General features: G+C 53.5%; 3 protein-coding genes across 7 annotated transcripts in view; 2 read left to right on the top strand and 1 right to left on the bottom strand.

Moving 5' to 3' along the window:
- The window catches only part of RFX5 (regulatory factor X5), a 3,679-nt gene extending 357 nt beyond the window's left edge, over positions 1-3,322 (top strand). The window contains exons 2-10 of one of the 2 annotated variants that reach the window (XM_049765916.1): position 1; positions 325-407; positions 726-845; positions 1,004-1,123; positions 1,241-1,322; positions 1,675-1,876; positions 2,040-2,140; positions 2,250-3,097; positions 3,140-3,322. The exon at position 1 is cut by the window's left edge and continues 33 nt beyond it. In XM_049765916.1, coding sequence (XP_049621873.1) covers position 1; positions 325-407; positions 726-845; positions 1,004-1,123; positions 1,241-1,322; positions 1,675-1,876; positions 2,040-2,140; positions 2,250-3,097; positions 3,140-3,224 — 1,642 coding nt within the window. In that variant the 3' untranslated portion in view covers positions 3,225-3,322. Of the gene's footprint in view, positions 2-324; positions 408-725; positions 846-1,003; positions 1,124-1,240; positions 1,323-1,674; positions 1,877-2,039; positions 2,141-2,249 lie in introns of both variants that reach the window. The other variant, XM_049765915.1, reaches the window with a different exon arrangement.
- A 9,460-nt stretch (positions 3,323-12,782) lies between these two features.
- PI4KB (phosphatidylinositol 4-kinase beta) lies at positions 12,783-43,474 on the top strand. 4 transcript variants are annotated; one of them, XM_049765907.1, is made up of 14 exons: positions 12,783-12,980; positions 15,627-15,813; positions 22,157-22,460; positions 23,755-24,691; positions 29,716-29,760; positions 32,588-32,815; positions 33,533-33,760; positions 36,984-37,093; positions 37,739-37,843; positions 37,951-38,074; positions 39,851-40,116; positions 42,131-42,263; positions 42,456-42,576; positions 43,293-43,474. In XM_049765907.1, the coding sequence occupies exons 4-14, from the start codon at positions 23,783-23,785 to the stop codon at positions 43,472-43,474; spliced, it is 2,451 nt and encodes an 816-aa protein (XP_049621864.1). In that variant the 5' UTR covers positions 12,783-12,980; positions 15,627-15,813; positions 22,157-22,460; positions 23,755-23,782. The 4 variants fall into 4 exon arrangements, with proteins under 4 accessions (XP_049621864.1, XP_049621863.1, XP_049621866.1 ...); XM_049765906.1 differs by lacking the exon at positions 43,293-43,474 and adding an exon at positions 42,654-42,881 and having other exon boundaries at positions 42,456-42,623; XM_049765909.1 differs by lacking the exon at positions 29,716-29,760.
- An 800-nt stretch (positions 43,475-44,274) lies between these two features.
- ZNF687 (zinc finger protein 687) lies at positions 44,275-49,286 on the bottom strand. The gene is made up of 8 exons (XM_049765898.1): positions 47,183-49,286; positions 46,910-47,088; positions 46,590-46,766; positions 46,337-46,499; positions 45,888-46,235; positions 45,680-45,792; positions 45,424-45,565; positions 44,275-45,296 (listed from the first exon to the last, which is right to left on the bottom strand). Exons 1-8 carry the CDS (start codon positions 49,241-49,243, stop codon positions 44,814-44,816), a joined length of 3,666 nt encoding a protein of 1,221 aa, XP_049621855.1. The 5' UTR covers positions 49,244-49,286; the 3' UTR covers positions 44,275-44,813.
- Positions 49,287-68,490: the final 19,204 nt, after the last annotated feature.

The raw sequence follows: 68,490 nt of genomic DNA, 5'->3' as shown, positions 1-68,490 counted from the left end.
GGTAAGTACGCTGGGGGCCTTTGGGAGACGGAGTTGGTGGGGGCTGAAAAAGGGGGTGACTTGGGCTCAGGAGCAGTGCAGATGGCACACAGATAGTGTTTGTTGTCTGCCCTCTTGCTGCCCCGTTGACCTGAGGGATCCCGCTCCTCTGGCCCTGAGCCCTCAGGTATGATGCCAGGTGGGAGCACGGGCATAGCATCCTCCACACTGGTGTTGTGAGTACACCCCAGAGCCTCAGACCATGGCCTGAGTCCCTGGCACATTGGTCGAGTCCAACCTGGTCAGCCTTCCTGAGTCGCTCCTGTCTTTTCCTCCCTGCCTCAGCAAGACGTCCAGAAATTCTCAGACAACGACAAGCTGTATCTCTATCTTCAGCTTCCTGCAGGGCCCGGGACTGGAGACAAAAGGTAAGCCAGGGGCCAAAGTGGTGGTGCAAGCGGTAGGACATCTGCCTTGCACACACTAACCTAGGACGGACCACGTCGGTTCGATCCTCCAGCGTCCCATATGGTCCCCCAAGCCAGGAGCAAATTTCTAAGCACATACCCAGGAGTAACCCCTGAGCATCACCGGGTGTGACCCAAAATTTAGCAAAAAAAATAAATAAATAAAATAAGCCAGGTGTTGGCCTCTAGAAGTTTGAAGTATGAATTCTCTTTAGACCAGGGTCCGAGAAGAAAAGAGATGGGGTCCAAGAAATCATACCCCATTTCTTTCTCTCGCAGCTCAGAACCCAGTACGCTAAGCAATGAGGAATACATGTATGCGTACAGGTGGATACGCAATCACCTGGAAGAACACACGGACACCTGCCTGCCAAAGCAAAGTGTTTACGATGCCTATCGGTAGGTGGGGTAGGAGAACTTGGGGTTCCCATGTCCCTGGCCCTGCCTTCTGAGTGCTCCCAGCTCCTTGGGGCCTCCCAGACATGACCCCAGGCAACCTCACTTCCTTCTCTGAGTGTCTTCTCCATTTGCCCCCTGACATCCCCCAACTCGCTCAGAAAGTACTGTGAGAGCTTGGCCTGTTGCCGTCCGCTCAGCACGGCCAACTTCGGCAAAATCATCCGGGAGATCTTCCCTGATATCAAGGCCCGGAGGCTCGGTGGCCGCGGCCAATCCAAGTATCCTTGCCGGAGAAGTGAGGGTGGAGGACCTGGACGGGTAAACTGAGTCAGGGGTGGAAATGGCGGGAGGCGCTTGGCCAACACCAGGCACGGCTGCTCCTTAACCTGCGTCAGATACTGCTATAGCGGCATCCGGAGGAAGACCTTGGTATCCATGCCGCTCTTGCCAGGACTTGACCTCAAGGGTTCAGAGACGGTGAGTAACAACTTACTTTTGGTTTGTTTTGGTTTTTGGGTCATACCCGGTAGCGCTCAGGGGTTCCTCCTGGCTGTGCACTCAGAAATCACCCCTGGAAGGCATGGGGGAATCATATGGGATGCCGGGATACGAACCACCGCCCTTCTGCAAATGTCCTGCCTCTATGCTATTTCTCCGGCCCACTAGCAACTTACTTCCATCCCACACCCACATGGAAGTGTAGGTTGTTGTTTAGGCCTTCTTGCGCTAAGGCTGGAAGCGCTGTGGATCTTGGGGGACAGCATAGGTAAAACCCCAGAGTGGTCTTTCCATTTGGCCTGTGATGGGGTCTCTTCTCCCCCCATGACAGCCGGAGATGGGCCCCGAGGTCACCCCAGCCCCTCGGGACGAACTGGTGGAGGCGGCCTGTGCCCTGACCTGCGACTGGGCAGAGAGAATCCTCAAGCGGTCCTTCAGCTCCATCGTGGAGGTCGCCCGCTTCCTGCTGCAGCAGCACCTCATCTCCGCCCGCTCGGCCCATGCCCACGTCCTCAAGGCCAGGGGGCTGCCCGGTGGGTGACCCCCACCCTTTCCACCCACCCCCAGCTGCTTTCCAGCTCCTCCGGAGGCATCCCCACCCATCCTACGTGCTGCCTCTCAGTGCTTAGTGTCCTCTGGCCTTCCCTGTTGTGCCCCCCTTAACCTCACCACCCACTTTTTCTGGCACTTCTACAGAGGATGAAGAGCACACCCCTCGGGAACGGTCGGCTAAGCCCAAGAATGGGATCGAGAACCAGGAAGGTGGCACCCCAAGGAGAGCCGAGAGAGCAGCCCCGGTAAGAACAGGGGCCTACGTTCCCCCTTCCTGGCGGTGGGAAAGTCTGCATATTTTTTCCCTTCTTGAGCCGGTTTTCCCACTGACCTGAGTGTCTCTGCATCGTTCAGCCTCCTAAAGACCCGGAGTCCCGGACTGGGTCCACACCCCCAGCTCGGGGAGACCGAAAGAAGAACGTGGTGGAGAGCCCCACGCCCCCAGCTGCCACGAACCCCCAGGTCAACGCCCTGGTGGCCCGGCTGCCTCTGCTCCTCCCCAGGGCCCCCCGCTCGCTCATCCCCCCCATCAGAGTCTCCCCGCCCATCCTGGCCCCCAAGCTGCCTTCGGGCTCTCTGAAAGTGGCCGCCCTGCCCCTTCCCAGCAGGGCTGGAGGACCCCAGGCGCCTGTGCCCATCATTAACATGATCTTGCCCACTGTGCCTGCTTTGCCAAGGCCCGGGCACATGCCCCCCGGGGCCCTCACGCAACCACGAAGCACGGAGAACAGGGAGGTAGGCACAGGGGGTGACCCAGGGGCCCAGGACAAAGGGGTCAAGAGGACAGCAGAAGCACCAGTGGGTGAGGCCAGTGGGCAGGACCCCCCAGCCAAAGCAGCAAAGCAGGAGACGGAGGACACGGGAAGCGATGCCAAAAGAAAACGGGGGCGCCCTCGGAAAAAATCCGGTGGCAGTAGAGAGAGGAACTCAACTCCCGACCAGATGGCAACTGGTCTGGACTCTGTGCAGGCCCCAAGTCTACCCAAGGCACCCAGCTCCACCTCCAGGGAAAAGGACCCCGCTGGAGACTCGGCGAGTCCAGGACCTGTGGGAGAAGCCAAGAAGGGAACAGGTCAGGAGGACGTGGCCAGCTCCAGGGGAAGGGGCCCCAGTGCCCACCATACCAAAGATGCCGAAGAGAAAGTTCCTCCAGTCGCCCCCAAAGTCAGTGTCATCAGGGGCTGTCGGAGCCAAAAGGAGGCCTTGCACGTCGCAAAGGGACAGGCAGAGGCGCCTGTGCCAGCCCAGGGTAATAAAGATTGCAAGCCATATGTGCTACACACGTCCTCGCCCCACGAACAGAAAGATCCTAAAGCAGCACCCCCGTGATGAGTGCAAAACAGACGTGTCTCCGTCTGTGTCAGGTCCCCGCTTCTGAGGCCCTCCTCCATCTTGCATCGCGTTTTGAGTCTCCTTGGCAAAAGGGATCCGTGATTTCTTCACACAACCCTGGCGCTCTGGCTGGCTTCTGCTCTGCCTGCTTTCTGCTTCTGACTTTCCCAGCTTAGTCCACCACCCCTTGCTGTAGTCGCGAGTCAATCCAGTGGTCGGCCACCTTGTGTGTGGCTGCCAGGTTTAGGAGGGCCACTTATTCCCTACATATCTCCAAGCAGCCAGAAGGAGAAGGGGGTTTGGGGGGCCAGGAATAGCCGAGACCTGAGAGTCAACCCAGATTGGGTCCAAAGCCCACTCCAAGGAGGTCAGAGTTTGTGAAGGATTTACTTAATGGGTTGGTTCCCTTAGGAAGAGGGGTGGGTTCAGGCCCCTTCAAATCCGATGTCCAGATGGGAGAGGGGTTGTTTTGGACCAGTGACAGCTGGGAAACACACCGCTAGCGTGGAGGGAAGCTCTGCCTCCTTGCTTTGGATGCCAACTCTTACCTCTTGGAAATTGTGATCTCTGAGGCTGGACAGGGAAGTTTCTCTAGGGCTCTCCAGCCTCACTGAATGACAATCTTCACACTGGAGCTCCTTGCATGCCCTTCTGGAGTTTGCCTTTTCTCCTGCTTCTCTCTAACCTCCCATCTGGTGGGTCCCTGACACGAAGTGGCAGGAAGGCCAAAGATGGAATTCCACCTTATTAAATCCATTCTGAATCCACCAGGTGTCAGTATCTTGTCATACATGTGTCAGAATTTAGCCAGGCATGTGAAGTTGAGGTTCGGGCGACGACGTGGAAGGAAGGTGGTGGCTTTCCATCTCAGGGACAGTTCATAGGAAGGGAATGTGGGGACCTCACAGGTGTTTCCAGCGGGGAGAAAGAGGAAGCTGTTATGCAATCAGTATTCTCTGAAGACTTCTGTATAGGGAAGGCCACAGTCTGGAAAGCTCGGTTTTTCCCAAGAAATGCAGACTGTTTCAGGGAGGCATCATTCATCTGTTCATTTATTTCCACAACATCCCTTTAAAGATGTTTAAAAGATGTAATATTGGTATTATATATATTTAATATGAATAAATTATGAGATGTCATAAACGAGTACCTATGAGCTGCCACCCAACTTACACATTAAAAAACATTAGAAATGCTTTGAGTTTCTTGTATTCCTCCCCTCTCTCCCTTGCGGTGGTCACTGACCTGAGTTTTATTACTATTTAACTGTGTGTATGGATCCTTAAAGATGTATTGTGCAGGGGCCAAAGTGATAGCACAGCAGGTAGGACATTTGTTTTGCACATGGCCAACCCGGCTTCAATCTCCAGTATCCCAGATGGTCCCCAGAGCCTGCCAGGAGTGGCCCCAAACCCAAAATAACTATATTATATTTATAATATAAATAAAACAATATATTTATAAATAAAATTATGTTTATGATTTATATTCTTTTGGTTTGGGGTCACACCCAGCAGTGCTCAGGGCTATTCCTGGCAGAGTTGGGGGGGGGGGTCATATAGGATGTAAAGGATAGAACTCGGGACAACTGTTCCAGGCAAATGCCTTCCTTACCTACTGTACTATCACTCCTGCCCCTGTATTTTGTTTTATAGTTTGAAAAGAATATTCTGGGCCCGGAGAGATAGCACAGTGGCGTTTGCCTTGCAAGCAGCCGATCCAGGACCAAAGGTGGTTGGTTCGAATCCCGGTGTCCCATATGGTCCCCCGTGCCTGCCAGGAGCTATTTCTGAGCAGACAGCCAGGAGTAGCCCCTGAGCATCGCGGGGTGTGGCCCAAAAACCAAAAGAAAAGAATATTCTAGGGACCAGAGCAGTGGTGCAGCGGTAGGGCATTTGCCTTGCACATGCCTGAGCCAGGATGGACCTCGGTTCGATCCCCGGCGTCCCATATGGCACCCCAAGCAAGGAGCAATTTCTGAGTGTATAGCCAGAAGTAACTCCTGAGCGCCACCAGGTGTGGTCCAAAAACAAACAAACAAACAAAAAATTCTCATTAAAAAGAATGTTCTAGGGCCCGGAGAGATGGCACAGCGGTGTTTGCCTTGCAAGCAGCCGATCCAGGACCCAAGGTGGTTGGTTCGAATCCCGATGTCCCATATGGTCCCCCGTGCCTGCCAGGAGCTATTTCTGAGCAGACAGCCAGGAGTAACCCCTGAGCACCGCCGGGTGTGACCCAAAAACCAAAAATAAATAAATAAATAAATAAAAAGAATGTTCTAGTTACCTGCTGTTTATTTTTTTTAAAACATTTCTGAGATTATCTCTGTTGTTGATACATTTTTGTTTCCAATTTATTTTTGTTGTTATTTAGGGCCATACCCATTCATGATCAGGGGTTATTCCTGGTTCTGCAGTAATTTATGGCAGGCTTGGGGAGACCATCTGGAGTCCGGCAATCAAACCTGGGTTGACCATTTGCAAGGCCAAGTGGTCTTGCTGTTCTACAGCTATGGTCCCTGCTTCCAATTTCTTGCTGTTAAAATGCTGTTATGAATATTCTTGTATCTCATAGTACTTTTGTTTTTGTTTTGTTTTGTTTTTTTGGTTTTTGAGTCATACCCGGCATCGCTCAGGGATTACTCCTGGCTCTACGCTCAGAAATCGCTCCTCGAAGGCCACATGGGGGACCACATGGGATGCCGGGACCTGAACCACCGATTTTATGCATGCAAGGCAAATGTCTTACCTCCATGCTCTCTCTCCAGCCCCAGTAAGATTTTTTTCAGTAAGTTTTTCTCAGTAAGATTTCTAAAATAAGTTTTTTTCAGTAAGTTTTTTTCAGTAAGATTTCTAAAATAAGTAAGTTTTTTTTCAGTAAGATTTCTAAAATAATTTCTAAAGTGGTTTTTTGGGCTGGATATGCTCTGAATTGGAGGCTCTAGCCTCTCACTTGAGTACACAGCAGCTTGAAGTGAACTGTCCATGGATATTTGGCAAAACGTACATGGTGAGAGATCTGAGCCATCTCTCCGGGCCCTTGTGTTTCTTCTTGAATCAATGGTATATACTTTTCTAGTGTGTTTAAACAAAACCTTTTTTTTTTTTTTTTTTTTTTTTTTTTTGCTGAGTAGTTATGTCCCTTCATTTCTATTAACTTGTGGGTCAGTTGTCTTTGGTGGCAGGGACGGTCTTGTTCCTGCGAAGTGTGGGCCTCACCACAACCAGAACCACAACCACAACCCCACTTGAGCCTCCTCCCTTGACCAATTACAGCCAGATAAGTTTTGGCTCTTGATTCTATAAATGTACACATATAATTATATATTTGCTTCCCTCTAACAGGTCTTATCTATAGTTTTCCTTCTGCTTTCTTTTTGGGTTTGTTTTGTTATGTTTTAGGGCCACACCCAGTGACACTCAGGGGTTACTCCTGGCTTTGCGCTCAGAAATTGCTCCTGACTAGGGGACCCATATAGGACGCCGGGGATCAAACCCAGGTACGTCCTGGGCAGCCACATGCAACCCCACAAATTCATGTTTTTTTTGTTCTTGAGGAAGATAGCTAGGAGAGGAATTTCCAGGTCATATGAAAGTGCTATTAAAAATATTTTGAGACATCTCCAAACTTTTCCATAAATATTGAACCAGATGACAATTCTACCAAAAATCATTTAAGGATTTCTGCTCGCTGCACTCCCACCAACACAGAGAGGCTCCATGTTTCTTTTGTAGGCCATTCTCTCTGGGAAGTCTCAATGTTTAATTTATATTTTCCTGATCATCTGATGATACTTTCTCTTGTTGTGCTCATCACTATACCTGCTGGTCACCTGATTGTCAACCTTGAGAATGTGTCTCTTCATCTTCTCTCCCCATTTTTTGATGGCCTACTATCTATTCTTATTCTCCACATATGGGGTGCTAGATATTGAACCCAAGGCAAGTGTCTTACTCTCTGTACTAGTTGTCTGGCCCCTTGCTTTTAAAGTGTTAAGACTTTGGGGGTTTTTTGTTTGTTTGTTTTTGGCTAGGGTTTTTGGGTCACACCCAGCGGTGCTCAGAAATCGCTCCTGGCAGGCTCAGGGGACTATATGGAATGCTGAGATTCGAACCACCATCCATCCTGGGTCGGCTGCATGCAAGGCAAACACCCTACCGCTGTGCTATGTCTCCAGCCCCATGTTAAGCCTTTGTTAAAAGCTTGTTGACTCACACTTTGTTTTCAAATCAGTAATAATCACTGGATATTGGGGCCGGAGAGATAGCATGGAGGTAAGGCGTTTGCCTTTCATGCAGGAGATCATCGGTTCGAATCCCGGCGTCCCATATGGTCCCCTGTGCCTGCCAGGAGCAATTTCTGAGCCTGGAGCCAGGAATAACCCCTGAGCACTGCCGGGTGTGACCCAAAAACCACAAAAAAAAAAAAAAAAAAATCACTGGATATTTATATTCTGTTAATCTGTGCCATGATTATAGTTATGTTAGTAATAAGCCTAGATAGTTGTGGGATTCCAGAAGCATAACATATTGATCAGAAATAACCTGGAAGAAGAAAAAAAGAAAAACTGGAGGTGACTTTCCACTAGAGATAAGTAGGCACTAAGTGGATGAGACTAACCCCATAAGGCATATAACTGAAGATAAAAAAAAGTTGATCCATAATATTTATTATACTGAATAAATACTGTAAATTCAGAGCGATGAATTTGAGTCAAGTCATTTGGGAAGCCATCATGGAATTGTAGGCTTGACTTAAGCCTTTAAAGCAAACAGCTTGAATCGGAAAACTAAGAAGTGGGCACAGGAGAAGGGAGGGGGTAGTGATTTGGAGACGGAGGATGCTAATAGGTCAGGTAAAGTGAAGTGGTAACCCAATAAGGAAATTTGCTCAGCAGGAGAGGGATTAATAGCAGTGGACAAGAAATAGCTAGAACTCACAATCATGATCATTATCTGCCAGTTGACTAATTGAATGAATGGAAAGACAGGAAGTTTGCACTTAAAAGATGGAAGCACTTGAGTCACAGGAAGCAGCCAGGTAGCTGTGGTCATTATAAGTGTGGGAGGAGAGGACAGGCTGGACTAGGCAGCTGACACATGAGAGAAGATGGGAATAAGGATGGAGAGAAAGGACAAATATCAAAAGGTCTGGTTGGATTTGGGGATGGGTTAATCATGTCCATTCAGGCAGTCACAGGATTTTGATATTTACACAACTGTTTTAATTTTTTTATTTATGATTTTGGGGGCTACACTCAGCAATAATCAGATTACTGCACCAAAATCACTCGTGGGATGCTGGGATCAAACCTTAGGTCCATTTAAAGCAAGCCACCCAATCTACTGTACTATCTACACAGTCCCTATAGAAATGTTCTAAAGTGACTTTAAAATTTTTTTTTTTTTTTTTTTTTTTTTTTTGGTTTTTGGGCCACACCCTGTGACGCTCAGGGGTTACTCCTGGCTATGTGCTCAGAAGTTGCTCCTGGCTTCTTGGGGGACCATATGGGAGCCGGGGGATCGAACCGCGGTCCGTCCTAGGCTAGCGCAGGCAAGGCAGGCACCTTACCTCCAGCGCCACCGCCCGGCCCCATGACTTTAAAATTTATGTGGCCAGAAACATAACATGGAGGCAGGGTGTTTGCCTTGCATGCAGAAGGATGGTGGTTCGAATTCTGGCATCCCATAGGGTCCCCCAAGCCTGCCAGGAGCCATTTTTGAGCGTAGAGCCAGAAGGAACCCCTAAGTGCTGCTGGGTGTGACCCAAAAACAAACAAAAAAATTTACCATATATTAAAAATCTAATATGTAACAAGTTATTGTTCTGCCATTCAATCTTTAGTTCGATGAAACGGTAACCAGTATTTGGGAAAAGCCTACTCATTCTTCTAACCATTCCTTCTGTTCTCTCCCATTCTATTTGCTAGAAACATTACTTTCCACCTACAGATATTTTCATTTTCTCCCCTATAATAGGTGGAAAATAGATTAGAATCTACTAATTTTAAAATGCTTTTCCATTAAGCCAAAACAAACTCAACATGTCGAATCTATGGCCTCAAATAAATGAATGTGTGCTTGCAAAGAGAACTCGCTACCCACTGTGCTATCACTCCAGTCCCTTGGTTTGTTTTTTTAAAATTGGTTTTGTCGGGGCTGGGCGGTGGCGCTGGAGGTAAGGTGCCTGCCTTACCTGCGCTAGCCTAGGAGACGGACCGCGGTTCGATCCCCCGGCGTCCCATATGGTCCCCCAAGCCAGGAGCGACTTCTGAGCGCATAGCCAGGAGTAACCCCTGCGCGTTACCGGGTGTGGCCCAAAAACCAAAAAAAAAAAAAAAATTGGTTTTGTCATGGGAAAATTAAAAGCTATTCCTTCCTACTATAAAGTAGGGTTGTCTCATCTTTTTACAGTATCTTTAAAAACCATTCTTTTGGTTTTGGCTTTTCCTTTTGGGGCACAATGAGCAGTCCTTGGGAAGTTGCAGAGGAGCGTTCACAAGTAGTGCTCAGGGGACTATGCTGTCCAGAAATCCAACCAGGGATCCCAAATGCAGAGGCTTTGTACCAGTTATTTGAGCACGCTCAAAACTTTTTTGTTGTTTTTTTGTGTCATATCCAACTGTACTCAGGACTTTCTGCTGGCTCTGTGTGCATGGATCAGGGGGGTCGTATGGGGTACAGGGGATCAAACCTAGTTGGCTACATGCAAGGTTAGTAAGCACCCTACCCACCATACTATAATAACTCTGGCCCCTCAAAACGAGTCTTAAGGCCCTTTGGAACCCTATTCTCAGAGGGGGGATATATGCCATAGTATTTATCTTGGTTTTTAGGTCACACCTGGCTGAGCTCGGGGATAGAGACTGCCAGGAATGAAACCCAAGAACTGGTAAAACTTTGGCACTGGGCCCGGAGAGATAGCACAGCGGCGTTTGCCTTGCAAACAGCTGATCCAGGACCAAAGGTGGTTGGTTCGAATCCCGGTGTCCCATATGGTGCCCCATGCCTGCCACGAGCTATTTCTGAGCAGACAGCCAGGAGTAACCCATGAGCACCTCTGGGTGTGGCCCAAAAACCAAAAAACCAAAAAAAAAAACTTTAGCACTGAGGCCTCTTTCCCTCCTCATTTTTGGTTACTGGACTCCTGCTTCAACCAACGTCATCCGCTTGCTCACATTATTTTGTTTTGGTTTTTGGGCCACATTAGATGAAGCTCAGGGGTCACTCCTGGCTATGCACTCAGAAATTGTTCCTGGCTTGGGGGGACCATTTGGGACGCTGGGGAATCCAACCTTGGTCTGTCCTAGGTTAGCACGTGCAAGGCTAACACCTTACTGCCTATGCCACCCTGAAATTTTTTTAGACATCAGAATGCATGCTCTCTTGCTATCTGCTGGATCATACCCTCATGTCTTAGTATTCCTGAGAAGTCTTCATTCATTCCTTCACCAGATACGAGTGGCCAGGCCTTTCCAAGTGACCCTAATTCTTTATGTTCCTTCAATGTTAAGTGCTGATTCATTTTACTTTTTTTTGGTCTGTTGACTTAGATATTACTGTTTCTTAAGCTTTTTGTTTGTTTTTGTTTTGGGGCCATACCGGTGAGGCTCTGGGGTTACTCCTGGCTATGGGCTCAGAAATTGCTCCTGGCTTGGGGGACTATATGGGATGCCTGGGGATTGAACCATGGTCCATCCTAGGCTAGCGCGCACAAGGCAGACGATGCCTTATGGCTTTTGCCGTCGCTCCAGCTCATTTGTTAAGCTTTTAGTCATTATTGTGTTTCCTGATTAGACATGAAGCAATGGCCCTCTTTTCTTTCATTCAGCCTACCTCTGATCATAGTAATAGAGTGCCCAGCAACAATCTGTATTCCCAGTCCGCACAAAATCCTGTAAAGTGAAGCTGGAGAGACAGTAGGGGGGATAAGATGCTTGTCTTGCCTGCCTCTGACTTGCGTGGCCCTAAAGCCAAAACCAAATCCAAGCTTGTCAAGCAGGGTCCTCAAACTTTTTAAACAGGGTCCAGTTCACCGTCCTTCAGACTGTCGGAGGGCCGGACTGTAGTTAAAAAAATAACTATGGGGCTGGAGAGACGGCACAGCAGTAGGGTGTTCGCTTTGCATGCAGCAGACCCAGGACGGACCCAGGTTTGATTCCTGGCATCCCAGATGGTTCCCCAGCCTGCCAGGAGTGATTGCTGAGCGCAGAGCTGGGAGGCACCCCTGAACACAGCTGGGTGTGTGACCCCCCCAAAAAAAACAAACAACAAAAAAATATATGATAAAATAAAATATGATAAAACAATAAAATGATGAAATAATGATATATAAAATGAGATAAAATAAAATATGATAAAATGAAATAAAAATAAAATATGATAAAATAAAATACTTGATAAAATAATATAATAAAATATGATGACTAAAATGATAAAATGAATAGGATAAAATAAAAAGCATGATAATATAATAAATAAAATGATAATAAAATAAAATATGATAAAATGAAATAAAATAAAATATGATCAAGTAATATGATATGATAAATAATACAATAAAATAAAATGACAAAATAAAATAATACGATGTGATAAAATAAAATATAAAATAATATATGATAAAATGAAATAATAAAATAAAATAAAATGATAAACAACATTCAAAAAACAATCCCTCCATCCCTCGAGCCCAAGGAGCTCGCAAGCGACTCAGGCAGGACAGACCGGAAGTCGTCGTGTTTCCGGAAGCGACCGGCAGGCCCCGCCCCACCCTCAGACTCCGGCCCGGATTGGTTTCTCCGCCCTCAGGCCCCGCCCCAGAAGCGGGTCACGCTCCTCAGGCCACGCCCCTTAGGCGCCGTACTGTCCCGCCCCTTCGGCCACGCCCCCGAGGCTCTCTCTGTTCTGGGGTTGGTCCTGTCCCGCCCCTCAGGTCCCCCTCCCTTAGGCTTCTTCCTGGGATTGGTCCCGCCTCTCATGCCCCGCCTCAAAAGCTGGTCCGGCCACTCAAATTTCGCCGTCGGAGGCTGGTCCCGCCCCCTAAGGCCACGCCCTTCCCCAGTATCCATCCAGTGATTGGTCCTGTCGCCCCTCAGGCCACACCCCCAGAGGCTGGACTCTCCCTCTGGCCCCGCCCTGGGATGGGTCCCTCCTCCTCTCAGACCCCGCCTCAAAGGGCTGATCCCGCCACTCAGATCTCGCCTTCGAAGGCTGATCCCGCCCCTCAGACCACGCCCCTTAGAATCTGCCTCAGGATTGGTCCCGTCGCCCCTTAGGCCCCGCCCCGGAACCTGCACCCTGGCTCAGGCCCCGCCCCGTTTCCTAGTCCTAGTCCTATTTCTATTTCTGATCAGGCACGCCACGGACAGCTCGTCCTCCCCGCTTTACTTTACGGGGCCGCCGGGGTCCTTAAGCGTCGGGGGTTGGGGTGGAGGTGGACCCGGCAGGAACAGCTGAGCACGTCGGAACCCGCGAAGACGAACCGTCTTTACCGGGAGGAGAGGAAGTCCTGTGCAGTCTGGGTCGTGGCCCGAACCGGAAGTGGCTGGGCGCGAAGGCCCCTCAGGCAGCGCCGCGGGCAGCCCGGCAGCCGGGGCCTGGTACCCAGCCTGGGAGGCCGCTGTCAAGGGAGGCGCAGGCGGTTCCCCCATGCCATGGAGCCCGGGAGCGGCCACTGCTGCCGCTGCTGCTGCTGCTGAGGCGGCGGCAGACCCCCCAGCGCCGGGCCCCGACCTCGGGGGGCCCTCCCGAGGTGAGCGATCGCTGCTACGGGGCACCCCAGCCAGCCCCAGGCCTGCCCCGCCCCCACCATGCCCCCCCCCCCAAGCTGCACCTGGGCCTCCCTCTCGTCTGCCTTTCTCCTGCACCCCTCGAGTCCTTCCCCATGGTCTCCCCGAGTCAGAGGAGCTCTTGGACCCCGCTTCTGCCCTGTCCAGGGCCGGCCTTGGGCCTCCCCGCCTGCACCCCAACAGGCCCCAGCTGGTCTTGAACCCACAAACCCCATTGGCAGGCTCCTGGGTGCTCCCTGCTGCTGCTCTGACTCTGGCTCCCAGTCCTCCTGCTGCTCCTGACTTTATTGCACTTTTTTTGCACACCCCGATTTCCCCTGGCACCCCCAAACTCCTTTAGGGGGGGTTCCCCCTTATTGGGGTGCGGGTCCTGCTTGATAGGGTCTTGCCACTTCGAGATCTCTGATCTCTGCCACTTTGATCTGGGTGTCTCTGCTTCTTTTTCATCCCCTCCCAGAACTGTCTCGAGCCCCCCAAAAAAACTTTGGAGGAGGAGGAGGAAGAACGGGAGCCTGAGCTCCCTACCCTTTCAGGGGTTCCCCAAGGGGTGCAAGTCTTGCTTTCGAGGAGGTCTGATCTGGGTGCTTCTACTTCTCTTTTACTCCCCAGGACTGCCTCGAACCCCCAAAACTTTGGAGGAGGAAGACGGGGAGCCCAAGTCCCCCATTTAAAAGGGTCCCCTTTATGGGATGCGAGTCTTGCTTGATAGGGCCTTGCCACTCTGAGATCTCTGACCTCTGATCTGGGTGCCTCTGCTTTTTTTATCCCCCCCCCGAAGACTGCTTCGAGCCCCCCAAATACTTTGGAGGAGGAAGGAGGGGAGCCTGGGCCCCCCACCCCTTTAGGGGGTTCTTCTTATGGGTCTTGCCACTCCGAGGAGGTCTGATCTGGGTACTTCTACTTCTCTTTTATTCCCCCCCCCCCCGCAAGGATTGCCTCAAGTCCCCAAAAAACTTTGGAGGAAGAGGAGGAGGAAGATGGGAGCCCAAGCCTCCCACTCCTTTAGGGGGTTCCCCTTATGGAGGGTGCTGATCTTGCTTGATAAGGCCCCTTCCATTCCAAGGAGGTCTGATCTGGGTGCCTCTACTTCCCTTTAACCCCTCCCTGAGGATTGCCTCTATCCCCCCAAAAAACTTTGGAGGAGGATGAGGAAGAAGAGGAGCCCGAACCCCGACCCTGCTGCAGCCTGATCTACACCCACTGAAGGAAGAAGGCATTTTGCAAAGATAGGAAGGGGGTTCCTATCACTGACAGCCTAGGAGGCCTCTCTGGAGCAGTCCCTAATTGATCGGATTGAAATGGGGGTGGCTAGAAAGTTTCCTTTGGTTTCTTCCTCCTAGGCTTTCCTTAAGGGGTCCCCCAAATGCATGCAGCACTTGCCCAGGTTGCCCAGAAGCAGGAGGGATTTGCTAACCGCTCCCTTGGCTTGTTTTGGTCGAATTAGTAAGAAGCTTTGGACCTGGATGTGAGGAGACTGGGGAAAAGGAACAGAAAGATGACTTTAGAGTTGGCACCATCAAAGCTTGGGGTTCTGGGGTGCAGCATGTGACTCCCTCACTTGACCCCCCTGTATAGACCATTTTAGAAGCATGGCCTACCCTATGGCCCTTGGTGGAATAACCTGTTGATACTGTGTGGGTTGGGGCGAAGTTAAAACTGATTTATTTACAAGCATTATGGGTTCCTCAGACAGAGTTATTTATTTGATCGTAGGGGGTTCTTGGTCGTGAAAATCATCCTGAATCTTGGTCACTGGATCAGGTCTTTCCAGTTGCTTGAAATAGAAATTTCAGAACCAGAGAGATAGCACAGCAGTAGGGCATTTACTTTGCATGTAGCCGATCAGGACAGACGGTGGTTCAAATCCTGACATCCCATATGGTCCCCTGAGCCTGCCAGGAGCAATTTCTGAGCATTGAGCCAGGAGGAACCCTGAGGGCTGCCAGGTGTGACCCAAAAACAAAAACAAGCAAACAAAAAAGAAATAAAAGTTCCGGGCCAGCAACCTTCCTCTTTGCAAAAGAGCTTGGCTGTTTCCCAGTATATTAAGTTGCTGTCCTGTGCTTGATCCATAATGCCAGTTCTTTTTTATTTATTTATTTATTTATTTTTGATTTTGGGGTCACACCTGGCAGCACTCAGGGGTTCCTCCTGGCTCTATGCTCAGAAATCGTTTCTGGCAGGCTCAGGGCACCATATGGGACGCTGGGATTCGAACCACCATCCTTCTGAATGCAAGGCAAACGCCCTACCTCCATGCTTTCTCTCCGGCCCCATGCCAGTCTCTAAGTGAAAACTCTGTTTTTTTTGTTTTATTTTTGTTTTTTGTGGGACAGCCCTTTGGAAAACTCAAGGAAGAGAGAACTTGGAGTTGACTTGGGAAACTCGTTCCCTTGTATGCCTGTCTGCCTGGCTCATAAAAGGGAAGAGGGCCTGGGAAATTTTGGTCTTCCTCCAGCTTTGTTTGACAGCCATCATAACTGCATTATTTCCACCACTCTTGTTTCTTCCTCAGCCAGAATGCTGCCTTTATGCCCCCTCTGCAAAGCAGCTTCACTCCTCGAGAGCTCCTCTAAAGAGAATCTTTATTTTATTTTATTTTTTTGTAGTTTCCCTGCTTCCCTTCAGAGCTAAGTTTACTGGAGAACACATTCGCTGAACACCATCCGAAGCAGAACGGGACGAGTCTGGTTGGGGAAAGAAATCTGGAATTTGGAAAGAAATCAGCCATTGGCATGGGAAAGAAGGCTTAATCCAAGTGCGCCTGGGACCGTGACAGGGAAGAACTGTGCAGAGGTGAGTGCAAGAACAGTTTGCTTGACTTACTGTCTTTCTGATTTCTCGTCTTGTTTGGGGTGAGGGGATGTCACAAACTGGCCGTGCTCAGGAATGACTCCTGGCAGGACTCTGGGATCTATAGGTGGGACCAGGATTGAACCTGCCTCGGATGCATCCATAACAAATGTCCTACCTACTTGTCCTGTTGCTCTGGCCCCTGTGTTCTCTCTGTTTTATCAGCAATCCCCAGAGCTTGCCCAGTGGTCATACACAGTTATTTTTGTTTGTTTGTTTGTTTGTTTTGGGGTCACACACGGCAGCGCTCAGGGGTTCCTTCTGGCTCTATGCTCAGAAATATCTCCTTGCAGGCTCGGGGGACCCTATGGGATGCTGGGATTCGAACCACCGACCTTCTGCATGCAAGGCAAAACGCCTTACCTCCATGCTATCTCTCCAGCCCCACACAATTATTTTTTGCATTCATCATGGACCCAACTTCTGTGACGCCTGTCCACTCTGGCCTTCCTGGGTAGCTGAGCATGTCCTCTCCCCCTGAAGCCACCCGTCCACCACCTGAGTCTCAGATGAGCCTTTTTCTGCTCCTTGGGGGGCTTGAACCTCCTAAAGATGAACTAAGAACTCCTTAAAGAAAGGTTTGAAGAACTGGATTATTTGGAGAAGAGGATAAATCATTTGCCTTGCATGCAGTTCTCCCACGTTTGATACCAGGCATACTGTAGCTTCCCCTGGATCCCCGAGCATAGAGCCAGAAGTAAGCTCTCATCACTACCTGATGTGGGACCCCTTCCAAAAAAATAAAATAAAGGCCAGAACTTAAATTATAAGAAGGATCATCTTAGCCGCAGAACTGCAGATTCCGGTGATATGGAGTCTGTCGGAGTTGCTTGCTTTTTGTTTCCGTTTCTGTTTTTGGGTCACACCAGCAATGTTCAAGGGTTACTCCTGACTCTGCAGTAGGGAATTACTCCTGCAGTGCTTGGAGGATGCTGGGGCTCAAACTTGGGTCAGTCAGGTACAAGGCAAATAAATGCCCTACCCACTGTAATGATCATTCCACATGAGCAACATTTTTTTAAAAAAAGAACTCATCCTTGCATGCAGAAGGATGGTGGTTCGAATCCCGGCATCCCATATGGTCCCTCGAGCCTGCCAGGAATGATTTCTGAGCATAGAGCCAGGAGGAACCCAAAATCTCCCCCCAAAAAATAGAATTCATGCGTACTCTATTATTCTACTCTACACTCAGACTAAGATTTCCTACATTACCTTATGTAAACTGTGGGTTCCACCTCTTCTTAGCACTTTCCCAGTCAACCCCTTTTCCTAGAAGGCAGCTTTGGGGCAGGGCCCAAGGAGCTCTCATTTCCCTGCCGGTCTCACTGGGAGATCAGTGGCAGCTTCCACAGTTTAGGTCCCTCCACTGAGAAATATGGCGCCTCAGTTATCTGACCGACCTGGAGTCATTTGACTTTGAAGTTGGAGCTTCTCAGCTCTTTTCAGAGCAAGGCAAGAGAATACAAGGACCCATTTTTTTTCCTTTGCTTGCTCTTTTTCTCTTTCTTTTCCTTTTATATTTTTTCCTTGTATTTTTATTTTTGGTTTTGCTTGTTTGTTTTTGTTTTGGGGCCACACCTGGCATTGATAGAAGTTTATTACTTGTTCTGTGTTCATGGATTTCCTCCTGCTCCTTCTGGGCTCAAGGGGCCATCTAGGATGCCTTGTCTGTGTTGGAACTAGTATGGGCTATGCGAGTGTCCTAAGCACAGAACTATTGCTGCTGCCCTGACCTTTGTTTTCTTTTTTATTTTCTTCCCCTAGTCCTTTCACTTTCTAATGCTTACTTATAAAAACTGTGTGTTCTTTGAACTTGAAAATGAATAGCCTGACTTTGAACACATTATCTGGATTTAAGTTTTAGAGATTTTTTTTTTTTGGTCTCATTCTTACCGTTTAAGTTGCCAAGACAACCTAAATTTCATTATCTCCCCAGGACTTGTCTCAGATTTAGGCAGTGAGATTCAGAGAGGTCAGGACAGAAACCCAGCTCAAGTTCAGTCTTTTTTTTAGGGGGAAGGAGGGCAGACCTACACCTCAGAGGTTACTCCTGCTCTGTACTCAGAAATTGCTCCTAGCAGACTCAGGGGACCGACCATATGGAATGCCGGGACTCGAATCCATGTCGGCAGCATGCAAGGCAAATGGATTACTACTGTGCTATCTATCACTCCGGTTCCAAGTTCAGCCTTTTTTTTTGCATTTTTCATCTCATCCAGAGATTCTCAGGGTTACTCCTGGCTCTGTACTACAGGATTTTTTCCTGACAGTGCTCGGAAGACCATATGGAGTACCAGGGATTGAACCTGGAACAGCCATGTATAAGGTGAGCAAGGCAATTATATCTCCAGCTCAGTTTGGGCCATTTTTATTTGTTTATTTGTTTATTTACTTTTGGTTTTTGGGCCACACCCAGCGGAGCTCAGGGGTCTCTCCTGGCTGTCTGCTCAGAAATAGCTCCTGGCAGGCACGGGGAACTCTATGGGACACCGGGATTCGAACCAATCACCTTTGGTCCTGGATCGGCTGCTTGCAGGGCAAATGCCGCTGTGCTATCTCTCTGGGCCATGTTTGGTCATTTTTAAAGAGAGAGCTATCTAGGAGGGGAGTCTAGTTTTCCTGCACCTCCAAATTTTGTCCACTTCCTTGTATAAAGGCTGCCAGATGTGAGAATCTACTAGTGGAACAGTCTGCTGAAGACTGTGATACGGGATTCCTAGCTAAGTCTTCAGCTGAAAGGAATGCTGTTATCCTTGCCTCCTATCCTGTTGCCATTAATCATTCTAGCTGTAATCTATTACGACACACATCTGCTAGATATCTAGGGAAGTGGGCCAGGGCAATATTAAAGAGGGTAAGGTGCTTACTTTGCACACAGCTGACCTAGGTTAAATCCCTGACACCCCAGATAGCCACCCACCCACCCTAGCCTAGCCAGGAGTAATCCCTGAGTGCACGGCCAGGAGTCAGCCCAAAAAAACAAAACAAAAAGTAAGTTAAAAATTAAAGTTTTTGGGGCCGGAGAGATAGCATGGAGGTAAGGCATTTACCTTTCATGCAGGAAGTCATCGGTTCGAATCCCGGCGTCCCATATGGTCCCCCGTGCCTGCCAGGAGCAATTTCTGAGCCTGGAGCCAGGAATAACCCCTGAGCACTGCCGGGTGTGACCCAAAAACCACAAAAAAAAAAAACAAAAAAACAAAAACAAACAAACAAAAAAAATTAAAGTTTTGAGGGGCAGAGAGAGGGTATTTGCCTTGCATGCAGAAAGACGTGGTTTGAATCCCAGCATCCCTTATGGTCCCCAGAGCCTGCCAGGAGCGATTTCTGAGCATAGAGCCAGGTGGAACTTCTAAGCACTGCCGGGTGTGACGCACATGGCGACTCGGGACAGACCCAGGTTCGATTCCCTTCATCCCATATGGTCCACTGAGCCTGCCAGGGAAATTTCTGAGCACAGAGCCAGGGGTAACCTCTGAGCACTGCCAGGTGTGGCCCAACCTCCCCCCCCCCCCCCCCCCCCCGCCCCGCAATTAAAGTTTCTAAGGTCAGGAATAATATAACAGCAGATAGGGCATTTGCCTTGCACCTGGCTGTTTAGGATTCGACTCCCCCATACTTCATATGGTTCCTCAAGCTTGCCAGTAGTAGTTTTGTTTTTTTTTTTTGGTTTTTGGGCCACACCCTGTGACGCTCAGGGGTTACTCCTGGCTATGCGCTCAGAAGTTGCTCCTGGCTTCTTGGGGGACCATATGGGACGCCGGGGGATCGAACCGCGGTCCGTCCTAGGCTAGCGCAGGCAAGGCAGGCACCTTACCTCCAGCGCCACCGCCCGGCCCCACCAGTAGTAGTTTTTGAGCATAGCCCCGGAGCAAGCCCTGAATGCCACTGGGTGTGGCCCCCCAAAAAAATAAGAGTTTTTAACTGCCAGAGTGATAAAACAACAGGTAAGTCCTTGCTGCACACAGCTAATCTAGGTTCAATTCCTTGGTGTCCTCTATGGTCCCCCACACCCACCAGGAGTAAGGACTGAGTGCAGAGTCTGAGCACTTCGGGGTATGGTACTAAAACGAACAAAAGCATTTAAAAAAATCAAAGATTCTCGGAGGTCAAAATGGTGTATGTGAGAGGAATGTGTTGTGGGGGGGAGTGGACTTTTGGAATTTCTAGGTAACTTAGAAATGTGTACCATGAAGGAAAAGTCTGCCAAGCATAGACTGAGAAAGAAAAAGTCTTGGTTGTCTAAGGCAACTGAGATGATGTTCAGAGTTTCTTTTTTTTTTTTTTTGGTTTTTGGTTTTTGGGTCACACCCGGCAGTGCTGAAGGGTTCCTCCTGGCTCCACACTCAGGAATCACTCCTGACAGGCTTGGGAGACCATATGGGATGCTGGGATTCGAACCACCGACCTTCTGCATGCAAGGCAAAAGCCCCACCTCCACGCTATCTCTCCGGCCCATGTTCAGAGTTTCTAAGCAGACACAAAAGGTGGTGGTCTCAGCTGTGCGAGATGACCTTCTGGTGCAGAGTGTCCTACTGGGGTGTGGCAGTGAAGGATAGAAGGTTCCTTCTTCCAATGCAGTCCGTACTTTCGAGTAGAGACTCGTCCGTGCAAGTCACTGTGCTGGTTCTATCACTCTGGGGGCACCTCCTAATATGGAGAGAGCCTCGTAGAAAGAAGAGTTGCTGCCTTCCTACTGGCCAAGGTTCAGTGGCTTCAGGATCCAGTTCAGAGAGCCAGCGATAGTAGAGTGGGGAGGGCAGTTGCCTTGCACACAGTCACCCAGGTTTTATCTCATATGCCCCCCCCCCCCCCGAGTACTCCAGTGGTGAGACCCCTAAAAATATCTCACCAATGATGAACTTCCTCCTAAACCAAGTTGGAAGAAAGATACACTGAAGGAACCTTCTGATAATCACTTAAGAACAAGGGAGTTTCCCATCTGTCTTTTCATAGAGGTATTTCTAGGAGGCAAGGAGCCGGAGGTTGTCAGATCAGAGTAGCCTTGCCATTTGCCATTTTAGAGGTGCTAGAGGAGACCCTGAAAGGGTGGTGGTAGAATTCAGAATTTCCCTTTGTGTTTATCAGGTCTGTGTCTCCGGCTTCTTTCTACCTACCCATAGTCTTATCTCACTCAGGTCCATAAGGGTCAAAGGTTAGGAATCTCCAAACTCCTCTGTCTTTGCATCTTATACTGATGGGTGCATTTTAGACACACTCCATATGCATTTTTTGGTTTTTGTGCCGTACCCAGCAGTGAACAGGGGTTACTCCTTGGCTTGCACTCAGCAATGCTCCTGGTGGTTTGGGGGACCATGTAGTTCCTTGGGGGATGCCAAGGATAGAACTTGGTTCATGCGTGTGCAAGGCAAGCAAGCCCCTTAACCACTGTACTATCTCTCTAGTCCTTGATTTATAATTTTTGAATGGGCCACAGAGCTCTTTGCTGCCTTGACCCAGACACTCCAGGGTTGATTTTTTGTTTGTTTGTTTGTTTGTTTTTGTATTTTTGGATCATACCCAGTGGTTCTCAGGGGTTACTCCTAGCTCTGCACTCAGAAATCACTCCTGGCAGGCTTGGGGGACCATATGGGAATCGAACCGGGGTTCATCCAGGGTTTGCCTCGTGCAAGGCAAATGCCCTACCGCTGTGCTATTGCTCTGGCCCCTCCAGGGTTGATCTAATGTGAACGATGACGCCTTTCTGGGTTGGAGTGATAGTTCAGCTAGCAGTGTGCTTGTCTCGCACACAGCTGATTGGGCTCCCTGACATCCCATAACGTCCTCTGAGCCCCACCTGGAATAATCCTAGAGTGCAGAGCCAGGAGTAAACCCTGAGTACCTCTGGATGTGGCCCCAAAGCAAAGCAAAGTTGCCTCTAATGGGGCCTGGGGAATGGGCCTTAAGTGGTAGAGCATGTATATATGCAAGACCTTGAGTTGGTCCCCAGGAAAAGTCCTGCACACCACCACAGCTGCCAACAAAACTACCAAGTGCCTCTCCCTATCTTGCTGTTAAAATTCCTCCTTGTTCTTGGGGCCGGAGAAATAGCATGGAGGTAGGATGCTTGCCTTGCATGCAGAAGGACGGTGGTTCGAATCCCAGCATCCCATATGGTGCCCCGAGCCTGCCTGGTGTGACCCAAAAACAAATATAAAGCAAAACAAACAGTCAGCTAGCACTTGTTGAGTACTGCTGTGTGCCCGGGAACCATCTTTTGACACCCATGAAGTTAGTTATATGCCGCACAGCAACAATGAGAAGAGATGTTTTTCCCATTTTGCAGCGGGGGAAACAGAGACTTCAGAAGACACGTCGCTTGCGTAAATGAGCTCACCATGTCAGCGCACAGCCACGATTGCGAAGCTCCACGTATTTGATTTCACGGTCAGAACTCTTTCCACTGAACTCCAGTTTCCGTAGCGCTGGAGAAAGGGGGAATGATGTCACGCAGTCAGACCAGCGGAGAAGTGGCACAGCCTCGATGGGTTTAACAGTGCCGACGTTGGAGCTGTTTTCTTCCAAGTGAACTTTGGCATCATCTTCTGGGATTTCCTTAAACCTTGGGAACTTTCATTCTAAAAGGGAAGGTAAGAAATGACTCCTTCTTAAATCAAGGTTAGGTGTTTCGGAGCTATGTTATATATCTTTAAAAACATGATTTGAGGGGCCGGAGAGATAGCATGGAGGTAAGGCGTTTGCCTCTCATGCAGGAGGTCATCGGTTCGAATCCCGGCGTCCCATATATGGTCCTCCCGTGCCTGCCAGGAGCAATTTCTGAGCCTGGAGCCAGGAATAACCCCTGAGCACTGCCGGGTGTGACCCAAAAACCAAAAAAAAAAAAAAAAAAAAAAAAAAAACATGATTTGAGGGGCCGGAGAGATAGCATGGAGTTAAGGCATTTGCCTCTCATGCAGAAGGATGGTGGTTCGAATCCCAACATCCCATAGGATCCCCCGAGCCTGCCAGGGGCGATTTCTGAGTGTATAGCCAGGAGGAACCCCTGAGCGCTGCCGGGTGTGACCCAAAAACAAACAAACAAAAAATAAACAACATGGTTTGAAGGGTCCAGAGCGATAGTAAAACAGTCATGGTGTTTGCCTTGCATGCGGCCAGCCCAAGCTTGATCCCAGCATCCCATATGGTCTCCTGAGCCCGCAGAAAGAAGCTCTGAGCACTACCAGGAATGGCTCAAAAATAAATAGAAAAAAGAAAAGAAATTTAAAAAATTAAGTTTAAAGAAGAAAAGAAAAGAAAGCTATTGGCAGACAATTACAAGGAAACCTTAGGGAGCTTCTGTTTCCTACAAAAATAGAAAAGCATTTGAAGAATTAGGGGCAAGGGAATCCGACCAGAATGGCTCCCCAGTCTACCTGAAGAATTTGTCAGCCTGTGCAAAGCACATATTTAAACTTTTTGCAAATAACCCAGTAAGAACAGAGGTTAAGTAAGCTGAGTAAGTCAGTCGAGAAAGAATGAAGAGGGAGGTCGGGATGCAAAGGGGAGAGAGTTGAGGAGAGCTAGCTGGGCGGAGACGACTTTTCATCTTCTTTTGTTTTGTTTTATTTATTTAATTATTTATCTTTTTTTTTTTTTTTTTTTTTGGTTTTTGGATCATACCCGCCAGTGCTCAGGGGTTCCTCCTGGCTCTATGCTCAGAAATCACTCCTGGCAGGCTCTGGGGACCATATGGGATGCCTGGATTCGAACCACCATCCTGCATGCAAGGCAGACGTCCTACCTCCAGCTGTCTCTCTGTCCTTCATCTGCTTTTGAAGGAGTTTGGGAGGTTGGGGACCTGGGAAGGTGTGAGCATGGCATGTTAACCCACGTGTCTGTGTCCTCTCATCCCCTTCCCTCCCGTCCCCTCCATTCCCTCCATAGTTTGGAAGCTGGAAGTCTGGCTGTGGCCATGGGGGACACAGCAGTGGAGCCTGCGCCACCAAAGCCAACCTCTGAGGCCACTCCCGGCCCACCTGGGAACAATGGGGGCGCCCTGCTGAGCGTCATCACGGAGGGCGTTGGCGAGCTGTCGGTGATCGACCCCGAGGTGGCCCAGAAGGCCTGCCAGGAGGTGTTGGAGAAAGTCAAACTGCTGCACAGCGCCGAGGCTGTCTCCAGCAGAGAGACCCCTCTGGCCCTGCCCAACGGGGACAGCCCGGACATGGAGATCCGCTGCCTGGATGACCCCCCGTCCCAGATCCAGGAGGAAGAGGAGGAGACGGGGGCCGCGGGGGCCGCGGGCTCAGCCAAGGGAGACCGGAGGCGGCGGCAGAACAACTCGGCCAAGGAGTCCTGGCTGCTGAGACTCTTGCAGTCCAAGCTCTTCGACATCTCCATGGCCATCTCGTACCTGTACAACTCCAAGGAGCCCGGCGTGCAGGCCTACATCGGCAATCGGCTCTTCTGCTTCCGCAACGAGGACGTGGACTTCTACCTGCCCCAGCTGCTCAACATGTACATCCACATGGACGAGGACATGGGGGACGCCATCAAGCCCTACATCGTCCACCGCTGCCGCCAGAGCATCAACTTCTCCCTGCAGTGCGCCCTGCTGCTCGGGGCCTACTCCTCCGACATGCACATCTCCACCCAGCGACACTCCCGGGGGACCAAGCTGAGGAAGCTGATCCTCTCCGACGAGCTGAAGCCGGCGCACCGTAAGCGGGAGCTGCCGTCCCTGGGCCCCGTCCCGGACACGGGCCTGTCCCCCTCCAAGCGGACTCACCAGCGCTCCAAGTCCGACGCCACCGCCAGCATCAGCCTGGGCAGCAACCTGAAGCGGACGGCCAGCAACCCCAAGGTGGAGAATGAGGACGAGGTAAAGTTCCCGGGGAGGGCCGGCAGGGGGCCCTGGCATGGAGAAGGAATGTGCAACCCGGGGTCACTCTGTCCTCATCTTTCTCTCTCACTCTCTCTCTTCCCACCCCACCCCCATTTCATTTCACCAGTAAAAACACAGAATATTAGGGCAGAGGGAAAAAACCTCAGTGTGCTTGGGTTTTGGCTGCCTCCCGGTCATCAAAAAAGAACTTGGAAGGGGCCGTGAGTGGTGGCGCAAGTGGTAGGGCATTTGCCTTGCACGCGTTAACTTAGGACAGGCTGCGGTTTGATTCCCCCCCCCTTTCCATATGGTCCCTCGAGCCAGGAACAATTTCTCAGCGCAGAGCCAGGAGTAACCCCTGAGCATCACTGGGTGTGGCCCAAAGCGAAACAAAACCAAAAAAGAACTTGGAGGCCCCGAAGGAGAAAGGGATCTTTCCAAATCACATAGCTTAGCATACAACTGATAACTCCTGACCCTTCCAGAACCTTCCAGTGTTTGCTCTTCAAGATGGCAATGCCATTCGAAGTAGCGAGTGCCGGCAAGGGGAAGGGACTATCTCGTGTGTGCTTGGGGAGGAGGATGTTACATAGAACCCCAAGTCTGCCAGCCTGGCCACTCCTCACGGTCCCTCTCCCCCATGCCCTGAAGATCTTGTTTCTCCATGACAGAGGCTGGATTTCATCCCCTATTCCTGAGGCAGCCACGGAATGCTCCCCTGCCTTGGGGGGGTTAGGAACACCTGCCCAAGATCCTTCTTAGGGTATTTGGGAGGTGCACGGAGGGAAAAGGAATCTCTGTTTTCCCAGTCACTTGAAGCATCCCGGTGTGGTCAGAGAAAGGCTGCAGGGAATGTCCCAGGTGCTAGCTGCATAAGTGCAACTCACACTCAGCAGTGGACAACCAAGTGTCAGCCTACTTTCCCTCAGCCCCAGCCTCCCCTGCTGGCTGCCAGCCCAGCCTTGAAAAGAAAAAGAAATGAAAGAGGAATTCGCACTTGTTGGAAAATGTGGACTGTCATGGCGTTGGCATCCGTCCCTCGCGTGGGTGGCTGCTGGCCTCGCCCCCGCCCACGTTTCTGATACAATGGGGTTTCTTTCAAGAAGGAGGTCAGAGAGATAGAAGGAAAGGGCAGAATGGGGGGGGGACTGCAGTGCCTGCCCCTTGTGTGGGTCCAGTGTCTTGATACAGCAGCTTCGTAAGAATGAGAGAGCAAGAGCCATCAGTAGTCATTCAACACTCAAAACTGGATTGTGCCCAAGTCGGCTGCCTTCCCTTGAACTCAGAGCCCTTCATTCTTCTTTCTGCCAGTACAGAAATGGGTGAAGAGGCCATTGCCCAAGGTGGCTTAGTGGACATCTGGCAGGCAGGCTGGACGGGCATCCTCAGTATAGACTTGGCAGAAACCAGGAAGGGCAGAGAGAATCTGGTTCCTCTGGGGGATGGAAGCTGTGGATTTTGGGGGGCTCTGCATTGTACTGCAGTGTAGCTCAGCGGCCATTGGCAGAGCCTCCTGAAGCCTTCTGTCCTCACCTTTGGACTGGCAAAGCTAAGGCCCTGGGGCTTTCTCGGTAGCTTGTTTTTGGTCATGTGTCAGGCTGGAGTGCACTACGGCATGTGGAAAAACTACTGGGGACTAGCTCCTTCCACTTCCATGAAGGCTCGTGGCATGGAATGCGAAGGCTGCCGACAACTTGGCAGCAGCAAATGCATTTGTTCAGCACATGCACAGCCACCAAGAATTGATTCAGAAAGCAGAAACAGAACAGCTGGAAGGCGCGTTTGTCTGTCCTGTGGCTCGTCTGGGTTTGGTCCTCAGGACTCCAGAGAGGCCTCTGAACACCCCAGAAATGATCCCCGAGTAGAGCCAAAGTAAGCTCCAAGCACAGCGAGGCAGAGCCCAAATTTTTCTTTTTTTGTTGGTTTGTTTTTGGGCCACACCTGTGGCACTCAGGGGTTCCTCCTGGCTATACGCTCAGAAATTGCTCCTGGCTTGGGGGACCATATGGAACCCGGTCCGCCCTAAGCTAGCGCGGGCAAGGTGGACGCCTTACTGCTTGCGCCACCGCTCTGGCCCCTGTAATTGGATTTTTTTTTGGTTTGTTATTTTTAGCTTAGGCCCTTGCCAAGCTGTGCTCAGAGCTTACTCCTGGCTCTGTACTTAGGGATCACTACTGGTGGGTTAAAGGGATCATATTGGGTACTGGAGTCAAACCTTGGTAAGCTATGTGCAAGGCAAGTGTCTTACCAATTCTTCCAAGATAATTTGAAAACTATCATCTAGGGAGTTGTTTGTGACTCTCGAGTTTGCGCCGTGAAACTTGACTGGATTTGTTTTCAGTCCTGTGTCAGAAAGATAGTTCAGTGGGTTGAGTGCATGCATTGCATGTGGGAGGCCCTGGATTGCTTCTGAATACTGCCTGGTCCCCTAAATGTCAGGCTGGGAGGAGTACTGGTGCTGCTGAATGTAGTCAGGATGGGGATAGAGGAGCAGAGAGGAGCCAGAGAATGGTATGGGGGGCATGAAGCGCTTGCTCGCTTGCAACAGTCAGGACCCAGGTTCTGTCTCTAGCACCACTTAGTCTCCTAAGTACTGCCAGGGGTCGCTTCTGAGCACTGAGCCAGGAAAGGTACCGATGGTTTGACTGCCCATGATACCTGCCCCAATCCCTCAGCGCCCCCCCCCCCAAAATAAAATAAAGGTAATTAGGGCTTCTATGAAGATTTCTTTTTGTTGTTTGTGACCTGTGAACAATTGTTTCCTACGCATCAAAAATTAAGTGTTCGGTTTGCTGAGAATCCTAGGAAGGGCTTCCTGGAGACCCACTTTCACCCCTGGCTTTCCTAGTGGCTTCAGAGGGGCATCCTGCCCTGTGTTTCTCTCACCAGCCAAGGAGGTCTGGAGCAGAAGAGGGACCACAGATAGACACTACATAGGGTTCTGTTAGCTGTTCATCCTCGACGCCACAGTCATGGCACCCAGAAACCGTTTCCTGTCATGTCCCACCAATCCCCTCTACTCCCAGCCTACAATTTTTTTGGGGGGGTGGATGTCACACCCGGCAGTGCTCGGGGATTACTCCTGTCCCTGTGCCCAGAAATCACTCCTGGCTCGAGGGACCCTATGGGATGCTGGGGATCGAATCCGCATCCGTCCTGGGTCAGCCACTTGCAAGGCTACCATGCCAGCCCCCCCAACCTACACTTTTATAGCAGTTTGTAATCTCAACTCTCCTTCCTGTTGGTACTGACATGATGATTGTGAGCAGAGGATCGATCGTGATCTGGTGCCACCTTGCCTCCCAGGTGAACTTCGAGTGCAGGCTCCTTGTCTCCTTGGGACTATGAACTTTGTACAGGGAGCTCCGCTCTGAGCTGCCTGTCAGGCCTGCAAGTGGCTCCTTGGAGCTGACTCAGGGTGAGTCAGGATCCAGTAGGAGAGGAGGGTACGCCGCTCGGGGTTCTCTCCCAGGCCAATGACTCGGTCAGGCAGAACCTGTTTGGGAAATCCAGGAGCCAATGTCCTGCCTGACCTTCCCTCCCCACCCAGTACCATCTTGCAGGTGCACATGAGCTCCCCATGACGGTGTGAACTCTGGCACCAACCCCAGGTCTGGGTTCTTCCTCCCACTTCCATCCACAGCTGAAGTTGGGTTGCCTAAAACAATGCTGGCCAGGGCATGCGTTCCCCTTCCAGGGAGGGCCCCAGATCCTCGTGTTAGAGCTATTCTTCTGGGATCAAATCCAGACTGGGCACTTGAGTTCGTCGGTGCCCTCTGCCCTGGAGGCTCCCAGAACTTTGTCTCCCGGGCCAGGCAATTCCTCTCCGGCGATCCCTGCCCAGGGACTCTGGACCTTTGTCTGGTCTGTGGCCTTTTCGCCCTCTTCCTCCTGGGCCCCAGGGAGACAGGAATGGGGTGAGGTTTGGGTCTCTTCGCCATGCTAGATCCTGGATGGCTGCTACTGAAATTCCTCAGTTTGTTCCTCTCACTACGCCATTGTATAGGGAGATTATGATTTCCCAGGAGTCACGTGAAATGGCATATAAGAACCCTGTAGGGTCTTGCTGGATAGGTGGCAAACCCACCCATACGTAGCCCAGAGATTTCGTACTCTAGGGCCGTGGGACCCTGTTCATGTGGATTTGGAGTCAGGATTGGACTTCTCAGGGTAATAAAGTGGCTCCCTGGAATGGAAATGAAGGCCCAGAGCAATGGTACAACAGGTAAAGGAGGGCCGGAGCGATGGGGCAGGCTTTAGGGTGTCTTCCTTGCACACGCTAACCTAGGACAAACTGCAGTTCGATCTGATCCCCCGGCGTCCCGTATGGTCCCCCAAGCCAGGAGCAATTTCTGAGCACATAGCCAGGAGTAACCTCTGAGCATCACCGGGTGTGGCCCCAAAAAACAAAACAGATATAGGAAGTTGCCTTGTCCTGACCTGGGGTCAAACCCCAGCACTGCTAGGAGTGAATCCTGAGTGTGGAACCAAGAGTAACTCCTCAGTGTGACAAGTATGACCACCCCTGTTGCCCCTCCAAAAAAAGAAGTGGGATACAGCCGTCGGGTGCGTAGGGAACCACATGATATGGGGCTTTGGGGCCCAGGCCCTTCCTTGAGCTTCTCTACCCAACCCTTCCTAGAGCAATGTAGGGTTTCCCCATATGGGTGCCATGCCGTGTCTTTGGTTTGACGCCTCTCTGTGCTGGGGAGAAAGGTGGAGGTCAAGAGAGAACAGGGAAACTCGGCAGCAGTGTTTCCACCCTCTGAAACCCGGCCCAGGGCTTCCTTTGGTAGGAAGAAGGCAAACTGAGGTGGAAGGAAGGGAGAAAGAGGCCGGCATCTTGCACCTAAGCCCTTCCGGCCTGAGAGTCTGGGCTGGCTGAACTCCCTGGCTTGCACGTGAGTGGAAAGGTAGGGCAGCACTTGCGAGCCGGGTTTCCTCTAAATTCTTTGCCTTTGTCTCTCTCCCTCCCCTCCTGCCCGCCCTCTCCTCCCCGCCACCCTCTGGCCCTTTCCCAGGAGCTCTCCTCCAGCACCGAGAGCGTTGATAAATCCTTCAGTTCCGTAAGTGGGGCCAGGCTGGGACGGGGTGGCAGGCTCCCCATCGCTGCGTTTCCTCTCCGTCCCCAGGCCTCTGGGCTTCCAGGTGCCTTTCCTTCCTTCCTTCCTTCCTTCCTCTGACACCCAGGCTGAGACAGGCTGTTTGCCCTCTCCCGGGGCGCAGTACAGAGCAGCCCCCCAGTTTTTGGGTTTCTAGAGCAAACCACTGGGGCAGAGGTAGAAGGCAGCCCTGGGCTGGCGTCAGGAAGGACTTGGCAGGAGCCCCCCCACCCCGGGATCCTATTGCCTGCTCTGTTCCAGGCACCCTTTTGCCCGTGGCTTCTGCCCGCAGACCATCAAATATTTATTCAGCTTCGTTTAAATGCTGGCGCCCCGCTGGGGGAACTGGCTCTGTGAGCAAACAGGATTTGGCCCTCGGAAAGTCTGACCTTCCCCTTTTGCTCTCCTTTTTAACTTTCACCCCCTTTCTCCCAGGTCTGACTGAGCTCTTCCCCATTCCCAGCTCAGGGGCCCAGGATGTCCCTTATCCTCATTCTTTTCTTTCATCCCCCGTCCCTCTGGTCCCTCATTCATTGGATCTTGTTCTGGGCAGAGACGTGAGAGGAAATGCTTCATAAATCCAAAATAATTTGGATAATTTTTTCCCGTGTGTGTGTGTGCGTGTGTGTGTGTGTGTGTGTGTGTGTGTGTGTGTGTGTGTGTGTGTGTTCTCTGTTCTGTGCTGATTCCTTCTCATCTCCCCCTCTGCGGCAGAACCTGTCTTGATTCTGAGGTTCCGGGTCACATCTCCCAACATGTTCACGTCCCTTAGGGTCCCCTGACCCGCAATGATTGGAATTTTGCCTCTTCTAACTGAGCCAGGGTGGGGTGAGGGGGCCTAGGGACAGTGGCTGTTCGCCACCTGGGATGAAGAAGGAAGCCTTCCAAAATCTCTTATTTTGGGGCTGGAGTGGTGGCACAAGCGGTAAGGTGTCTGCCTTGCACAGCACTAGCCTAGGACAGACAGTGGTTCGATCACCTGGCATCCCATATAGTCCCCCAAGCCAGGAGTGATTTCTGAGCGCATAGCTAGGAGGAACCCCTGAGAGTCACAGGGTGTGACCCAAAAACCAAAATAAATAAATAAATAAATAAATCTCTTCTTTTTCTTCAGTAGACCCTTGGCTATTTCCAGAGCTCCACAATCCTGGTTCTAGTCTTCCCTTATGTGTTTTCCAAAATCCCACCCCCAAACTCTCCCAACTGATCCATGTTGTTGTGGGGTCCCTGAACCAGTGCCCTTGGGTGTGAGGCTGTCCAACTTTCCCAAGAGCCTGTGTTTGCCAAATGATGGAGGAGAGAAAGGCCTGAGATTGTACAGCAGGAAGGGCGCTGACCTTGCACACAGCTGACCCGGCTTTGATCCCTAGCACCATATACGGCCCTCCGAGGCTGCCAGGACCGAATTCTGAGTGCAGAGCCAGGAATAAGCCTTGAGTATAATGCTAGGAGTAAGCCCCGAGCTCCGCTGGTAGTGGCAAAAAGGAAAAAAGAAACTGCATCAGGAAACTTAGTGAGACACAAAGCAAGACACACAGGAGGAGAGGGAGAGAGGAAGAGAGACTGGTTCTTGAAAAGTTGTTTCTACTGAAAAAGAAGGAACTGTTTTTATCAAGCTGAGGGGAACTGCCAGGCTGGCTTAATAAAACGTTCCCAGGCCCGGAGAGATAGCACAGCGGCGTTTGCCTTGCAAGCAGCTGATCCAGGACCAAAGGTGGTTGGTTCGAATCCCGGTGTCTCATATGGTCCCCCGTGCCTGCCAGGAGCTATTTCTGAGCAGACAGCCAGGAGGAACCCCTGAGCACCGCTGGGTGTAGCCCCAAAACCAAAATAAATAAATAAAATGTTCCCTTGAGTAGAAGGGGTTAGGCTGGGAAGAGCCCCCCCTAATTTTTTCATCTTGTCAAGTCCCATCTTTTCCCATACCCCCAATTTGCTAGGAAATGGGTCCCTGGGAGATAGGGCAAGGCCCTATGAGGAAGCCCGAGGAGACAGCCTATGGCATTTGTCCAGGCCTGGGAGAAGTTTGCATTTTCCACCTCCCATACACACACCTACCTTCCTCTATCTTCTTTTTCTTTTCCCCATTGATTTTTTTCCCTCATTATGCCAAGTCTGCTCATTCTCCCTTGCATGTACATTGACCTTGATAACAGATCTGGGGTGGGAATGGGGCCGGGGGTGCCATGGGAGGCCACGTGTGTTCTTTCTCTGGTGGGGCAAACACAGCCTTAAAGATGCCTCTGGGCCAGAGAGATAGCATGGAGGTAGGGCATTCGCCTTGCATGCAGAAGGGCAGTGGTTCGAATCCTGGCATCCCATATGATCCCCTGAGCCTGTGGGGGGCAAGCGATTTCTGAGCGCAGAGCCAGGAGTAACGCCTGAGCGCTGCCGGGTGTGACCCAAAAACAAAAACAAAACAGGGTTTTGTGGACCCCGGCAGAGCTTTGAAGGTTCAGGAGACGGTCTGCTGCTGCTTACACTGAAGCGCTTGCAGCCTCTGGAATCGGTCTCTCGCCTCCTGGAGACCTTGGGACAGTTCCTTGGGAACTCTGGTCCCCAAGAGAAGGGCTGTAGCCCAAAGATCTAGCTGCTTCCCCGGAAGAAGCAGCACAGAGGACAAATGTGCTGCCTCTTCTGGTCCAGCTAGGGTGGGCGCTAGGGCTGAGGTGCATCTTTGGAGTTTTGTGGCCCTGGTCCCCCTGGCCTGCGCACCAGGAGTGCCTGTGGGGCAGGGAGGTCTCTCCTATGGTTTCTTCACTGCCTCTTCTCTCGGATCAATTCCCTGCAGCCCATCAGACTGGCCCCCGAGCGGGAGTTCATCAAGTCCCTGATGGCGATCGGCAAACGGCTGGCCACGCTCCCCACCAAGGAGCAGAAGACGCAGCGGCTCATCTCGGAGCTCTCCCTGCTCAACCACAAGCTCCCCGCCCGCGTCTGGCTGCCCACCGCCGCCTTTGACCACCATGTGGTCCGTGTGCCTCACACCCAGGCTGTTGTCCTCAATTCCAAGGACAAGGTAGGTGGCAGCTGGGACCCCGCTTCTGTGGTTGTGCGTGTGTTCGTGGGTCCCCACCAGACCCTTTGACCCCCGTCATTGATGTCACACATGGCTCAGGCTATGTTGGGACTCTGGACCGAAGATATGACATTTGTTTGGCATCTTGTTTGCTGTGTCTCAGGAGACACTTGCCCGCCATGTCTCTGTCCATGCTTCTGGTCCCTCCTCTCTGGCCATGGCGACGTACAGCAACCAGGAAAGGAAGGAAATGGTTCTAGGACTTTCTCTGGTCACAGTGGACAGGGCGCAAGGAGAGAAAGAGGCCCGTTTCTCCTTGGAGAAGCGTAAGCCCATTTCCCCTCGATCGGAAGGTCTAGAAGGGTTTTAAACCCTTATTCCAGAAGCATGAGGTGTGAAAATGAACCAACTTCTCTTAGATGCCTTGGCTGCCTTGACAGCAGCAAGCCAACACTCCCTGCTTCCTGGTAGAGTCAATCAAAGGCTGGAACCCAAACACACTGCCTGTGTCTTTGGAAGCACAGCGCCCATGTTTTAAAGACTTGCGCATTCTGCCATCCCAAGACCAAGCTTCTACCCCGCATATGGCCTTCCTTATTTCAGGAGGCTGATGAGGAGGCTAAGAGCGGACAGCAGAAAGAATCCGTGTGCAGACAAGGTTTGATGTTCGGGGTGAGTGGTCAAGATCACCCAAAAGTGTTCCTATTCTCCTCGTAGGCTCCTTATCTGATCTATGTGGAAGTCCTTGAATGTGAAAACTTTGATACCACCAACGTGCCCACCCGGATCCCCGAGAACCGGATCCGGAGCACCAGGTCCGTGGAGAACCTGCCGGAGTGTGGCATCACCCACGAGCAGCGGGCGGGCAGCTTCAGCACCGTGCCCAACTATGACAACGACGACGAGGCCTGGTCGGTGGATGACATAGGCGAGCTGCAAGTGGAGGTGAGCAGGGTCTGGCTGGGGTGGGGGGGGTCAGAAGGAAGCGCTTGGAACAGAGGGAGTCTGGACAGCAGCAGGCGGAGCTTGCTCCTCTGGAGGGAGGACTCAGGGTCAGATACAAGGCGAGCCAGAGAGATGAGCAGCAGACTGCATGCAGGAGATCTGGGTGTGACCCCAAGCATAGTATGTCTCCCAAGCACAAAGACAGATATCACCCTCAGCACTGGCAATTATGGCACAAAAAAACTGAATAAATAGGGGCCAGAGCAGTGGCACAGCAGTAGGGCGTTTGCCTTGCGCGCGCTCACCTAGGATGGATTGTGGTTTGATCCCCCGGCATCCCATATGGTCCCCCAAGCCAGGAGCGATTTCTGAGTGCATAGCCAGGAGGAACCCCTGATCGTCACCGGTGTGGCCCAAAAAAAAAAAAAAAAAAAAACAAAGCAAAACCAAAAAACTGAATAAATAGATGTAGGAGGAAATTCCAAGCCCAGGTACTGAGGCAGATCCAGAATTGTTTTTTGAACAGCTGCTCTGTAAGGCTGTCGTAGGCTTAGTACATCATTCATTCATTCATTCATTCCTACACCGAGACCAGTTTTGGGGGGGGCCTTCACTCTTGCCACGTGTCACGAATGAGGTTTGACCCTCGCCCCAAAGGAGTTAATGAACCAACAGGACAGAACAGGTCCCTTGGGCAGGTGGCTGCGGTGTGGTTTGTATAAATGAGTTGGAGAGTAGGGTATTGTTAGAGCACTTGGTAGGGATATGGGGGGGCAGCACCCCAAAAGAGGTTTGAAGATGGGCGGGGATTAGCCGAGCAGAGATAGGAATGTAAAAAGTCTTACCCATTTTAAAAGCTGGACACAGTTTTGGAATTGGGGAGGGTTGGATCTCCTCCTGCAGTTCTCGGGGTCTGCTTCTAGCTCAGTGCTTGGGGGGGGCACCTGGGTGCCAGGAATCAAACCAGGATGTGTGGCATGCAAGGTAAGCACCTTAGGGCTGGAGAGATGGCATAGCAGTAGGGTGTTTGCCTTGCAAGTGGCTGACCCAGGACCAATGGTGGTTCAAATTCCGGCATTCCACATGGTCCCCTGAGCTGCCAGGAGCGATTTCTGAGTGCAGAGCCAGGAGTGACTTCTGAATGCCGCCAGGCGTGGCCCAAAAACAGTGCGTGCTCTCGCTGCCAGTTAGTGGTGGAAAGAAACCTGGATTGTATTCAGGTTGTAAGAAGGTGAAGGAGGATTATTTTGGTAGCCCTGGGACACACAGACCCTACCCTGGAGTTCAGAGTTCAGGATGGGAAGATGAGCCCCTTTTATTTTGATTTAGAGCGCCTAGCAGTGCTCAGGGGCTTCTTCCGAGGTTCGTGGGCTGCTCCCGGCAGTGCCAGGGGTGGAATCTGGATCTTCCACGTGGAAAACGGCACTTTAGGCCGTCTTCCTACTTTCCTCCCTTTTCTTTCCAGTAGTAGATTTTAAACCCAGGATTCCTGCCTACAGGGTGTGTTGTGTGCTTTACCACATAACTTATCCTCCTGGGTCTTTGGTCACAGACTTTAAATAAGTAGTGAATCAAAAAGAAATATTCTGGGGGCTGGAGAGAGAGCATGGAGGTGAGGCGTTTGCCTTTCATGCAGAAGGTCGGTGGTTGGAATCCCGGCATCCCACAGGGTCCCCGAAGCCTGCCAGGAGCGATTTCTGAGCGTAGAGCCAGGAGGAACCCCTGAGCGCAGCCGGGTGGGACCCAAAAACCAAAAAAAAAAAAAAAAAAAAAAAAGAAAGAAAGAAAGAAAGAAATATTGTGGTACAAAAGAGAAAAGAAAAGGCTTGGTGGGCCGGGTGGTGGCGCTAAAGGTAAGGTGCCTGCCTTGCCTGCGCTAACCTTGGACGGACCGCGGTTCGATTCCCCGGCGTCCCATATGGTCCCCCAAGCCAGGAGCAACTTCTGAGCACATAGCCAGGAGTAACCCCTGAGCGTTACCGGGTGTGGCCCAAAAAACCAAAAAAAAAAAAAAAAAAAAAAGAAAAGGCTTGGCTCTGTGATCTGGGAAGATTTTTCTTTTTTTTTTTTGTTTTTTTTGTTTTTTGTTTTTTGTTTTTTGGGCCACACCCGGTGACGCTCAGGGGTTACTCCTGGCTATGCGCTCAGAAGTCGCTCCTGGCTTGGGGGACCATATGGGATGCCTGGGGATCGAACCGAGGTCCGTCCTAGGCCAGCGCAGGCAAGGCAGGCACCTTACCTCCAGCGCCACCGCCCGGCCCCGGAAGATTTTTCTTAATCTTTTTTCTTTTTTTTGGGATGCCGGGATTCCAACCATCGCTCTTCTGCATGCAAGGCAAACGCCCTACCTCCATGCTATCTCTCCGGCCCCGGAAATACTCGGCTTTCTGTGATAGCTGTGACAGGGATTTGAAGCTTGAAGGCATTGGGAATCTCATGACGAACTTGTTATGTATTTCACCCTTCAAGGCCAAGCAATAGCACAATAGGTAGGGCATTTGCCTTGCACGTGGCTGGCCCAGCTTCGATCCCTGGCATCTCATATGGTCCCCTGAGCCTGCCAGGAGTAATCCCTGAGTATCGCCAGGTGTGGCCCCAAAACAAAAACAAAAACAAAATTTCAGACTTCTAGGACGGAGAGAGCACGAGTAAAAGCACTTGAGGCCAGAGAACTAGAACAACAGGTGAGATGCATGCCACACAGGTGGCTGACCCAAGTTCCTAGGGCCCTCCAACTCCCAACAGGACCAATCCCTGAGCACCGCTGGATGTGCTATACCATCCTCCTTCCCCCGTCGCCACATCTGCCAGTGTTGAGGCAGTCAGAGCCAAAAAAAGATGGCTCAGTAGATTGAACACATGCTTTGCACGCAGGGGTTCAGGACTGACCCCCAACACTGTCTTGGGGCCCCTACGCACTCCCAGATTTGTACCAAAACCCAAAACAAAATAAACATTCAGACTGAGAACTCCAAGCAACAAGTTTGATTCCATTTCAGAGGTAGGACTGGCGATGTGCATGCCCATATCAGGCCCTGGAATTCTGTGGCTGAGTTCCCAGGTGGGTGGCCACTGCTCTCGGGGTACACCTCCACAGCGTGGGGTCCAGGTAGCCCGGGTGATATCGTGGCCAGAGAAGGCTTGTGGAGCAGAGTCTGGAGAGGAGGAGGAAGCAGGCATTTGGGGGGAGCCTCTTCTGACATGCCTCCTCTCCCCCCCCTAGCTTCCCGAAATGCATGCCAACAGCTGCGACAACATCTCCCAGTTCTCTGTGGATAGCATCACCAGCCAGGAGAGCAAGGAGCCCATCTTCATCGCGGCAGGTGACATCCGGTACGGCTGAGCCTGGCTGACCTCTCTCCTCCTCTGCGCCCTATGCCTCGTGGGCCTCTCTGCTCCGTCTCCCTGGGGGGAGGGGTCTCTCGAGGAAATTCTTTTCAGGACTCTGATCAAAGGAGGTACCATAGGCACACGCAAGAGCAAGCTCTGCCCAGCACAGGGTCTGAGGGCTGCTATGACAGAAAGATGTGGGGGGTTGTAAGGAATGCAAATGTACAGAACATTCCTGCCTGGATCAAACTTGTCTAAAGAGAACGGTGGGAGCCGGAGTGATAGCACAGTGGCAGGGCATTTGCCTTGCACGCAGCTGACCTGGGATGGACCTAGGTTCAATCTCCGGCATCCCATATGGTCCCTCGAGCCAGGAGTGATTTCTGAGCGCAGAGCCAGGAGTAACTCCAAAAGTGTCATCAGATGTGACCCAAAACCAAAACTAAGAAAAAGAATGGCGGCCTGGTCTGCATTCAACACACTTGCCTATCCCCAGCTTAGCACAAAGGTGTCAGCACTGCGATTGCTCAGTCCAGGGTTCTTTCTTTGTGGGGCCTCGAGTGCCAGATAGGAGGCAGGAATGCCAAAGTAGACAGGGCCCGAAGCTTTGGGTGAGTCCCCCGAGCAATGAGTTTTTGCTTTTGCCAGACGGCGCCTCTCAGAGCAGCTGGCTCACACCCCCACTTCCTTCAAGCGGGACCCGGAGGACCCCTCAGCGGTCGCCCTCAAAGAGCCCTGGCAGGAGAAAGTGCGGTGAGTCGGGAGGGAAAACTTCGGCTCTGCCTGCCTTGAAGCTTCTTGCTGGCTCCGTGACTTGGCTAAAAGCATGTCTGTGACGCTTTCTTTGCTCCTCTCCACAGGCGGATCCGAGAGGGCTCCCCCTACGGCCATCTCCCTAACTGGCGGCTCCTGTCAGTCATTGTCAAGTGTGGGGATGACCTTCGGCAGGAACTGCTGGCCTTCCAGGTGTTGAAGCAACTGCAGGTAAGAGAGATCAGGGAGGGCTGCGGCGATAGCGCAGCACTTGGGCATTTGCCTTGCACGCGGCTGATCCAGGACGGACCAGGGTTCGATCCCTGGTCCCCCGAGCCAGGATGATTTCTGAGCACATAGCCAGGAGTAACCCTGAGTGTCACCGGGTGTGGCCCAAAAACAAGAGAGAGAGAGAGAGAGAGAGGGAGGGAGGGAGGGAGGGAGGGAGGGAGGGAGGGGTAGAGAGAGAGAGAGAGAGAGAGAAAGAGAGAGAGAGAGAGAGACAGAGAGAGAGACAGAGAGGAGAGAGAGAGAGAGAGAGAGAGAGAGAGAGAGAGAGAGAGAGAGAGAGAGAGAGAGAGAGAGAGAATCTCTGGCATATCGCCAGCCTGAATTCTTCCATTCCTGGCACCGCCTATAGTCCAGTCCCCTAACCCTGCCAGGAATGATGCCCGAGTGCAGAGCCAGTAAGCAACCCCTGAGCACCAGCGGGTGTGACCCAAAAACAAAAAACAGAAAAAAGAGGGCGCAGGGGAGCTCGACCCAGCCCCCTCCACCTGCTGCAGGAAGCTCCCAGGAGGGGCCGGAGAGATGGCACAGTGGTAGGGCATTTGCCTTGCTTGTGGCTGACCCAGGACAGACAGTGGTTCAATTCCCAGCATCCCATATGGTCCCCCAAGCCTGCCAGGAGCGATTTCTGAGCAAAGAGCCAGGAGGAACCCCTGAGCGCCACTACAGGTGTGACCCAAACACACACACAAACACACAAAGGAAGCTCCCAGGACCCTGCTAAGCTATGGCAAGTCATTCCTTCCCAAAGGGTGGCTACATAGCGACCTCTTGTGACTTTCTGGAAATCTGCATCTTTGTGCTCCTACCGAGGCAGCTTCTGGTTTGGGCCTGTGTGGGTTTTGGGGAGTTAAGATCCTGAACCCCAGAACCCCGGGCAATTTGCCTGCTGGCAACCTCATCTGTTTGATCCACTTTATTTATATGAAATATTTTAATTTTTCCAGGAAACTTTTTTTTTTTTTTGAAATCAAAATCTCTTTCGGATGGGGCCGGAGAGATAGCATGGAGGTAGAGCGGTTGCCTTGCATGCAGAAGGACGGTGGTTCGAATCCCGGCATCCCATAGGGTCCCCCAAGCCTGCCAGGAGCGATTTCTAAGCATAGAGCCAAGAGTGACCCACCCCCCAAAAAAAATCTCTTTTAGTCTTTTTCCTCCTTCGCTTGAAGTCATATTCCAAGGTCCAGGTAATACCTGCCTGCTTACAAGATGACCTGACCATGCCTTCGCTTGTCCGGCTCTCAGTGCGTTTCCCTGCCTCTTATCAGGCTCTGAACTTCTTTTTCGTTGTTGCCTTTGTTATTTGCTTTGGGGGTCACTCTCAGCAGTGCTCAGGGGTCACTCCATGCTCTGCGCTGGCAGGCTCGAGGGACCGTATGCGATGCCAGATATCAAACTCAGGTCAGCCATGTGCAAGGCAAGCGCCCAACCCAATGAGCTATCTCGCTCCAGCCTGAAGTTCTTTCAGAGCTCCCTGGCACTCGGAGGGGAATCTATGGGTTTCTGTCACCTGACGGCCTTCTCTCCAAGGCCACCAGAGAGGAAAGCTGTCTGCAGTGAGAAGTGGAGGGTTAGGGTTGGGGGTGAGGGGTTGGGGCTCGGTTTAGGGGTGAGGGGTTAAGGTTAGGGGTGAGGGGTTGGGGTTAGGGTCAGACCCTCAGCTAGGCCTCCAACACCAGCTTGGAGCTGACCGCCCCGCTGCCTCCTTGTGCTTCGCAGTCCATCTGGGAACAGGAGCGTGTGCCCCTGTGGATCAAGCCCTACAAGATCCTGGTGATCTCGGCGGACAGCGGCATGATCGAGCCCGTGGTGAACGCGGTGTCCATCCACCAGGTGAAGAAGCAGTCCCAGCTGTCCCTGCTCGACTACTTCCTGCAGGAGCATGGCAGCTACACCACCGAGGCGTTCCTCAGTGCCCAGCGCAACTTCGTGCAAAGCTGCGCCGGCTACTGCTTGGTCTGCTACTTGCTGCAAGTCAAGGACAGGTGGGTGCCTCCCTTCCCCTCCCGCCCGCTCCCTGTGCTCCGGGTTCCCTGGCCACCTTCAGGCTTAGATTCCTCTTGCTTCTCACCGCCTACCCATGGCCACGATGTCTGTTTGAAGTATAGAGATGTGGGGTCAGAGAGGTAACATGGAGGTAGGGTGTTTGCCTTGCATGCAAAAGGACGGTAGTTCAAGTCCCAGCATCCCATAGGGTCCCCCAAGCCTGCCAGGAGCAATTTCTGAGCGTAGAGCCAGGAGGAACCCCTGAGCGCTGCCGGGTGTGACCCAAAAACTAAAAGAAAAAAAAAAAAAAGATTCTTAGTGAGATTTCCAGAGACGTTGTCTTGCCCAGAGTTGTCATTTCTTCCAGGACCAGGTAGCCTTTCCTAGCTCCGGTTCTGCGAGCAGCATATTGGCATGTTGCACCAAAGAAACCACACTGAGATCTGCTTTCCACATGGTCACACCGTGAGCCGGGTCACTGCCTGAGAGCACCCTGAAAACTCCTTCCCAGGCCATAGGTCACTGAGCTGCCTGGGCACCCAGTCTGTCCCGTGAAGTCTCTCTCACAATAGCTGGTTAGCACCTGGGTGTCACTAAATACCTACCAGGCCTGGTGTCCTTCTGCTGAAAAGAGATGAAAACCCTGATACATAGGCATTGCTTCATGAAGGGATGAAAGGTCTGACAGCCTTCGGGCCTGTACCCCAGAAAGACACTGCACCCCTGGTCTCAAGGGAAGTGAAAGCCATTAGGACTTTGGTTGTAAGTCTTGGACTATCCTGAAGAATTAAGATTGTGAACCCCTTGGGGCCGGAGCAGTGGTGCAAACCATAAGGCATCTGCCTTGCAAGCGCTAGCCTAGCACGGACCTTGGTTCGATCCCCCGGAGTCCCATACAGTCCCCCAAGCCAAGAGCCATTTCTGAGCGCGTAGCCAGGAGTAACCCCTGAGCTTCACATGGTGTGGCCTAAAAACAAAAAAAAAAAAAAAAAAAAGATTTTGAACCCAGGTGGAGTAAGCAGACAAGAGGGAGGCCGGCACTAAGCCTCAGGCCAGAAGGAGGTTCGAGCATTCCTTCCATCGCTTCAGAAGGCAGTCTGAGTATTTGCTACCAGGGCCAAGAAGCCATAACTGCCCATCACCAACCTTAGAACTCTGGGCCAGTCAGTCATTATTCTTGGAGTTGCTTCCACATCTGTCACATCTAGACCTTTTCCTAGATCTCAGGATCGTACCTGTCTTGCTAAACTTGAAACACTTGGCCAGGAGGGAAGGGCTGAAACGCCCATCTCCATCTCGTTGCCTTCCAAAGGCCAAGTCATGCCAACCCCAGAGGTGGCCAGTCATCAGTGCATGCTCCTCGCAGAACCTCCATCAGTACTGAGGAGAAACAATCTGCTGCCCATGCCCTGGCCACACACGCTTGGCCTGTCCCATCCCTTCTACTGACCATGCGCTGAGAATCACAAAGACCCAGGCTCCATTTCCTTTACCTCTGACTATACAACTCACTATATTCCCTCCCATTTCCTTTACCTCTTCCTTTATAACTCACCTGGGGTGATTGCCTCCTGTCCTGTTCTTTTTTAGTAGGTGATTGCACTGACCAGGTGTCCCCTTCCCTCCATTTTATTGCACTGAAACTTTCCTATGGCCGCCCTCCCTCCTCGGAGGCATAAGTCATCAGCAGGACTTAAACATGAAACGCACTCCTCAAGATGAGGGGACCTCCGTGGAGCCTGTGCTTAGCCCGAGCCTCGGGTCACCCCGACTGTTGGATCTGCCACCAGATGGAGATCCACTGAATGCCAGGAGTTGTGTGGGGGGAAACTGAGAGAATCCTATGTCTTTTTTCTCACTTGTTCCTAATAGCAATTTCAGGCCCCATCTGTGCCCTGTTCTTAGCTGTATTTCCCAGTCGCCTTTCTTCTCCCAGCTACGGGTCCTAGGTCGGACGCAACGGCCGATGCCCCGGCTAGACCGACTACTGACTGCCTCTTGCTCTCTCCTCAGGCACAACGGGAACATCCTTCTGGACGCAGACGGCCACATCATCCACATCGACTTCGGCTTCATCCTCTCCAGTTCGCCCCGAAACCTGGGCTTTGAGATCTCGGCCTTCAAGCTGACCACGGAGTTTGTGGATGTGAGTCGGGAAGGAGAGAAAGGGGTGCCTTACTGCGTGCGCGTGCTCTGCTGGGGGAGGGAGCTCGTGGGCTCCCCAGGATCAGGTTGAGCAGAGCAGAAATGACACCGAGGTAGCCTGAGGCCGGCGGGTCTCTCGCCCGAGGAGTGGCCTGCCTGTCCCTCCGCGTCCGACTCACCTGTCCCTTCCCAGGTGATGGGCGGCCTGGACGGGGACATGTTCAACTACTACAAGATGCTGATGCTGCAGGGGCTGATCGCGGCCCGGAAGCACATGGACAAGGTGGTGCAGATCGTGGAGATCATGCAGCAAGGTGGGCGCGGCGAGGCCGGGCAGGCGTCTGGGCGCGGGGTGCTGCCCCCATGGGCCCAGGACAGTGGGGTGCTGCCCTGGGGCGTGGAGTTTCCTTCCAGAAACTCGCTCCCACGCCCAGTCTGGGAAGGGGTATCGCTCTCCAAGGGCTCCTTTCCTGTGTCTGGCTTTTCACTGAGGTGTCCCTCTGGTTCCTTGGGAAAGAGGTGCACAGAGGTAGCCCCAGCTTCCTCTTCCTCCTCATCCTCATCCAATTGAGTTTGGCCTGTTACCAGCACTGGCTTCTTGTCCCAGTGCCCTCCACCCCAACACACACACACACACACACACACACACTCCCAGGGTCCCATTCCTTCGGGCCCTGTTCTTGTACCCCCAGTCTGAGCTGCCAGTCTCCTCGCCACCCCCAGGTTGCCGCTGTTCCTCAGGAGCGTCCCCATCAGGCCCCGTGCTGGCGGTGGCCCGGGTCATCTGTGAGTGTCAGACGTAGCGTAGGCAGAGGCCTGCGAGCAGATAAGTGCCCGGTCCCTAGGGCCTCCCTCACTCCGGAGTGCGGGAAGGAAGGCAAAGGACAGGGACTCCCGCCAGGGCCCCGCAAACCGCACCCACGCCGTCAGGGGTCTCTGCAGAGGGTGGGCAGGGGCTCTTCAGACCCCCTCAACTCCGCCCCAGCCCCTGCCTTCCCTCTCCGTGACTGGCCTTGCCGCTCGCCCCCAGGTTCCCAGCTCCCTTGCTTCCACGGCTCGAGCACCATCCGCAACCTCAAGGAGCGGTTCCACATGAGCATGACGGAGCAGCAGCTGCAGCTGCTGGTGGAGCAGATGGTGCACGGCAGCATGCACTCCATCACCACCAAGCTCTACGACGGCTTCCAGTACCTCACCAACGGCATCATGTGACCGCCCGGCACCCCTGCCCAGGGCCCCCCCACCCCGGGGGACGGGAGGCAGGAGAGTCACTGGAGCACGCCGGGGCGGGAGAGCCACCGCATACCAGGTACAGGCGTGGGGGCTGGCTTCAGTATCCAGGCCCGGTCAGTATTCTGCCCGACGGACGGACTCCAGGACGCGTGGCTCTCCGGGGAACAGAGCACCAAGGATGTCGGAGCCTTACCCCGCTGGGGCCCGAAATTCTGACTTGACCATGGGCCGTCCTAGCCGGGTGAGGTCCCAGGACTGGAAGGAGAAAGCGGTTCTCGGTACTAAGGACTTGATCCTGTGTATGCTGCTGCCCGACTTTCCCCTCGGAGGGACTCGTGCCAGCCCGAGTGCCCCCCGGCAGGTGGAGGGTGAGCTCCTGCAACCCACGGGGCAGGGAAGGGGGGACCGGCCTGGCCAAGGGAACTTGTCGCCTCGCCTCGCCTCGCCCCGTCCCATCCCCACACACAGGGAAATAGCTCTTAATTTTTTATTTTGAACCTTTGTTTGAAATAATAAAGTCCTTAGCTAGCGGACGGTGTCGTTTCTGAGTCTGGAGCGGGCGGGCGAGGGAATGCCCAGGCCCCCCCCCCCCCCGAAGTCCCCTAGACAAGCAAGGTGTATGCGTGTGCCACCTTCGCTGGGGTTCACCCCCTCGCCCCCACCCCACCAAGGCTACACCATCGAGTCACAGCAACAGGAGCCTGGGCAGGGATTGAACCATGAGCAGTTTTAATGATCTGGTGTCCTCCCTCCCTTCCTTCCGTGCCCCCCACCCACACCCCGTTAGTATTTTCATCATCATCGCTACAACAAAGAATTCCTGAGACCCTGTCCCCTCCGTTCCCAGAACCCCCTTGACAGGCCTCATCCCCACCGGCCCACCCCTGGGAATGATTCTTGACAGGGGGGAAAGACAAGTGAAAGGCACTGCAGGGGTGAGGGGCTCGCGTGCCGAGGGGCTGGGGGGCCGGAGTGGTGCCGGGTTGTGCCTGCGCGCGCGGGGCTGCCCTGGCCGTCAGCAGGCGCGTGGACGTCCTGTCCCGCCCTGCCCGACCAGCGCCAGTCCCGGCGGGGTCAGCACAGGAGGTTAATTTATTTAGTGTTGGGCTCAGTAAGAAGAAATGGAGGCCCAGTCCGAGGGGGACAGTGGGCCCGCTAAGTCCTGGGAAGCCTTGTGTCTTTGGGGCTCCCAGGGATGGGCTGAAGGAAAGGGGAATCCCAGGGACCCCCCGCCCCCGGGGCCCAGGCAGCAGCAGAGAGATGCAGCCCCAGGATGGGGGCAGCGGGGACAGGCAGGAGGGGCCGGGCCGGGCCGGGCCTAGCTGTCCCCGCTGCCCCCTTGGCGAGCCCTGATGAACGCCATGCCATGCGTACGGAAGTGGGTCTTGAGGTTGAGGGGGCTGTCGCAGCTCTTGCCGCAGACCTTGCAGGTCAGGGGGCCCCCGGACGTGGCCAGCGGCGAGTCCCCCCCGTCCGGGTCGGACCTCGAGGGAGGGCGACCCTCTTCCTCCCCGTCCCCGAGGCCCAGCACGCCGGCGCTGCCCGCGCCCCGCCTCTTCTTGTGGCTGATGAAGCGGTGGCGGCTCAGGGAGCCCGGAGAGGCGAAGCACAGGCCGCAGTCAAGGCACTGCTGGGCACCCCCTTCCACCCGCAGGCCCATCAGGAGGCTCGACTCGGCCAGGCCGCAATTCCGGAAGCGCAGGGGGCCCGGGCCGGTCCTGGGGGACTTGGCCGGCGGGGTGGTGCTGTCGGGCTCCTCGCTGCAGGAGTCGGAGGACGGACGCCGCTTCCGGGCCTGCCCCTGGAGGAGAGGGGGGCACGGGCTCAGCCGCCTGCCCCCTCGGCGCTCACCCCACCCAAGGTCGGGCCGCCAGCCTTCAGCTTCCCGTCGTCCTGGCCCTGCCGGGTCAGGCCGAGCCCCTGCCTACCTGGGCTCTGGCACCGGGGCCCTGGGTCAGGGCGATGCCCCGGCCGGGAGACTGGGCCCCGAGCGGCAGGCCGTGCCGGACCTGGACGTGCTTCTCCAGGATCAGGCGGCTGCTGAAGGTGCGCTTCCCCTCTGTGCAGTACCTGGGGGGGTTAGGGTTAGGTTAGGCCTCGACTCGCACCAGCACCGAGCCTGGAGGCCGGTGGGTGGGAGTGACGGGTGTCACTCGGGGGGACGGGGCCGGGGGCAGGCGTTACCTGCAGGGATACACACGCTTGATGCCCTCGTGGTTGACCCTGACGTGGCGCCGCAGACTGGGGGCTGAGCAGAAGGAGCGCTCGCACAGGCGACACGGGAACTTCTTCACCGACTGGGGAGCAGAGCGGGAGGACCCTCAGGCTCCACTTAGCGCCCCTTGCTCCCCAGCCCTGGGGGGGTGGAGGGGGCCGGGAGGGACGGACCCACCTTGCCGTGCTCCTTCTTCATGTGCGTCACGTACTCGTCGCGTTCGGGGAACCAGGAGTGGCAGAGGCCGCAGGTCCAGCCTCCGGGGCCCCCGCCGCCCCCCTTGAGGCCTTTGTGGCCCAGCTCCCTGCGGGGGGGCCGGGGCCGCTTGCTGGGGCGAGGAGGCTCCGGGGAGCTGGGGCCCTCCTCCTCCTCCTCCTCCTCCTCTTCCGAAGAGGTCTCGGTGGGGGCCACGGCTGCTCCCCGAGACTCGGACGGCTCCTCGGGCTCCGTCTTGGGGGTCAGCAGGGCGCCCCCGGCCCCCTTCCCGGGGGTCTCCTCCCCGGGGCGCCCTGACTGATGGGTGTTCTAGGAGAGGAGGAGATCAGGGGACGGTGGTTGGGGGGGACAGACCCGGCTCTGCCCGGCCCGAGTGCTCCCCGCCCCGCCTCGGCCCCCAGCGCCAGTACTTTGAGGTGATCCAACATGGTCCTTTTCTGGGCGAAGAGCAGCGGGCAGGACGGGCACTTGAAGACGCTGACGCGCTGGGGCAGCAGGTGCTGGTCGAAGTGGGAGGACAGGAGGGGCTTGTGCGTGAAGACCGTGTCACACATGGCGCATTTGAAGATCATCCTATGGGGAGAAGCGAGGGGTCAGTGCGGAGGCCGCTCCCCGGGCACCCCAGCCCCCGGCTGCCCCGACCCACCCTGCTCCTGCCCTCACTTGGCCTGCTGCGTGTGGAAGCTGGGGTGCTGGGTGTAGAGGTGGGCGTGGGCGCTGGGGGCAGACTTGAAGGCCATGGGGCAGATGGGACACTTGTGGAACACCTCGCAGTGGGACGTCTGGATGTGGGACTTGATGGAGTTCACGCCGCCGAACACCACCGCGCAGCTCGGGCACCTGGGGAAGAGGCAGGGGTGAGGGGTGCTGGGCACGTCTCCAGGGGTCTCTCCGGGTGGCCGGGCGGATCCGGGGGGCTCTCGGGAGGCACACCCAGCCCCAGGCTGGCACCGAGGGCGCGGGCGGGCGGGCGAGCGGAGCACCTGTAACCCACGCGGCGGGAGAAGTGCAGGCAGGCTTCGCGGAGGTGCGTCTGGAAGTTGGTCTGCAAGAAGTTGCCCCCACATTCGGGGCAGACGTGGGGCGGCCGGTTCTTATGCATGCGCTGGTGGGCGCTGAAGCTGCAGCGGCTGGGGAGCATCATGGGGCAGGTCGGACACACCTGTCAGGCGGGGGGGACCGAAGTAAGTGGACGGAGGCTCCGGGACCCCGTCCCCGGACTCCCCGGTCTCCCAGGGAAGGGCAGAGGGGCTCACCGTGCTGGCAGCCCCCAGCGAAGGGGCCCCGAGCTGCTGGAAGTGTGCGGCCATGCCGGACTTGTCCCGGCACTGCTCCTGGCACTCCAGGCAGCGGAAGCAAGTGTACGTGGAGGCGGCGGGCGCGGCGGGCGGCTCGGCGGAAAGCGGGAGCACCGGGGCCTCGGCCGCCGCCGCCGCCGCCGCCGAGGACGACGAGGAGGTGACGGCCCCCTCGCCCCTGCTCGCGGCGGGCAGGGCCGGCGGGCCGAGGGCGGGCGGGACGGCCAGCAGAGGCGTGATGTCCGGCTGGCCCACCATCTGGTCGAGCGCCACGGGCCGCATGACCAGGTGCGAGCACTGCATGACGAGCCCCTTGTCCTTGTGCTCGCGGGCGTGCAGCAGCAGGCTGCACTTGTTGAAGAAGACCAGGCGGCGGGCGCAGTGGTTGCAGGTGACCTCGATGCGCATGCTGCGGCGGTCGTAGTGGCGCGCCAGGCTCTTCTCCAGGGAGAAGGCGTCGCCGCACTCCAGGCACCGGTAGCCCGCGGGGGGCAGCGCCAGCCCGGCCTCCGCGGGGGGGCTCAGGTTGGGCCGGTAGGCGGGCAGCAGGTTCTTGGTGTTGAGGATCTTGTTGAAGGCCTCCACCAGGCTGGACTGCGTCCGCGAGATGACCGTGCCCCCGCCGGCCCCGGGCCCCGGCGCCGGCTTGGCCGGCTGCACCATCACCACCGAGGCCCCGTTCAGCTTCTGCCCGCCGGCGCCCGGCCCGGCCCGCGCCTCGGCCTTGGGCAGGGCTTGGGGCACCAGGCCCAGCACGCTCTTCGCCACGGACTTGGGGCTGGCGGCGGCGGCGGCGGCCCCCGGCAGGACCACGGCCTTGCGGGCCACGCTGGCGGCCATGAGCATGGCGGAGCTGGCGTTCTGGAGGGTGGCCACGGGGAGCACCGTGCCCTTCAGCCGCGTGCCGTCCCCCAGCTGCACGCTCACCACCTTCGGGCCGTCGGGGGCCGGGGCGGCGGCGGCAGGCAGCTTCAGGGGGCTGGCGTCGACGACGGGGGCCGGGGGGCCCGGATCCGAGGGCACCCGGGTCACCGTCCGGGTGATGTTCCCGCAGGACGTCTTGATGGTCTTGATGCGCACCTTGAGCGGCCGCGAGGAGCCCGGCGAGGCCGCGGAGTCGTTGCTGTCCTCGTCGGCGGCCTCGGCTCCGCTGGAGGGGCTGCCCGGGGGGGACTTGTCCACCGGCCCCTCTTCCTCCTCCTCCTTCAGGGGCCGACAGCCGGGCACTTCGGGCGAGGCGGGGGGGCTCCGGTGGCCCGGCGACTGCTTGATGAGGGTCCCCCCGGCCAGGGGAGCGGGTGAGGCGCAGGCAGGCAGGCCGCCGGCCTCTGACTCGGCGCCCTGCAAGGGCAGCGGGCTGCAGCGCTCCTGCTTCAAGGCCCCGGGTGGCAGTTCAAAGGGGATGGGAAAGGGCGCGGGGCTGGCGGCGGCCCCTTCCCGAGGAGGGGACGACGGTGTGGCGCACGGCAAGGGGTCGGGGCCTTTGGGCTCCGGCCCGAAAGGCGCGAAGAGTTCCAAGGGAGGTTTGGTCTCCAGGCTGGTTTCCTTCCAGGTCTCCCTGGCCTTGGAAGGGGCCGGAGAGTGCAGAGTGCCGGGGAGGGGCGGCTCGGGGCCCCCAAAGCCGTTCTGCATCAGATGTGACGGAACGGGCTCTTCCTTCGTCACCGGCCCGCCCCGGGTCCCGTCCCCACCTGAGCTGGCGGGCGGCGCCTCCACCTGCTCGGGACACACCGTGTTCTTGACGATGACGCTGACTGCCGAGATGTCGGGCGGCGGCAGATCCTGCTCGGTGGCGGTGGCGGTGGCGGTGGCGGGGCCTGCGACCCCGGGGCCGTCTCCGGCGCCCGCCGCTTCTGCCGCAGCTGCAGAGTCACCCGCGACGTTTGGTTCCAGCTTCCCTGAGCCTCCGGGCCCTTCGCCTTCTTCGGGCCCCGAGTGGATGGCCTCGTTGGCGTCGATGTCGGGGATGTCGAAGGCGGCGAGGAGGTCGTCGAAGTCCGGGGTCTTCATGTCCCCCATGACGGCGGGAGCCGGCCCTGAGGGAACAAGGGAGGAGGGTGAGCCCGAGAGTCCTGGGGGCAGGCCTTCACGTACGCCCGGAGCAGCTAGAGCTGCGGGGCCGCTGCCACGACCCACAGGAAGGAAGGAAGGAAGGAAGGAAGGAAGGAAGGAAGGAAGGAAGGAAGGAAGGAAGGAAGGAAGGAAGGAAGGAAGGAAGGGAGGGAGGGAGGGAGGGAGGGAGGGAGGGAGGGAGGGAGGGAAGGAAATGAAGGAGAAAATTCCAGGCTGAGCGTCAGGGTCTTGGAAGACTTCAGCCCCAAAGAAGGAAGCACGGGCTGAGGAGAGCGGGGTCTGGGCTCAGGGACCTGGAAGGTGTCACGGGCAAAGGGCCGCACAGAACGAAGCCACGACGGCAGCCAGGAGCCCGCTTCCAGCTTTGCCAGCGACCCTGCGTAGACCACCACTCTGCTGTCTGTGTGGCTCGGCTAAGGGACGAGTCGCCTCCACGATGCAGCTCCTCGCGTCCCGGGGATCTGAGGTCTCGGGGTGCGGGATTGGGAGGGCCAGTGCCATGGCGCAGGGGGAAGCTCGCAGGCCGTGGGCGCCCCGGAGCAGGAGCCCTGCGGGGTTCCTGGGCGAGGTTCCCCCGGCTGCGGCTGCGAGGGGCCTGGCCGAGCCGAGAGCGGCCTCCACAGACCACACACGGGGGTCGCCGCGCAGGGCAGGGAGGGACGAAGGGCGGACACCTGAGGCCCCAAGCTGGGCCGTTGGGGGCCCCGGGAGCCTCCTCGGCCAGTGCTGCTGGGGGCGGCGGCCCCGCTCGAAGGAGAGGGCGAAGGCGAGAGACAAAGGGCCCGACCGGGACGGCAACCTGGTCGCAGCCCAGGCGCCCCGGGGCCTCTCCCTCCCTCCGTCGCCCTCTCCTCCCTCTCCCTCGCCGGCACCTGCTGCGCGTCCCCGGGGGGCCGGGCCCGGGGGAAGGGGCAGAGCCGAGCGCCAGAGGGTGGGGCGCTGGGGGCCAGTGTCTCCGCGTCTCCGCGTCCATCTGCGTCTCTGGCACCGTCCGGCCCACTGTCTCCCTCGGAGGTCACCCAGCGCCCCTCGCCTCGCTGTCTCTCTCTCTCGGTGTCTCTGGGTCTCTCTCTCTGTCTCTGTGTCTCTGGTCTCTGTCTCTCCCTGTGTCTCCGATCTCTGTCTCCCTGTCTGTCTCTGACCCCCCACCCCGCCGCCCGCTGCAGTGGCGCTCGGCTCTGCAATGCGGACGAGACGGAGCGGGGAAACTGAGGCAGGCGGCCCCCGGGCTCGGACCCCGCCCCCCGCCGGCCCAGACCCAGACCCGCCGGACACCATCTTGGGCCGCGACACCCATCCCCGCCGGCGCGCGCACCCAGCCCGCACCTCCCGCCGGCGCAGCCCGCGACACTCGCGCCCCGTCCGGACGCCCCCAGGCGGCTCCAGGCGGGCGCAACCCCGGGGGTCTGCCTGGAGGAGGTGTGCGGCCCGGTGGGGGAGGGGCGCGGCTGCCCCTCCCCCGGGGGCGGGGCCACGGGCGGGAAACTCATGCCTTTCCATCTTTCTTTTCTCTTACTTTGGGCTCCGCGCTCCGCTGCTCGCCGCCAGCCGACGACCCCGGCGGCCGCCGCCACCGCCGCCACCGCCGCCGCCGCCGGCGCTACTTCCGGCTTCTCTCCCGTCTCCGGCCTCCGCCTCCTCCTGCGGGGCCGCTCGGCGCCTTCCCGGGCTGCGCGGCTTGGCGCTTTCTCCGCCCGCGATACGTCCAGCGCCGCGTCGCTCAGGCTTCCGGCCCGCCCACCGCCTCTCCGGACTGGTCTACCGCTCTGCCGCTCACTCTCCGGTCCCGCCCACCGGCTCGCCGGACTGGCCCGCCGCTGTGTCGCTCAAACGCTAGTCCCGCCCCCCGGCTCTTTGGGTTACGCCGGCGCGTTGTCGCTCGAGCGCTGGCCCCGCCCCGGCGCTGCAGCCTCATTGGTCGAAACGTTTCCCCCCACTTCATTGGCCCTGAGTACGATCGGCCCGCCTCCCCGCGGGGATTATAAGAGAAGCCCCGCCCTCCTCGCTTCCTATTGGACGAGGACCCCGGAAGTCCGCAGGCCGCTTATGCAAATATGAAAGGGCGGGGCGAACTCGCGGAGGCCAGGAGAACCGCGTGGAGGACTCGGACGGGAGCGAAAGACCCGGATGTTCGCTCCCTCCTCCCCCTCCCACGCACGCGGCGGCCGGCTGAGGCGACGGGCTGGGCAGGCAGACCGGAAGTGGCCGCGGCCGAGCTGACGTGACGTGAGTGCCGGCGTGGCCCGGGCCATGGCTTTGCCGCACGGGACGCGCACGAAGGGGCGGGGCGGGGCGGCTTCTTCCTCAACTCGGACCCGCGAACCGGAAGCGGGGCAGACGCCGCTCGACACGTCCGCCTCCGACGAGAGTCGCGTGCAGACTGAATTTTCCCGCGCCTTTTGGACACACCCCCTTTCCTTTTGTGGGCGGGGTATTGGAGAAAAGACCCTCTGCGCGTGCGCAGTGCGCGTGACTGCGCTCCACTTGGCGATGGGCGGGGTCAGGGCCGGTGGGCGGGGTCCTGGACAGAGTGGTATGCGCATGCGCAATGTGCATTTCTACTCTGCGGTGGGCGTGGGTGCACCCTCGGAGAGACTCGTCTGCTCATGCGCAGTGCACGTTTCTGCGCTCCGCTGTGCGGTGGGTTTGATGAATGCCAGGTGGGCGGAGTCCAAGGCAGGATTTTTCTGCGCGTGCGCATTGTGCATCTCCGCTCTCCGCGGTTCTATGGGCGTGGTCAGGGTGGTGGGCGGGTCCTGGGAATGATCTGCGCTTGCGCAATACGCGTTTCTCTGCGGCGGGGCGGTCTGGCGAGGCTCGTCTGCGCATGCGCGGTGTGCATCTCTGCTCTTCCCCCTCTGCGGTTCCTGGGCTTGCTGCATGCACCAGCACCAGCCCTTGCTGCAGAATCCCAGGCACATGGTGGGAGGGTCAGGGGAGTCGGGGAATGGCATCCCGAGACCCAGGACTCCCCCTGCGAGCCCTTAGGGATCGTACGACCTCAAGTAAAATGCTCAGATGTGAATTGGAGCTTGTGCATGGGAATAATAGGGGAGCCCCAATTTTGACAGGTCCCTGCAGTAACCCTGAATCTTACTTTCTCTTGGGTCCAAACGGCCTGTCATGCATCATCACAGAGAAACTACGAGAGCTAAAGAATGCATGCGACCATATCCGGCATGCCCGAAGAGTACCGGCTGAAAGAGACCCCGGGACAAGCACCCCAAGACACATCCTAGTCACAGTGACGAATCCCACAGAGAGGGACAGGATACTGAAAGCAGCAAGATCCGAAAGGGAAATGACATTCAAGGGAGCATCCTTGAGATTCACAGCAGACCTGTCACAAGAAACCCTCAAGGCCAGACAGCGGTGGTGGGACATGTTATAATGACAGAGGATTGTTTGGTGAGGGTATTCAAGGCATCTACAGAGATTTTGTAGGGGGCCGGAGCAATAGTATAGCGGGCCGACCCAGGTTCTACCCCCGGCATCCCATAGGGTCTCTTGAATTTCTTAGTACAGAGCTAAGAGTAACCCCCAAGCGCCACTGATGTGGCCCAAACACCAAAATAAAAAAATTATAAAGAGACTTGTGGGGCCAGAGAGATAGCATGGAGGTAAAGCGTTTGCCTTGCATGCAGTAGGGTGGTGGTTCTAGTCCCGGTGTCCCATATGGTCCCCCGAGCCTGCCAGGAGCGATTTCTGAGCATAGAGCCAGGAGGAACCCCTGAGTACCAGGTATGACCCAAAAAACAAAAAGAGAGAGAGAGAGAGAGAGAGAGAGAGAGAGAGAGAGAGAGAGAGAGAGACTTGTATTTCTTTTTTTTGTTGTTGTTTGTTTTTTTTTTGTTTTTGGGCCACATCCGGCGTTGCTCAGGGGTTACTCCTGGATGTCTGCTCAGAAATAGCTCCTGGCAGGCACGGGGGACCCTATGGGACACCGGGATTCGAACCAACCACCTTTGGTCCTGGATCGGCTGCTTGCAAGGCAAACGCCGCTGTGCTATCTCTCCGGGCCCGAGACTTGTATTTCTAAATGTAAAAAGCCAACAGGTGTTCGCCTCACATGCCACACATCTGGGTTCAATCCTCACCAGAACTAAATCCTGCAACATCGGTGTCTTTAGAACACAGAAGGCCCAAGTTCCATTCCCTGGTCCCTCAAGCAACTCCAGATGTGAATGTGACTCCTGCACCAAGTTATAGCTCCTAAGCACTTTGGGGTATGGCCCCCAGACTATTGAAGAGTCCTGAGGCTGTAGCGGTAACACAAACATAGGACGTTTGCCTTGCACAGAGCGACTCAGATTCGATCCCCCGGCATCCCATCTGGTCCCCTGAGCCTGCCAGACGCGATTTCTGAGCACAGAGCCAGGAGTAACCCCTGAGCACTGCCGGGTGTGGCCCCAAAACAAACAAAACAGAAAAATGATAGTTTTAGGGCAGGACTGATTCCTGGGTGCAAGACCAGGAGTAAGCCCTGAGCATGATGAGATGTGCCCCCTCCAAAAAAAAGCAGTCATGTGACAAAATTCTGGCCAGTGAGACAGCCAAGAAAGCTTTTTGTTTGTTTTTTGGGTCATACCCGATGATCCACACTTCTGGTGGTGCTTTGAAAACTATATGAGGGACCCGGAGAGATAGCACAGCGGCGTTTGCCTTTCCAGCAGCCGATCCAGGACCTAAGGTGGTTGGTTCAAATCCCGGTGTCCCATAGGGTCCCCCGTGCCTGCCAGGAGCTATTTCTGAGCAGACAGCCAGGAGTAACCTCTGAGCACCGCCGGGTGTGGCCCAAAAAAAACAAAAAAAAAGAAAACTATATGAAATACTGAGAATAGAACCCAAATCAACTGAGCAAGTCAAAAGCCTTAACCACTGAACTATCTCTCCGGCACCCAAAGCTCTTTCCTTTTTTTTTTTTGGTTTTTGGGCCACACCCGTTTGACGCTCAGGGGTTACTCCTGGCTATGTGCTCAGAAATCGCCCCTGACTTGGGGGGACCATATGGGACGCCGGGGGATCAAACCGCGGTCCGTTCCTTGGCTAGCGCTTGCAAGGCAGACACCTTACCTCCAGCGCCACCTTCCCGGCCCCCCAAAGCTCTTTCCTTACTTGGATTTGGAGCTGCACCAGCAGTACTCAGAGATTGTTCCTGGCTTCCCACGTGACATCCATTTGCCATTCATTAGGCTGCCTCCCCCAGGACCAAAAAAACTTAATTTTATTATAATTTAGCAAGGTGCTTTTGAGGGTTCATACTCTGCAGTGCTCACAGACTTTCTGGCTCCATGATCAGGGGTTCTCTAGATGTTGTTCAGAAAACCATAAGAGGACCATATGTAGTTCAGGGGTGGTTTGTTTTTTTTTGGGGGGGGGGGGGTTTGGGGATCACACCCGGCGGCGCTCAGGGGTTACTCCTGGCTCTACACTCAGAAATCGCTCCTGGCAGGCTCGGGGGACCCTATGGGATGCCGGGATTTGAACCATCGTCCTGCACGCAAGGCAAGCACCTCACCCCACACGGTCTCTCTGGTCCAGTATTCACAAACAGTTGTATGTTATTTAGTCATTTGTTTCCTTTTGATTTGGGGGCCATAGTCAGCGATGCTCAGGGATAACTCCTCATGGAGTTTGAGGGACCCTATGGGCGCCAGGGATCAAACCTGGTCAGCCACACACAAGGCAAATGTCCGATAGGCTATTCTGTCTCTGGCCTTAACTCTGGTCATTTTCATTATTGCAAGTCTTGAACTGTCTTTTTCTGTTTGGGGAAGGAAAGGTTTGCTCCACTCCAGGAGCTCAGAGGCTTCTCCCAGCTTTGTGCTCAGGGTTGGTCCTGGCAATGCTGAGACCCTCTGCAGGTATCAAACTAGAATGAGCCACATGGAAGGCAAGAGCCTTTCCTCCTAGACTATTTCAGTTCCTAAATTGTCCCTTCCATGTTTCCTTCCTTCCTTCTTAATGTTTTCTTGAGTAAGACTTGCTTAGAAAGATGTAAGAGGATGGGGTTGGAATAATACGGTGGATAGGGTGCTTGCCTTGCATGCAGCTGACCTTGGTTCAATCCTTGGCACCCCCTCTGGTTCCCTGAGCCTGCCAGGAGTGACCCCTGATTGCAAAGCCAGAGAGAGATCGAGTGAGCCTTATAGCAAGGATAGTTTGGTGAGGCCCCCAAATCAATCAAATAGGTCAGAGCAATAACACCATATAGGGCATTTGGCAACGTGGCTCTATTCCCAGCATCCATTATGGTCCCCCGAGTCTACCAGGAGCAACCCCTGAGCACTGCCAGGTGCAGCCCAGAAACCAAAAATAAAAAAATTACCAGTATCTTGGGGTCCGAGCAATACCACAAAAGTAGGGTGTTCGCCTTGCACATGGCTGACCCAGGACATACCTGGGTTCTGTCCCCAGCATCCCATATGGTCCCCCAAGCCAGGAACGATTTCTGAGCACAGAGCCAGGAGTAACCCCTGAGCATCACCAGGTATGGCCCCCAAAAAACTTATCAAATTTCAGTGTAAACTCATATTACCCCCCCACTCAGACCTGCCCTCCAGGCAGACCCCTGCAACGGGACTCTGGATGGGACAGGGGATCAGCCGTTCCTCACTCTTCTTTCTCCCTCCTTCATACATCCAGCCTGAGTTCCCAAGGTTGAAATAGGAAGGGAAAGGGGGTCCTCTTCAGACACAAATTGGCATGAGGCTATTGGGCCCTCTGGAACACAGGGGCCTGATTGCCACTTCTCTGGAAGGTTCTATGGGGGGCCACACAAGGTCCCCACAGGAATCTTATGCATCTGTAGGGCACAGATCCTGAACTGCTCGCCAAGTACCAACCATGTAAGCCGCCATCACCTCCCCTGTGCCAGGGTTCCAGCAGAGGGTGGAAGCCCAGAGCGTCCCGCACAGCTCTGTCAGTGTGCTCAATGTGGGGTGCAGGCTGCTTCCCAGATTTGGCCGTAGGTCCCAGATCCTGCCTGTTCCCAAGAGTTGCGAGGCAACGTCACCCTGCATTCACAGGCATCTGACAAGCATCAGCACATTCATGTCTGTATTTCCACAGCACACAGGGCATGTAGAGGCACACGAGGCACCAGGGCATTACTGGTCCACTGCACAAGAAATATCTGCCCTAGGAATGAAGGTCCCCGTCTCCACTTCCTAAAGTTACCCAGCCTCTGTTTATCTGTCCTGTAGCCTCCTCCACCAGTCAGACCCACTGAAACTTGGAAATTCTCCTTGTCCAGTATCTTATCTTCCCTTGGCAGGAAATGCTATGGCTGAGGAAGTGTACAAATGGGGGTCTTTCTCTACAAGGGGACACACCTGCCCGCCTGTCTCTCCCTGGAAACTGGGTACAAACCCAGGACCACAGGAAAACCACCTTCAACATCCTCTTACACACACCACAGCCTCTCTCTCTCATCCCCACAACTACCAAAGGAGTTAGAGAAACGAAAGTATCAAGACTTAATGGGGCTGGAGATATTGCATGCAGAAGGACGGTGGTTCGAATCCCGGCATCCCATAGGGTCCCCTGAGCCTGCCACGGGCGATTTCTGAGCGTAGAACCAAGAGGAACCCCTGAACATTGCTGGGTGTGACCCAAAAACCAAAAAAAAAAAAAAAAAAAAAAAAAGACTTAAAGCCAGAGAGATAGCATAGCGGTAGGGTGTTTGCCTGCACACATCTCATATGGTCCCCTGAGCCTGCTAGGAGTGATTTCTGAGTGCAGAGCCAGGAGTAACCCCTGAGCATCGCCAAGTTTGGCCCAAAAACAAGGGGAAAATAGAATAAAAGGCTTAAGGAAGATGGGGGGCTGGAGCAATAGTACAATAAGTACTTGCTGTGCACTTGGCCAACCAGGTTCAATCACTGACACCCCATGGTCCCCTGGTCCTGCCAGGAGTAATCCCTGATCACTTATTACCTGGCTATCCTACCTCACCTCCCTACCCCACCCCTACAAAAAATAGCCCTGACTTTCTGAAATAAAGAGCTTCTGGATCAACAGTGACCCGACCATTGTTATTTTTGTTGTTGTTGTTGTTGTTGTTGTTGCTCTTGCTCACAGTACCGGATCAAGCCCAGGACCTCACACATGCAAAGCAAGTGCTTCGCCAAAGACCTACATCCTCAGCTCTATGGAAAACTGGGAACATTTCTCTCTGTGTCCTCTAGAAACCCAGAAAAGGGGCCAAAGGGACTGGAATGATAGTCCAGTGGGTAGGGCATTTGCTTGGCAGGTGGCTGGCTGACCAGAGTTTGATCCCCAGCATTTCATATAGTTCCCTGAGCACCATTAGGATTGATTCCTGAGAGCAGAGCCAGGAACAATCCCTGAGTATGGCCTAAACACCAACACCCTCCCTCCTCCCTAAAATGAAACACTCAGCTAACACACATATAAAAAAAATCAAACATCTAATTGTCTACCATCATGACATTTCTGAGTAAATATTCAGAGAGACTTCTCAAGGCTTTCAGAAAATAAAGTCAGCTCAAATACAACATTGCTGGAAACTAGGAAAACAATGGGCAAGGCTTACAGTGTTGGTTTTAATCCAGAATCTCATTCTCCTCCAAGATGTTTTCAGATACACAAAAACAGGAAATTTACTTTTTCTGTGCCCTTCCTCAGGAAGCGAGTGGATGATAAATTCCCCTAAAACGTTATGAAACCAAGGAACATCAAAACATGGTATCCAGGAAGCAAAGGAGAACACTGCAGAGACAAGTAGGGACAGCGAGCATGGCGGGACAAAGGGCCTGGGGATCTCCAGCAAAGCAGAAACCGTCCCCAAAGACCAGAAGGTGCGAACTGTGTATGACCAATCTGAAAGCTTTGCATTCCCACAGATAAAAGGAAGTCAGTTCTTTTTTTTTTTTTTTTTTTTTTTAAGTTTGACACATTTTACTTGCAACTTAGAAACTATCAGTACTATGAGGTGCAAAAACATTCCAAGGGCCCCACCTGGGTTAGGACATGTTTAGATCCCCACCTTAGGGGATCCCAACCAATTTACATGCAAACCAAAGCGGTGGAAGCAAGCAACATCTGGGGGGGGGTTCCATTCACCCCCCAAATCCACGACAAAAACCTCACGCAGGAAAAAGGAAGTCAGTTCTAAAACAATAATCAATTCCAGGCAAAACCAATGTGCAGATAAATGGTATGATATGTATATGATTCCCATGTGAGTAAGATGTATATAAATAATAAAATCTAGGGGTCAGAGAGATAGCATAGAGTTAGGGCATTTGTCTTACATGCAGAAGAACGGTGGTTCAAATCCCGGCATCCCATATGGTCCCCTGTGCCTGCCAGGAGCAATTTCTGAGCGTGGAGCCAGGAGTAGCCCCTGAGCGCTGCCGGGTGTGACCCAAAATCTAAAAAATAAATAAATAATAGGAAGAAAAGTTCAAAAACTAGTAGATTAGGGGGGTGATTTTGGGCTACATCCAGTGACGCTAAAGGGTTACTCCCGGCTATGTGCTCAGAAATCGCTCCTGGCTTGGGGTACCATATGAGACACCGGGGATTGAACCGCCGTCTGTCCTAGGTCAGCCATGTGCAAGGCAAATGGCCTACCGCTGTGCCACCACTCCAGCCCCTAAAGGCAACATCTTAAAGCCCAGAACACAGCACTGAAGGACATCTGCAGCGACACAAAACGAAAGATCCAGGAGTCAGACAGACAATCGGGGGCAAAGGGCCTGCCTGACAAGTGAGCTAGGTTCCAGGGTTTCTCAGCACTCCTGGAAAGACCTCCAGCGTCAGGCCGTGCCCAAAACACACCCTTCCAGAGGCTGGAGTGGTTAGAGTATTTGCATGAACTTGACCTGGATTCAATCCTCACATGGTTTCCTGAGCCCTACCAGTAGGAATTCCTGCGTGTGCAGAGTCAGGAGTAAGTCCTGAGCACCGCTAGATGTGCTCCCAAAAAACAAACAAACCAACACACACCCTTCTGAAAAATAGACCCGTACATCCCTCCCCCTTCGCAGGCCAAGACTCTGAGGCTCCACAGGCAGCCCACCTACCCACAGAAGAGCCCCCAAGAAATAAGCCAGACCTCTCTGCACTCATCAAAGACCCCCGTTCTGGGCCGGAGCAGTGATGCAAGCAGTAAGGCATCTGCCTTGCCAGACCTAGCCTAGGACGGACCGCAGTTCCATCCCCCAGCGTCCCACATGGTCCCCCAAGCCAGAAGTGATTTCTGAGCGCAGAGCCAGGAGTAACCCCTGAGATAATATAGGAGTTAAAATAAAGCATTTGCCTTGCATCAGCCAGCCCCAGACTGATCCATAGCCACACACCACAGACCATCCTGAGTAACCCCTAAGCACACACATTGGGTGTGTCCCTGACCCAAAGGCCCAGTCCCATATTGACTTTATTTATTTATTTATTTATATTTTGGGGCCACACCCTGCATCGCTCAGGGGTTCCTCCTGGCTCTACGAGATTTCTGAGCAGGCTCTAGGGAGGGGGGACCATATAGGATGCCAGGATTCAAACCACCGTCCTTCTGCATGCAAGGAAAACACCCTACCTCCATGCTATCTCTCCAGCCCCATCTTAATATTGTCTTACTTGAAGTTAAAAAAAGAAAAAAGAAGGGGCCCGGAGAGATAGCACAGCGGTGTTTGCCTTGCAAGCAGCCGATCCTGGACCAAAGGTGGTTGGTTCGAATCCCGGTGTCCCATATGGTCCCCCGTGCCTGCCAGGAGCTATTTCTGAGCAGACAGCCAGGAGTAACCCCTGAGCACAGCCGGGTGTGGCCCAAAAACCACACACACAAAAAAAAAAAAAATCTGGGGCCAGAGCAATAGTACAGCAGGTAGGGTGCATACCTTGCAAATGGCCAACCCAGGTTTTACCCTGACACCTTAGGAATTAATTCCTTTTTTTTTGTTTTTTGTTTGTTTGTTTTTGGGGGGGCCACACCCGGTGACACTCAGGGGTTACTCCTGGCTATGCACTCAGAAGTCGCTCCTGGCTTGGAGGACCATATGGGACGCCGGGGGGGATCGAACTGCGGTCCGTCCAAGGCTAGTGCAGGCAAGGCAGGCACCTTACCTCTAGCGCCACCGCCCAGCCCCAGGAATTAATTCCTGAATGCAGAGCCAGAAGTAAGCCCTGAGCATCACTGGGTGTGGACCCAAAAAAATACCTTCAGTCCAAAGGTAGTACCGTGGGTAGGGTATTTGTTTTGCACGTGGCTGGTTCAGTTTCAATGTGGCACCATATATGATCACCAGAGCCCTCCAGAAGTGAACCAGGAGTAAGTCTTAAGCCGGGAGAGATAGTAATGTTTGCCTTGCATTCAATCCCTGATATTCCATATGTTTCATGTTGGGTTTTTTTTTTTTTTGGTTGTTTATGGGCTGTGGCGGCCACACCCAGCAGCCACTCAGGGATTCCTCCTGGCTCTGCACTCAGAAATCACTCCTGGCAGGCTGGGGACCATATGGGATGCCGGAGATTTCTGAGTCAACCTGGGACGGGTCTGAGTTCAATCCTTGGCATCCCATATGGTCCCCCGAGCCTGCCAAGGGTAACCCCTGAGCACCGCTGGGTGTGACATCAAAACAAAACAAAAAGGTAGAAACATTTCAGTAACTCTTTTGGGAGGGAGCCACTCTGTTCCTGATGCTCAGGGCCTGTTCCTGACCGTGTGCTCAGGAATGACTCATGGGGTGGAGGGCTAACTTGGAAGACGATACGGGTGTCAGGGATTGAACCCAGGTTCTCTACTTGTAAGGCAAGTACACTATTGCTGCACTATCTCTCCAACCCCCTTCAGAAACACTTTAAAATAACCCCGTGTCATCTTTTTATATGCTAGATTAAACCTTGAAAGCTGGTATTTCCGAGATCTGTTGCAAAACGGGATCTGAAAACATATCGATGACCTTGCTATAATCTGTTACATTGAAATAGATTCCTCTCTATTGAATTTGAAGTTGATCTTTAAAAAAAAAAAATACTGGTTCTGTTCAGGCTTCCAGCAATTAGGAAGCAAACCCCAATGCGCTCTTCGCTTGGCAAAATCACAGACCAAAGTGTTGTCTCGGAAACAACACCCTCCCTCTTGACTATTTCTTTTTTTTTTTTTTTTTTTTTTTTTTTTTTTTTTTTGTTTTTGGGCCACACCCGGTAACGCTCAGGGGTTACTCCTGGCTATGCGCTCAGAAGTCGCTCCTGGCTTGGGGGACCATATGGGACGCCGGGGGATCGAACCGCGGTCCGTCTCCTAGGCTAGCGCAGGTAAGGCAGGCACCTTACCTCCAGCGCCACCGCCCGGCCCCCCTCTTGACTATTTCTAAAACACAAAAGGGACACGTGTATCTCCTTTGTATATCTCAGATGTACTCCCTTAAATCTATAACTCCTTTTGAATATCCTCTTATAGTGACAATTTTGTTTTGTTTTGTTTTTGTTTTTGGGCCACACCTGTTTGACGCTCAGGGGTTACTCCTGGCTGTTCGCTCAGAAGTCGCTCCTGGCTTGGAGAACCACATGGGACGCCAGGGGATCGAACCGCAGTCTGTCCTACGCTAGCACTTGCAAGGCAGACACCTTACCTCTAGCACCACCTCTCTGGCCCCATAGTGACAATTTTGTCCACCGGTTTTGTTACTTGATTATTTGCTTTTCTCCCTATGATATCTGTTTTATAAGCAATACTGGTAGAAGAGTATCTCTGTAGAGAATGCATGTTTGAACCAAGTTATGGGGAATGTTGGACTTTATTCGTCGGCCCCCAGAGGCACCAACAATATCTTGTGGTATTGTTTCTCTTTTGAATAGGCACATTAAAATAAGAAAATAATACATATGCAAACAATTTCTTATCTAATAGAGATGGGAACATAAGTTTTGTAATGCAGTTAGGCCTTATACCCTGAACATTGGCATAGTGATTTGGCTTAGGCTTCAGAAGAATGGGCATTGCTCATACACCCCAGGACAATGGATACCATCTATGGAAACAATCACAATTGTCTTTAACATTACCAGGATGCAAACCTGTACCAGGGAAGACCTACCACTGCTCTGGCATTGACTTACTCCGAAGAGTGCTCCCAACACCCAGACGATTCAACAACAGTCTGCATGCAGGGCAGATTGCTCCGCATCTAATGGCGTGCTGAAACTAGAGGATGCTCCACATCAGCTTGACTTCGATGAAAGAAATGCACAGAACCCAGATTCTTTAAATATAGGAACCTGATACCAACAAAAACTAAAGTATAAAAAAGTTTCACCGGGACCACGGAGAATGACTCGGGTTGGACAGACTGGTTTGCCTGGAGCCCAGAGTCGGTCTTTTGCCAATCAACCTCTGGGGTGAGGCCTTCTTGGAATCAGGCCAAGGATTTTTTTTTTCTGTTTTCCCCATATTTTTCTGGGCCTATGCAAACAACAGCGATTGCCACTGTCACACTTTTACTATTTTTTTTTCTTTAACCCTTATCCTTTAAGAAAAAAAAAATTTACTGAACTTAAAAACAAATAACTGTGGGCCCGGAGAGATAGCACAGCAGTGTTTGCCTTGCAAGCAGCCGATCCAGGACCAAAGGTGGTTGGTTCGAATCCCGGTGTCCCATATGGTCCCCCGTGCCTGCCAGGAGCTATTTCTGAGCAGACAGCCAGGAGTAACCCCTGAGCAATGCGGGGTGTGGCCCAAAACCAAACAAACAAAAAACAAATAACTGTAGTAGAATGCCTGTCTCGAATACAGGCAGGGGATGGGAGGGGGGAATGTTGCACTGGTGAAGGGGGGTGTTCTGTTTGAGACTGTAACCCAACTATAATCATGTTACTTAAATAAAAAATACATATAATATAAAAAAAAGAAAAAAATACTGGTTCAGGGGCCTGAGAGATAGCATGGAAGTAAGGCATTTGCCTTGCATAAAGAAGGACGGTGGTTTGAGTCCCGGCATCCCATATGGTCCCCCGAGTCTGCCAGGAGCGATTTCTGAGCCTGGAGCCAGGAGGAACCCCTGAGCGCTGCCAGGTGTGACCCAAAAAACAAAACAAAAACAAAATAAAATACTGATTCATGGGGTCGGAGCGATGGCACAAGCGGTAGGGCATTTGCCTTGCACGTGCTAACCTAGGATGGACTGCGGTTCCATCCCCTGACGTCCAAATGGTCCCCCAAGCCAGGAGCAATCTCTGAGTGCAGACCCAGGAGTAACCCTGGGGGGCAATGTGGGCCCCCCCAAAAAAAAAAACCACACCAGAAATTTTCCTTCATATGAAAAGCTTCTTGAAGTGTTTGCCAAATTACCCGCACATAGTTGTAAAGTGAAAATACTTCCCTAGGCCAGGGAGACAGAACAGAGAACAGGAGGAGTCATGCTTCCTCATGTGGGGGCCCATGTGTGATTCCAAGATTCCAAGTGGTTTCCGGAGCACAGGTCCAGGAATAAGTCCTGAGCACTGCCAGTGTGATCTGATAAACCCCAAAATCTTTTTGTTGCTGTTTTTGGGGGTACACCTGGTGGTGCTCAGGGGTTTCTCTTGAGCTCTGGGCACAGGAATTTGGGATTACTAGTGAGGTTTGGTGGACCATATGGGCATGGTAAGGAATGAACTCAGATTGCCCACATGCAAGGCAAAAATCCTACCCACTGTATTATCGCTCCAGCCCCCAAATATAATTTTTGTTGTTTGGGGGCCTCACCTGACTATGCTCAAGGCTTATTTCAGGCTCTGTGCTCAGGGGATCATAGGATATTCTGGGGATCAAACCTGGGCTGGTTGGTTTGCGTGCAAGGCAAACAACCTACTCACTGTATTATTTCTCTGGCCCCAAACCCAAAAATATTAAGTAAACAAACTTTTGGGAAGCAGCTGGCCATATCCAAACTCAAGCAACTGTTTGGATACTCTTCACAAGAGAATCACTGCACTGCCCTGTGCAACCAAACACTGCGCTTTTGCTCAGAAAAGAGCAGATTTTATTCGTTCTTTGGATTTGGGGATCACATCCAACTATAGGCAGGATGAACCCTGACTCTGCACTCAGGAATCATTCCTGATGGGATTCAGGAGACCACATGTGGTGCCAGGGATAGAACTTGGGGCTACAACACGCAAGGTAAGTGCTGGACGACTGCCCCAGTCCTAGCCCTAGCCGTTGCTTCTTTTGGGTTTTGGGTCACACCCAGTGGTGCTCAGGGGCCACTCCTGGCTCTGTGCTCAGAAATCACCCCTGGCAGGCTCGGAGGACCATATGGGATACTGGGATTCGAACCACCATCTGCTGGGTTGGCCACGTGCAAGGCAAATGCTCTCTCTCCAGCCCCTTCTTTTGAATTTGCAGAAGCAATAGTCAGTACTGTCCACAGACATGGGGCTCCTCCTGCCAACACTAATCATGACTGCTGTGCTAGGCCCCCAGGACCAGATAGCTATGCGTGCTGGAGATCAGATGTGGGACCTCCCCTTGAGCAGCACTCCCAGACTGAGTCTTTCTTTCTCCAGCAGTCTCTACGTGGGAGTGAAGAACGCCGCGTGGTTCTGTCGCCTTGGATTCCTGCTGAGATGCCAAGAACTTGAACTGACGCCTTTTTGTCGCTACAAATGGCAATCGTGCAAGAGGAACTGAAGACACAGGATGGTGGGTCGGTCATTTGTCTTGCATTTGCCTGCCCTGGATTCGATCCCCTGCACCACATACGGTTCCCAGGGGGTTCACAGACTAAAATCAAACCATATGGGACACTGGGTTTCCTAACTTCTTTGTGTCCGCTTTGTTACTTATAAATTAGGATTAATGACATTAGAACTATTTCAGAGGACTGTTGTGAAAATGATCTTTAAAATACATTTTCTGGGGCCAGAGTGATAGCACAGCAGTAGGGCGTTTTTGCCTTGCATGTAGCTGAACCAGGACTGACCCGGGTTTGATCCCCGACATCCCATGTGGTTCTGCCTGCAGTAATTTCTGAGCGCAGAGTCAGGAATGACTCTACTGCCACCGTGTGGCACAAAAAAAAACAAAAACCAAAAAATGGCCATCAAGGGCCGGAGAGATAGCATGGAAGTAAGGCATTCACCTTGCATGCAGAAGGTCGGTGGTTCAAATCCCAGCATCCCATGTGGTCCCAAGCCTGCCAGGAGCAATTTCTGAGCACAGAGCCAGGAGTAACCCCTGAGCACCACCGGGTGTGACCCAAAAAAACTAAACAAAAAAGCATCCTTCAGCTGTTTGCAACACTACCTCCTGTATTCTCTCTCGTCCTTCCATCACTGACTGGTCCTCCAGAATAAACTTGTGACTATTGTGACAAGAGACATAGAACAATTGGTAGAGTACTTGGCTTGACGTAACTAACCTCGGTTCAATTCCCAGCATGCCGTGTAGTCTACTGAGCCAGGAGTGAATCCTGAGCACAAACAGACGTGATCCGCAAACAAAAATAAAATCAATTTCTGGAGCCAGAAAGATAGCACAGAGGTAGGGCGTTTGCCTGGCATGCAGAAGGACGGTGGTACGAATCCCGGCACCCCATATGGTTCCCCAAGCCTGCTGGGAGCCATTTCTGAGCATAGAGCCAGGAGGAACCCCTGAGCGCTGCCAGGTGTGACCCAAAAGCCAAACAATAAATCAGTAAAATCAACTTCTTATAGTGCATAATTGCATATCTGATGTAAGAGACTCGATATACTCCTGTTTTGTTTTGTTTGTTTGGGACCCACACCTGTCAGTGCTCCGAGGACGATGCTCTGCCTGTTAATAAACTGAACTCCCTCATAAGCATATGCCCCGTATCACATCCCAGGCCTGTTTCCTACTTCTCAGCACTTTTTTTTTTTTTTTTCTTTTTTGGATTTTGGCCCACACCTGGTGGTGCTCAGGAGTTACTCCTGGCTGTCTGCTCAGAAATAGCTCCTGGCAGGCACGAGGGACCCTATGGGACACCGGGATTCGAACCAACCACCTTAGGTCCTGGATCGGCTGCTTGCAAGGCAAACGCCGCTGTGCTATCTCTCCGGGCCCTTCTCAGCACTCTTGTCCAAACTATCACTGAGCCACCTCTCTGATGACTTAAGAGTGACTTTCTCGGGTTGAACTGCAATCACGCTGGCGGTGTGTGGGAACGAGCTAACTACAGAGTGGGGGGCCTAGGGGAGCAGAACCTCCAGGCTGTGTGGGCTCAGCCAGGACACTGCAGCGGCCGTGATGTGGGGTGCGGCACTGAAGATAGAGATGACGTGCTCTTGAGAGCCTGAGTCATCCATCAGCACGAACGTCAAGCAGCCCCACTGGCAGGGGGTCAGAGCATGGGGAGCACAGAACCTATTAGTACTCCTCGATGGGGCGGTTCTGCCCAAACAGGACTTTGCTGGGAGAACAACAGCCAGGTCGGGGAAGCTGAAGTGACCCAGACCTTCCTGGACACCGTGACAGATTCCCAAGATCGGACTTTTTGTTTTTGTTTTATGGGCCACACCGGTCAGCGACGTTCAGGGGTTATTCTGGGCTCTGCACTCAGAAGTCGCTCCTAGCAGGCCCTGGGGGACCATATGAGATGCCGGGATTCAAACCGCCGTCCATCTCAGGTCGGCCACGTGCAAGGCAAATGCACTACCACTGTATTCTCTCTCTGGCCCTCCTGGTTAGCCTTCTTTATCTGGTCATATGAAAATTTATTACTACTGTATTTTTGTCATCGAAATTTGTCTTTCCAGGGCCAGAGAGATAGCATGGAGGTAAGGCATTTGCCTTGGATGCAGAAGGTTGGTGGTTCGAATCCTGGCATCCCATATGGTCCCCGAGCCTGCCAAGAGCGATTTCTGAGCATAGAGCCAGGAGGAATCCCTGAGCGCTGCCGGGAGTGACCACCCCCCCAAAAAAAAATAATTGTCTTTCCTTCTTGCTTTGTATAAGGCCAAAACAATCTTAAAGTGAACCCCAGGAATGTCAACAACATCCTCTGTGACTAAATGCAGCAACCAGAACTTCCAAGGGGCGGGAGAGATAGCACAGCAGTAGGGCATTTGCTTTGCACGCAGCCAACCTAAGATGGACAGTGATTCGAATCCTGGCAACCCATATGGTCCCCCAAGCCTGCCAGGAGTAATTTCTGAGCAGAGCCAGGAGTAGCAACCCCTGAGCACCGCCAGGTATAGCCCAAAAACAAAAAAAAAAAAAAAAAAAAAAAAAAAATCACAAACCAAACAAGCAAAGAAAGAACTTCAACATTTTCCTCCATAAAATTCAAGCAGCCATCACCTGGTGCACAGGCTGGTTGTTTTCTCCCTTTGATCAGCTGAACTCGGTCACACTTCCTAATAGCAGAACTTGACTGTTTGGTCTCAACTCCAACTTTGCCCAGTACAATCAATCTCCTTTGCATGATAAATGCCTCGAACAGGGTTGGCCTTTAGGGTTGTACCTAAATGCATTTTCTGGTACTGCTTGTTATACCACTTCTGTTTTGGGGCCACACCTAACGATGCTTAGGGGTTACTCCGGCTCTGCATTCGGGTATGTCTCCTGGCATTGCTCAGGGACCATACTGGATGCCAGGGATCAAACCTGGTTGGCAGCATGCTTGGCAAACATCCTACTGTAGATCATCCTGGCCCCGTCATGCCACTTTTTTATTATTTGCTAAATTTTGGGCCACACCCGGTGACGCTCAGGGGTTACTCCTGGCTATTGTGCTCAGAAATCGCTCCTGGCTTGGGGGACAATATGGGACGCCGGGGGAATCAAACTGCGGTTCGTCCCATGCTAGAACAGACAAGGCAGGGCCGGAGAGATAGCATGGAGGTAAGGCGTTTGCCTTTCATGCAGAAGGTCATCGGTTCAAATCCCGGCGTCCCACATGGTCCCCCGTGCCTGCCAGGAACAATTTCTGAGCATGGAACCAGGAATAACCCCTGAGCACTGCCGGGTGTGACCCAAACACACACACACACACACACACACACACACACACACACACACACAAAGAATAGATAAGGCAGACACCTTACTGCTTGCGCCATCGCTCCAGCCCATCATGCCACTTCTGACCTTGCTGGTGGCTGCAGAGCTTCTGGGCAGTACAAAGACCTCAGCACTTAACTGTCCTGCCAGCAGCATGGGCCCAAGCATTTCTGTTCCTTCTGGTTTCATTATTTTTCCCTCTTGGCAGTGCTCAATTGTCCTG

Source organism: Suncus etruscus, chromosome 19 (assembly GCF_024139225.1).
Source record: "Suncus etruscus isolate mSunEtr1 chromosome 19, mSunEtr1.pri.cur, whole genome shotgun sequence".
NCBI classification, from domain to species: Eukaryota; Metazoa; Chordata; class Mammalia; order Eulipotyphla; family Soricidae; genus Suncus; species Suncus etruscus.
Note: the sequence above shows the minus strand (reverse complement) of the source record. Positions and strands in the feature narration are given on the sequence as shown.

Bases quoted from the DNA above. Each gene is read 5' to 3' on its own strand.
- PI4KB (XM_049765906.1), top strand. From the start codon at position 23,783: ATGGGGGACACAGCAGTGGAGCCTGCGCCACCAAAGCCAACCTCTGAG. The intron at 38,075-39,850 runs GTAAGAGAGATC...TGTGCTTCGCAG, and splicing joins AGGTGTTGAAGCAACTGCAG to TCCATCTGGGAACAGGAGCG. The intron at 42,624-42,653 runs CCATGGGCCCAG...GGGGTGCTGCCC, and splicing joins CTGGGCGCGGGGTGCTGCCC to TGGGGCGTGGAGTTTCCTTC.
- ZNF687 (XM_049765898.1), bottom strand. From the start codon at position 49,243: ATGGGGGACATGAAGACCCCGGACTTCGACGACCTCCTCGCCGCCTTC. The intron at 47,089-47,182 runs GTGAGCCCCTCT...CCCGCCTGACAG, and splicing joins CGCTGGGGGCTGCCAGCACG to GTGTGTCCGACCTGCCCCAT. The intron at 46,236-46,336 runs GTACTGGCGCTG...CTCCTCTCCTAG, and splicing joins CCATGTTGGATCACCTCAAA to AACACCCATCAGTCAGGGCG.